Consider the following 72089-nt stretch of genomic DNA (forward strand, 5'->3'; position numbering starts at 1 on the left):
CTCCCTCTTTTAGAAGTCACAAATCACAAGTGGATCTGTGGATGCAATTTTTGAAACTTGGATTTTCTTTTTCTTTTTTCTTTTTTACGAATTTCCTATTTGATAAAAAGAATTGTCAGTAATGGTTAGGTGTGTCATTTAGAAGTAAGATAGACATACTTTGATTTATGAAATATATATATTACTTAGCAAAAAAAAATAATAATAATAATCAATTTTATGTTGTACTAACCATCTAAATTTCCCAATTATAGAGAAGTATAATAAATAAATAACAAAACAAACATGTTCGACAAATTACAAATTATCAATATGAGGCCGTCAAAATATGGTAGTCTCATAATAATTGAATGTAAATTAAAGAATCAACATGGTCCTAATAATTATTGGGAGATATAAATTTGAGATATTTTTCTCTCATGCATCTAATGCACTGGAAAAATTCTTATAAATAGAAAATTTTTAAAAATATTTGTATTTTATAGCAAATTGTTCTAAAAGTGCTTGTACTTTTAATTTTTTTTTTTTTTGTTATAAAATGTAAATATTTTTAAATATTTTTTATATTTACAAAGACCCCTTTTAAATTCCTTGTTTTTTTTTACAATGAAGAGTAAAATGAGATTTAATCAACTTTAATGTAAAAAATAATAACATTAATAAAATAGCCTGAAAAATATTAATAATTATGATTCTTCCTTTCATGCCTCATGAATAGGGTTGGTAAAAAAATTCGTGGGGTCGGGTTCCTGCTCCAATTGGGATGAAAAATTCTTGGTGTGACCGGAGATTATAATCGGGTCCCTGATTGGGGACGGGAAGGATATCCCTGCCCCGTCCCCATTCTCGACCCCAATCTCGATTAATTTTTTTAAATATATATATTATATATTAATTTTACAAATAAATTTATATAACATGAAGAGAAGAAGAGAGGGAGATTCCTTGATATTAAGGCATCCTTAAAAATATAATTATATGTATGCTGTATAAATATATATTAATTTTATAAATATTTATATAATTATATATATTACAAAAAAAAAAAAAAAACCAAGGATGGTTCTTCGTGGGACCCATTTCCCAGGCGGGGATAGGGAAATACCTCCGCGGAGAGGGGGATAGGAAATCCCCCAACCCCATCTCGACCCAATCCTGTTACCAACCCTATTCATGAATGTTAGGATAGGAAAAAAAATACAAAATATTAAAAATAATAATAAAAATAAAAATGTCTACTTCTTTGATTAGGACAGGACTACAAGAGAGATGAAGCAAGTAATTCTAGGGAGTTGTTCCTCATCAAGGTACATGATCAAATAGCCTTTTTGATACAAGAAAGAGAAAATTTGACTTCTCAATGATCCTTTTGACATCTACAAGTTTTTATTTATTTATTTATTAGACAACAAACTAACAAACAACAAATACCACAATAACTTAAAAGAAAAAAAAAAAACACAGACAAACAAATACCATAATAACCATTCCCATTATGTACAAGGAGAAAAATACAATATAAAAAAACATATTTCTAGATAAAAGAACAACTAAGAGAAAATGTCAAAAGTTGTAAAGCAGGGCCATATTTATTCTCCTCTATAAGGATGTGACAAAAAAGAATAGTACTAACAAAGTTCTCGACATTAAAAAAATGTCCTCAATGAGTACGTCTATCTCAACAAAAGACGATTCCTTCTTGAAGAGTAAGTTAATCATCTCTAACAACGCATCAAACTCCACCACAGTCTACAAGTTGTTCCTAGTCAATTCACATTGCACTGCGATTATGCCCTCTAAGAATAGCTTCAGCTTTCAAGAAGCTAATGCACCCCACCTCTTCCTAGTAAAATTATAACCACCTAGGATCGCTCTTCTTTTGTGATCTCGAATAATCCACTCAAAACTGTCAGAACCACGCTTCTAATTACATCAAGACGCATCTACATTCAGCTTCCAATAATCTGATTTTTTTATTCTTTAATCAGGTTATATATTTTATTAGACTTTTAACGTTGCTATAAATTCTAATTTTGTTTCTAATCTTTTCATTTCCAATTTTGTTTATCCATCCATTTCTTTTGATCCAATTTTTCTTGTCACAAAACCTTAAAAGTTTGTGACAAAATTATGATAGGGTGTTTCTCCCAATTTTAAGCATGGAAACATATTTTAGAATCATTTAGTTTATAAGCATTCTTCGAGCTTGGGAGGCCGTATTCGAAACGTCAATAAGTGAGGGAACATGACAGAGTTGTGGAGTTAAAAGAACTTTCAATAGTTAGACGAAGATCTTGGTGGACGGAAGAGCAAATATCAATCTTTCAATAGTTAGACGAAGATCTTGGTGGACGGAAGAGCAAATGTCAATCTTTCAATAGTTAGACGAAGATCTTGGTGGACGGAAGAGCAAATGTCAATCAGTGAAGGTTCTTTTTGGGTTATTTGTATTGTCAATCCAACCAATTCGAATTTTTGAGTTGGTCCGAAAAATACCTTCAACCCCAACCCATATACGTCCCTAGTTTCATATATTTAAAGAGATGAAAATTTGGAAGAGGTGTCCCCAACCCCCAAATCATCCCCATCAAACCCTTCACATTGGTGATTCACATGGTGCAAAGCCCTCCCTCTTCATTTTTTTCTTCATTTTTCAATTGCTTCTGTTTGGGTTACCTTCAAGTCGCCGCACATCGAATCTTGGGTTTGCCTTCACGCAGTCGGTGCCTTCTTGTTGCTGGTGTAGTGCCTTACACCATCGGTTCCTTTACATTTTTCAATCAATCTTTCCTCCACGCATCGACGAACTTTCGATTACCTTCATTTTTTTTCATTTCTAATCGAGAGCAAATAGGTTCTGCTCTCGATTAGATTGCTATGGAAGGAAAATGGAGAATGCCATTGAAGGAAAATGGGTTTGAACTTTGAAGAGAAGAGAAATAGGAGTATGTGTATTTCAGAAAATAATGAAAGAGAGAGAGAATTAAAGAAATGGGTGTGTAAATCAGAATAAAGTCTTGGAGGTGGGGTGGAATGTTTAGGAAAAGCACTAAAAAGCCTATCTCATCTTTGATTACAGCGTTTGAGATGTTTCTCCCTTGTTTTTTCTTTATTCATTTGCTAATAGAATTCTTGTGAATACATATAGAAGTGCTTTTCCACTGAAGACGGATTTGGACAAGCAAATTCTTTCTAGGTATGACAATTCTTCTTCTATAGATGTTGTATCACTTTTGGTGTGTTATAAATTGGAGCACTTTTTGAAAAGCTATAATGCATCATCTGCAATTCTGTTATGGATTTTATTTTGTTTACTAAGTCTTCCAACTCATGTATCAATCAAGCATATCTATTGCAATTGAGCTACTTTTATTATACCTTCATAGTTTAGTCACTTTTCAACCAGCAAGATTCGAAGATTTCTCGAAAAGATTCTTACAAAATCAACCAACCAATTATAACACTAGATACAAAGTTAAAGTAATTTGTAATTTAAAGTAGTGTATCGAGTCTTCTTCTTAATACTTATGATTTCACTTCAAATCGTGCAGATTGGGTATCACTAGTTTACCTTGTCGTTTGGACGAATGGTTGGAAGGCGTCGGATGTCGTCGAATTGGTGATTCACTTTGGCAAATTCATGACCAACTTGACGAGTAATCAAAGACAATCAAGCCTTTGATACTAGTTTTAATATTTTTTTTTCTTGATTTGGTTTATGGTAGTGTTTAAACATTACTCTTTGTGATCATCATTCATCAAATTTCATATGGTGGAGAAGAACTTGATTTTCTTTGTTGTTAAGCAGGTGGGAATTTAGTTTATTTGTTGTTGACATAAAATTGTAAATATATATTATTTGTTTAATATGGTTGACAAAATTGGAAATTTCGTTTATTTGGTTGATGAATATTGTTTGTCTTATATATATCAATATGATTGTTGGACCTCAAAACAGGAGCAATCGTATAGATAATTTCTAATAGTACAATTCTTTTTTTTTAAAAAAAAAAAAACACATACAAACTTGACAAGCAAAACATATCAAGTATTCATTAAGTTTTCAGTTGTTGGATGTCAAGAAGAAATTATATTTGACAAGTAAAAACTATCAAGTTATGAAAACATTGATCGATAATAAATGTTAAGAATTTAGATACTTGACACTTAAAATACGTCAATAAATCTCATATACTTGACAGTTATAACATATCAAGTAAATTACTGCTTGACGCTTTCAGCCAGTCAAAAAATTCTCTTATTCTTGAAACTGGATTACTTGACATTTTAAAACGTCAAGTAACATTGATACTTGACTGCGAAAAAACGTCAATTAATACAGTTTTTGTAGTAGTGAAAGGACATTTTAATGAGATTCTTTCTGATGATGAGAAGCAAGATGGAATAAGTAAGTGATTAAAATTAATATCTAATCTTCATGATGTACTAGACCTGTGTGATCCCGTGCCTGACTATGAGCTTGATTTGATTAGTAAGGGGACGCATTTCCCGGACGAAGCTATTCTATTAGCGATCTTTAGGATACACAGTACTACGGGGACAAATTTAGTTGGTGTGATCGACAGTGGAACAAAGTCCCAATATGAGAGAGATTGGCAGGTATCACATGAATGCTAACATGATGAGATAAACGTGGTTGTTAATTTTCGTCATCTAAATTTCATTAATTTGGATCACAGATCGACCTTGGCTAAAAGGGAGTTTGGGAAATATAGTTGTAGGAGTGGTAGGAGGCAGAAACGTTATAAACTTGAGGAATCGTGAGACTGGTTTGGAGACTATGAATTGATAGTTTATGTTGGTGCAAATTTAAGTTTTAAAGGAAAAAAGACTTGTTTGAGAATCCCACATTGCTTAGTTTGGGAAGTGGAATCTCCTTCTTATACTCCCACCTTGTTTAAGGGGTACCCATATTTTAAAAGAAGTGAGGAGGTAGACAAATGTGAGTTTAGTGGATTTTTGATTTTTTGATTTTTATTTATTTACACTTCTAACTGCAATTTTCATATCATCAAAATTAATTTTGAAGGATTAAACATATTTCACAATGATTTGCAATCCAAAACAAAATAAATTTAAAGTGATAAAAACATAAAAAAAAAATAATAATAAAACCCCAAAATGTAATTAGATCTTCATTCTTCCATTCTCTCTCACTATTAGAAATCATGATTCACACCCATTTCATCCTCAATTTCATTCTTCAATCTTCATCTTCTAATTTTTTCCTACCGTCTACTTTAGTCACTCAACAATCACTCGACGTTACTAGATTTTTTTTCAAGTTTTCACTCTCTTTTTTATTCTATTTTAATCTAACTTAAAATAATTATTATAGCAATTAATTAGACAATATATATATATATACACACATATCTTCAACGTATCCGTATCTTAATTTTTTAGAAATTAACGTATCCCCGTATCATATCGTATCCATATCATGTATCCGTATCTGTGTCTGTGCTTCTTAGTGGATATCCCATATGTGTCACTGTCATCCAGGTGGGCGTGTGTTTGATTTTTATTTTAAAAAATTATTTTTTTATTTTATTATTTTATTAAATAAAAGAAATTTTCTTTTGCCGGTTACGTGGTGCCACGGCTGCGAGCACTTCTCTCTTCTTTGCAATTTCAATTCATCTTCACAGTATTCCATTTTCTCTCTCGACCTCTCATTCCTTTCCATTTTGGTTTTTGAGCATCTCAATGTTAGAGTTAGAAAACATGCAGTGGAAGAAAAACGGACAATTAAGCATTCTAATTCATTCATTTTGATTTTGAATTAAGCATGCTCCATAAACTATGAAGAGAGTTTCATGACATACCTTTGAAGAAACACTTAATCACGATTCCAGCTGCAAATCTTCTCCAAATTAGCTTGTGAGCCACCACAAAGCCTTCCCTACTATCCTCTTGGTGCCTTGGATTAAGTTGTGAGACTCAAAATAAAGGGAATTTGGTGGAAAATAACACTGATTTACAGCAGCCTGAAGAACTTTTCTTCAAGAGTAATTTTCAGCCAAAATCAACCCTTTTGCATGCTCAATTCCACTGAGATTCTTCATTATATATTTGCATGACAATCATACAAGAACCATTGCTGCATGAATTGCACCTCATGCTAGGATTATGACTGAATTTGGAAGTGAAAAATGTGTAAGCTAGTAGGCTTTTGAAAGTGGAAAAATCCCACTTTTGGGATTTTTCCATTTCCTAATTCCTTTTGATTTTGATTTTGATTTTCAAAATAAAAAAATTTTCCAATTTTAATTCTCTAATTAAAACTTGAGATTTTATTAATTTTAGAAAAAATTAATTCAAAAATTAATTTTTTTTAATAAAATTAATAATAAATAAATAATTAAATAATTTAATTAATTTAATACCAGATATTAAATTAATTTATCACCAGTTTTCACTTTCATGAATTCCTATTCATGAAATTAATATTTAAATCACATTTAAATATTAATTGATTCTCCAATTTCGTTTAATTCTAAAATTAAACGCGTAATTATATTACATATAATTACTAATTCCTTTAATTATAATTCGAATGTTTCAAATTAACTTATCACGCTACTCTAAGGCTAATCCATTTGTGAGCTAGTAGGGGATCTCGTGGACTTACAGATCATGAGTTCCAACGATCCGAGATTAATTGACTAAACTCTTTACACCAAATTAACCCCATTCATTAACTACTAGGTCACTCCACTAAAACCCAGAGTTGCATTCCCCTCAATATAGATATATTGTATCCACTCGATACAACCATGATTAGTAAGTTAACCCTTCACATGTTGTTTGTAATAACAACTGGGTCAAATGATTATTTTACCCCCAAGAGTTTTCACTGATCCTCTAATGAACAATTGGTTTGTGATCGGATCATCAAACTGAATCCTTCTCAGGCCAATGAGAGGGTGGAGCCCCTTGTTCAAGACCCGAATTTAGCACTTAAAGAAACAACTTCTCTACTATCCCTAAAAGCAAGTAGGAGTGAATTCCATCTTGCATCCTATGTTCCCAACTATCTACCTGGTCTTACCCCTAAAATGGGAGGTTTATTAAGCAGTGCTATTGAGCCAACCCTTACCTATGCAAATCCAAGGATAATCTCGAATAAACAGGAGTTCATAGTTAGCTTAGGATTAAGGCCAAGTTACCTAGGTCATCGTTTTGAAATAGTCAGTCTTAAACATGAAACAACATTATAACGTAAGAGTGACTTATTTCGTGGTCCGATCTTATGTAAACTCATTGCACAGGACACCCCCACTTCTCATGTCATTACATGTATGAATCAGGATCACTTCATCTGTAGCAAACTCTTTGTAACAACTACAGAGTGAGCCACATCCAATAGTGTTACCATAATAAGGCATCTAACCTTATTCATATACTATAGACCATTTTGACTATTTACTCGAACCTGATCAACTTTTATGTCTCCACATAAAGTTTAAGTACTCATGTAATAGTCATGGATCTTTTAGCTTATTGGATTTATTTCTAAAACAAAATAAGAAATTCATATATTCAATAACAACTTAATTGAATTTTCATAATAAGTTTTATTGTTTACAAACCACGAGTTTTAGGACATAAAACTCAATACTCAGTCCAGAAGGGTGAGTTTTTCAGTCGAGTATAGTATAGCTCCGATCAAGACAATTTTATTTATTCTAGGATGTTTTATCCTAGGGATGCCATGGAAATTTTGTAGAACTATTTGAAAATTTGGGCAGAGCCACGAAACGTCTTAAATAGTGTGAGATCTGTGACTCAGCCTATAGCAGGTTTCTATTTTTCAGATTCCATTTTCTGAAGACTGCCATTTATGATCGTTCGTTGCTGTCATCTTCTGTCCATCGGAGGTTAGCAGTTGAAGAAGAGATTTATATGGAACAACTGAGGGCTTTATAGTCCATTGTCAAGAAAATAAGGTTTGTAAGCTAGATAAATCTCTTTATGGCCTGAAACAAGATCCTAAGCAATGACATGAAAAGTTTGATAATCATATCTTATCTAAAGGTTTCAAGGTAAATGAAAGTGACAAATGCATCTACTACAAGGTCGAGAACAATCTTTGCACTATCCTATGTCTGCTATGTATATGACTTGTTAATATTTGGGTCGAACTTGCACGTCATAAATGATGTAATATCTATGTTGGGTACAAACTTTGATATGAAAGACTTAGGAAAAGTGAGTGTAATCTTAGACATAAAAATGATTAGGTCTGAAAATGGAATTTCTTTAGATCAATCTCACTAGGTAGAAAAGATTCTAAAGAAATATAATTACTTTGATTGTAAATCAGCATGTACTCCTTATGACCCTAGTATTAAATTGTTCAAGAACACTGGTGACAGTGTTAATCACACTGAGTATACGAGCATCATAAGCAATCTCAAATACATTGCTGATTACTAGGTCTGATATAGCTTATGTTGTAGGATTACTTTGTAGGTTTACAAGTACACTTAGTATAAAGCATTGGAATGTTATAGATAGGGTTATGAAGTACTTAAAAAAACCCAAAACCTAGGATTACATTATCTGAACTTTCCCGTTATCCTGAAAGGGTCCAACGATGCTGACTGGAACTCCCTATTAGATGATTCAAAGGCTACAAGTGGCTATATCTTTAATATAACAAGTAGAGTTGTCTCTTGGAAGTCCAAGAAACTTACTATTTTAGCCCAATCGACAATGGAGTAAAAAATAATAGCACTAGCAATAGCTAGTGAAGAAGCAAGTTGGCTTAGAAGTCTGCTATAAGATATTCCCCTATGAGAAAAGTCGGTACTAGCCATATTGATCCATTACGATAGTACTACAGTAATCGCAAAAGTTCATAACCGTTACTAGAATAGAAAGAGACGACAAATAAATTTTAAGCACAATACCATTAAAGAGTTTGTCACTATTGGTGCAGTTAGAGTGGATCATATTGAAAGGATCAAATCCCGCAGCAGAAGCGTTGTGAACGTCTTGCATCCCACAATTTGATTTTTACATAAACAAATTCAATATACTAAAACAGAATATAAACATGTAAATTAGCATGCTTTGGAAAAATATTAGAACCATTTTTACCTTTATAGATTCCCAAGCTTCACGAACAATCCTCTCGAAGTTCCAACGAATGGCTCCTCCAACGATCTTGATCACAAACGATTTCTTGAACAATCTCGAACACTACCACGAGAGTAACCTTGTTATTCTCTAGGATTCCAATAGAGGGATAGGTAGTATCCAACTATTGGAAGAGGGAGAAGAGAAAAGGATTTTGGAGAGTAGAGAGGATTCTTTTTGTGGCTTAGGGAAAATTTTGCGTAATAACACTTGTGTGTTGTATATTGCCAGTGTGTCCAAAATGGGCCATAGGGAGGTCTTTATATAAAGAAAGATCAAGCCCTTTTCCTAATCATTTTCCTATTTCCTTTTCTACAATTAATTAATTAATTAATACTTATTTAATTAATTAGTTCAATTAATTAAATAACACTTATTTAATTAATTAGCACAATTAAATAACATTTATTTAATTTAATTTGTACATTAATTAAATAACTATTTATACATTAATTCCAATTTAATGTGTATATATATTTAATTATGTATATGTGCAATACTTCTCTATTAATTAATACGTTGTGAATCTAATTCTCTTGAATTAATTAATTGAATCTTATTCAAATATTAATTTCCAATTTAATTTGAATTATAGATCATATCCATAATCAATTATATATTAATCATATTAATATATGGTTTCCTCAAATTAATTTTAACAATTCAAATCATTCCTCTTAAATATTCTCTAGTGAGCTAACAAGGGGACCTGGTGGATCTGTAGATCAGAAGCTCCAACGATATGAGATTAATTGGTTAAACTTATTAACCAAGTTAATTAATATTCATTAACTGGGTACACTCCACTAAAGACCCACAGTTGCACTCTTCTCACTATAAATATATTTCTATGTCCACGGATATAGACCAATAACATCAAGTTAGTCCTTCATAAGTGTTCGTAACTCCAACTGGGTCAAAACCATTTTACCCTTAGGTTACCTCTGACTTCTTAAGTACTAGTGCTCATCTAATGAACGACCTATTTATGGTTTAACCAATAAATAGAAACCCCTCTCAACCAATGAGAGGGTAAAGCCCTTTGTTCAAGTCCCGGAGACACCATTTAAGGGAATAGTCATCAACTTACCCTTAATGCGGGAATGAGTGAATTCCATTTTATATTATTATGTTCCCAGCTCCCCACTCGGTCTTGTCTCCAAAATGATAGGCATATAGGTCGGCAAACTGGCCACCTTCACTCATACAAATCAAAGGACAATCCCTTGTGAACAGGAGTTCATAACTTACTCAGAATAAAACTAAGTTGCGTAGGTCATCCTATTGAAATAGGAACCTAACTAGTTAACGGCGTTAAATCTAGTGGTTACTATTTCGTAGTCTAGTCTTATGCAAACTCATTGTATAGGATTCCCCCACTTGCATGTCAATTACACGAACGCATTGGATCATTTCGTTTGTATCAAATACAAAGTGGGTTGTATCCATAGTGCTTCCAGGATAAGGTACCTAGTCTTATCCCTATACTATAGACCCTTCAGGCTGTAACTTGAACATTATTCTCTATATATCTCTACATACAGTTCAAGACTCATAAGGCAGCCTTGGTGTTAGTTTATTAGATTTATGGTTATTAAGACAAAATAGACAATCAATATAAACAATAACATTTATTGAACTAACATCTATAACTCTTTATTGATGATGATCAATTAATAACATTTACTATCTACGTGTTTTAAGGATAAAACCCAACACATATACGAACGGATGAAAACTTGACAGATCCTTTGACGAAAGGACTGGCCAGAGAGAAGGTTTTCAAAACCTCAGAAAGGATGGGATTCATGCCTATAGAGAGATGAATCAATGTGAGGAAATACCAAACTGTAGACTAGAGATCCCAAGAAACAGGTTCGACGGGTAATAACTAATCACGAGTGATAAAGTGAATCATGCTAAAACAAACACGGTGTTCTCTTCCTATGATCTAGAGTTTGAGCATGATATCCTGAAGCGTAAGAAAGGTTGAACTTAGTTCTTAATGAGATCTATACTTGACGTCAAGTGGAGTACCTGGCTACAGGAGTACTCTTGATAGACTCAACTATGTGAATGTGGAAGTGAGGGTCGCTTCCTATGGAGTTTTAGGCAAACTCTCTAAAGCATTCACTAAACCGGGATACACATGTTAGGCCTTAAAGCACGGACTTTTGAACTACACCTTGGTAATATTGTGTGTGAGAAGTTTTTAGTGATAAAGTTCAAAACCAAGAGTTCCTATAGCATACTTTGAATCATCTACACTACGTAAAGGTTCAAGTCGTGAGACACATTTTCTTATGCACAATATTTTACAGACTGATATTTCTCAATGAAAAATTATTTTCTCGTGTTTTTAAATTTTCAAGTGGGGGATTGTTGGTGAAAATTTAAGTTTTAAAGGAAAAAAGACTTATTTGAGAATCCCACATTGCTTAGTTTGGGAAGTGGAATCTCTTTCTTATACTCCCACCTTGAGTTTTGGGTTTGAGCCCCAAGGGGTACTTATATTTGAGAAGGGGTGAGAAGATAGGCAAATGTGGGTTGGTGGACATCTCGTGCATGTCGCCACTGTTCGTCCGGTTGGGTGGGCGAGCATAGCGAGGAACGTGTATGCGAAGCAATTTCACACATCTCAATTCATTCCATTTTCTCTCTTAACCTCTTCATTCATAACCGTTCGTTGCTATCATCTTTTGTCCATCGAAGGGTAGCAGTTCCAGTAGTCTATGATGTGTGGTCTAAGAAACATAATGTTAATGTTAGAGATTTTTGCATGATCTCAAGACATTATCTTAGGGAATTGGACCTTTTGAATAGAAAACGATTACAGGGTTCACCCAAAGGTGTTATTGACAGAAAGGAACAGGAAATTCAAGTGATTAATGATCATTCTCTTCCAAAGTAGTGCTCAAACATGATTCAGGCTGAAATAGAAATTAGAATAGTTGCTTGAGGAAGAGGAGATTTATTAGAAGTTGTAGTTTGAGGAGGATTGGATAAATTGGGGCAATCGAAATACTAAGTGGTTTCACCAAAGAGCATCCCATCACAGAAAGATAAATAAGATTCACAGGCTCTAAAATGGTGATCCTAGCTAACTTCGAAGGAGGAATTGGCAGAAATGGCAACACAGTATTTTGAGAATTTGTTATGCTTCTCTAGCCCTCATATGGAAAATGTCTCTTAAATAGTAATTATCATCCCTCACATGACTTCATACGATATGAATAGTAAACTTATTCGACCATTTTCAACAATTGAGACAGATCAATTATGAAAAGCATAACCTCATTAATGGCTCTTTGCCTGGATGGTCTGAATGTGCCCTTCTTTTAGTGGTATTAGGTTGAAATGGGGCCATTGACGACAAACTTGTGCCTTAATATTCTAAATTAGGTTGGAAGAATTGAAGATTTAAGTTTCACCTATATTACTCTTATTCCTAGGGAGTCAAACCAATGTTGATGGTTGATTTAAATCAATTAGCCTATGCAGCGTGGTAGCCAAGATACTAGTCAATTGTTTGATAGGTGTTCTGGATCTTATCATTTCTCCTTCCCAATTAGCTTTCATTCTGAGATGCCTTACTACTGCTAATGCCATTATGGGATTTGAATGTGTTCACTTTTTAAATAACAAGGGAACTGACAAAGATAGTATGGTTGCATTAAAACTTGACATGAGTTATGTGTATGATGGGATCGAGTGGAATTACCTCTAGCGTCTGATGAGCAAAATGGATTTTTGCAACCGTTAGATTAAATTTATTATGAATTGTGTGGAAACTGTAACATTTTTCTGTTTTTTCAATGGCAATAGTAAGTAGTCGTTTAATATATTATATCCCATAGCGTTGTTTCAGATCCAGGAATCATCCTCAGAATCAAGAAGACTTATGGTTTCTCGATAGTTTCAGCTTTCCATTGGCCTAAGATAGGGAGATTCATTGACGCATTACCTCTTCTTTATTTACTCTGAAAATCTTTCTGCTCTTCTACAAAAGAAGGAATGCCAAACATAATTTTCAGGTTTGCATATAAACCCTTATTGCCCTTTTATTTCTCACCTTTTTTTGGTTGATGATAGTCTTCTATTCTTCGGGTAAAGGAAAAAAATTGGAGAGTCATCAAGATGGTGCTTAAAACCTACGATAAGGCATCAAGATAGACAATCAATATTCATCAGTTCATGGTTATGATCAGTAAGAAAACTATGCCAAATATGATCCAAAACATCCAAGAAGGCCTTGAATTCATAATATAAAAATATTGGGACAATACTTGGGTTTACCTTTCCAAATATCTAAAAATTAAAATGGAGTGTTCAGGTCTTTTAAGGATGGAATTTGGAAAGTTCTTCAGGGATGGAAGGAGAACTTTATCTCGGCTGAAGGTAAGGAGGTGTTGATAAATGTGGTGGCTCAAGCTATTCTGATTTATACGATGAGTTGTTTCCAAATGCCTAAAATTCTTCTCGATGAGATTTGTCAAAAATTTTCAAGATTCTAGTGGGGGTCATCTAGCAATAAAACTAAAATTTGTTGGTGCAATTAGTCCCATATGTCTATTAGGAAAAAGAATAGAGGACTTGGCTTTCATGATCTGCATATCTTCAATCAAGTTATGCTGGCTAAACAAAGTTTGAAGATTATAAGATGCCCTAATAGTTTATCGACTAAGGCGATCCAAGGTAAGTATTTCAAATCTAGGAACTTTTCGAATGTAGGTCTAGGCCATAAGCCTACCCTTGCTTGGAGGGGCATCCTTTGGGGAAGATCACAGATTAAAAAAGGATATTGGTGAAGATAGGATACAAAAAAATTATTTAAATTGAGAAAGACCATTGGTTGCTTAGGGAATGGAGCAGAACGCCTCTCTTAGTACTCCATTTTCTATAGGGACGTAGTGTGGCCTTTCTTCACTGTGATGATGGTGGATAAAATGAGGAGTTGATTGGATTGCATTTTATTTATGTTGATGTGGATACAATCCTTCAAATACAAATTTCAAGGAGACGACAAAAGGACAAGATTCTTTGGATCTTGGACAAAAAGGAAATTTATACTATTAAAAGTACTTAATTTTTTATAGATCTCACTAACATGAATATAGCTAGCTCGTCTAATGGGGATGCTTCTAAATTTTTGTGACCATCATTGACATATTTCCTTGTAAATTAATCTTGTGAAGATGGGAGTTTACACAGACCACTTGTGCTTGTTTTGCAGGAATCATGTGGAAACAGCCGCACATCTTTTGTGGAAATTTCCAATATCTTGGAAGATCTAGCCTAGATTTATATCCACTAATGTCAATGTTCTTTGAGATGACAGATCTCAATGAAGCTATTAAGACCACTAGCAATAGATTTTTTATAATGTTGCTCCTATGGATCTGGATAAGGTTGTGATTATAACTTGGCAAACTTAGGAGGCTAGTAATAAACTGTTGTTTCAAAGGCAATAGGCTGATTATGAATCTATTAGTGACTCAATTAGTGCATATATTATCGAATCTTGATATGATGGTGTGGGATCCAATGGCAGAGGTAAGGAAACGACCTTCCCTGTCAGTATCTCTTTGATGTTAGATGGCAATCTTCTGCTATTTCTTATTAGAAGTTGAACAATGATGCTACTTGGTGCTTTACTTCCGGATCGGGCGATTTGGGTTGGGTGTTTTTAGGTACTTTGATAGTTATATAACCATTGAAGACTATTGAAGTGACTAATTTTTGGCAATTTAGGGACCACCTAGAGCGTGTTCATATTGTTGGTTTGAAATTTGTATGTTAATGTAAGGAGATCAAGATTCTTAAAGTGATAGAAATTTGCTCCGGGATTAAGAATATTTTCACTCCAAATCTTAAATATTTTGGTTATGTCAGATTGTTTGAAGGTAGTCAAGTTATTAAATGATGATGTTGTCAATATCTTTGAGGTTTCTTTTTTTTTTTTATTGATGAAGCCAAGGAGCGAAGTGATGATTTAGTAGGGTTGCCGCATTCTCTCATGTTCATCTTAACCAAAATGAGATGGCTCATGATGTTGCACATGAAGCTTTAGTGGATCGAGAGTCTAAAATCTTTTAGACCCCTTAATCTTGTAATTTGTTTGTAAAGGAATCGAATTCCTCAGCAGAAGCGCATGAACGCGTGTGCAATCAAAATTCATTTTGAAAATTCTTGAAAAAACAGAATAGGTTAAGCATAAATTTACAAGATGCTTTACAGGGGAAGAAGACATACCTTTGAAGTCCTTCTTCAATGTTTTCCTCTGCACGAACTCCTTGAAGACTTTCTTCAAGAATGCCTTCTCCGCAATCTCATAAACAACCATGAACAAGGACACCAACACTTGGAAACCTTGCTATTCTGGACAGAATCACGATTGTGGAATCCTTTAGAAGAGAAGAATTTTATAGAACAACGTTTCTATAGAAGTATGTTGACGGAGATTTAGATTTTTGGTAGAGAGAATTTTTGTAGAGAATATCAGATAAAGAATTACGTTCTATGAACTCACTCTGCAAAAAACTTATTATTATGGTAAGTGAGAAGGATGGATTGATGGGGAGTTACAACTCCTTCCACCATCATATAGAATAACTCCCTAATTTTATATTATTTAAATAATATATTAAATCCAATTTAATATATAACTAAATAGTAATATTAATTAATTAATAATTAAATATTATATATTTAATTTAATTTGAATCATATTCAAATAATATTCTCTCACGAAACCTATGAATATGAATCTCATTCATATTAATTTTTAACCTATATATGAATCTCATTCATATAATTAATATTTAAATCTTATTCAAATATTTATCTCTCTCATATAATAAAGTATAATTTTGAATCTTATTCAAAATTAACTTTATATTATAATGTATCTATATACATTACATTATATATATATTATATTAATTGTATCTTATATAATTAGTTTCCTTTATTTAATTTGAACAATTCAAATTAATCCAAAAATAAATGATTATTTTTTTCCTTTAGTGAACTAGCAAGGGGACCTAATATACCTACAAATTAGAAGTTTCAATAATACGAGATTAATTATTTTAACTTTTTAATTAAATTAATCACCATTCATTAACTGTAGGTCATTTCACTAAAGACCCACAACTATAATCTTTGCACTGTAGATATATTTATGTATCCACGAATATAACCAAACAACAGTAAGTCGAATCTTTACGAATCGCTCACAATTACAGTTAGGTCAAAATTACTATTTTGCCTATATAATTACATTTAACTCCTTTAAGTCTCATTGATTCTCTGATGAACAATTTGTTTATGGTTCTACCATAAACAAAACCCTCTTGAGTCAGTGAGAGAAAACCCATTGTTCAAGACCCGAAGTCAGCACTTAAGAGAGTAATTCATCTGGTTACCCTAAAGACGGGAATGAGCAAATTTCGTCTTGTGTAGCTATGTTCCTATCTCCCTACTTGGACAAATCCCCAAAATGGTAGACTTATTGAGTCATTGAGTCGGGTCACTCTCACTAATACAAATAAAAGGACTGTCTTCATAGACAGAAGTGCATAACTCACTTAGGACTGAGGTTGAGTTACCTATGGTCATTCTATGAAATGTTATTTCTTAAGTCAACGGTGTTATAAAGAGAGATTAATCATTTTATAGTTTGGTTTTATACAAACTCTTTGTATAGGACACCTCCACTTGCATTTCTCCTCTTGAACGGTTATGATCAAATCGTTTATAACACTTTACAACTTTTGTAACAATTATAAAGTGAGTCGTATCCGTAGTATCACCAGGATAAGACACCCAACCTTATCCATATAGTTTATTACTTGAACATGATCCACCTGTATGTTTACCACATATTGTTCAAGTTTCATAAAATAACCTTCGATCTTTCTTTAATGGACCATTTTGCATATATGAAATAATCAACCATTATTTCAAATAACATATTAACTATGAAGCTTCATGGCATATATGCCAACAGTTTGATCTTTTGCTCTATGGGTTGTTTATCTTAAAAAAGAAAAAAAAAATTGAAGATATTTTATCTATTTTTTAACTATACAAAAGAGTATTTAGATTATGTCAAAAATATTATGCATAGAGCATCAATGAATATTTGTGCTATTGATGACTTTCAAGAGGAGTTCAATGGGCCCAGAAGAGCAAGCATAGACATCATAACTATTTTATGAATCAATATTTTTTTTTCAACTAATTAATTGATAATTTTACATTTTTCCAAGAATTAACAAACATTTATACAAATCTTCCTTTCCAAAAGAAAAACTCAGCTCAACCATTTCGATTTCACACAGATTTTCTCCCCATCTTTGAAATTGACTTTCTCATACTCTAGTTGAAGTAACTTAACACAAAATTTGAGTGAACCCAGATGAAGATTAACAACAATTAGAGTCGGTTTGAATTGACTTAAGTGCTTAAAAACACTTTTTTGAGTGATTAGAAAGTCAATCCAAGGAGACCCTTAGTTAATAAGGATAGAAAAGTTTGGTAAAAAGAAGCTCATTCCAAGTATCTTGGAGACCAGGCATGCACCAATGGACGCAATCCGCATAGCTTACTGGGTTCGCCAACTGCTCCGGAGTCAAAGGTGACCATTGCTTCTTGTAAATCGACGTGTGAGCGTCCCGACGATAGCTCGATAGCTGTGTGATGTTGAGAAATGTGATGGGAAACTTTGACTTCTGGAAGACTTCTCCAATCACTTCCATGACGCTTTTTCTCGAATCAGAACCCCAATAGTTTGGATCTTCAATTAGAGTTGTTTGGTTGTAGCAGTTGCCTTCCTCTTCGCCACCCCAATCAATGCTTCTGTAGAGTCAAATAAGAATTGATCAGAGTCACCTTAATTTAAAGGCTATACCACTGCAAGAAATATGGTCTTTAGAATCGAAAAAAAAAAATGTCGTCAAAATACGATAGTAACTGGATCTTGTCAAAATATCGAAGTAACTCATCTATTTTATAAAGATTGTGAGGTTTCCTTATCTTTCCAATGTATCAAACCAAGAGTAGAGCAAAGAAGAAATGAGGGGAAGCAATTACCTCTCGCTTAATTAGCTCATTTTAGGTTCAACTTTTGTATTAAAAAGTTTTCAAACTAATTAGTTTTCTCTACGTTTCCTTCTCTATATGTTTTCAAACTCATTAAAGGATTATATGTGTTGAAAGTTCTCACTCGACTCATATTTCTGTTGAGATCACACTTCTTAAAAAGAGAAAAAAAATACGTCACAATGGTTATAAGATGCATGAGTTACTCCTAATTAGTTTTGATATATATGGAATCCTATGACATGTTTATCTAATGGTATCTAACATCGTAAAATGATACGTCATCATGTCACATTGTCGTTCAAATATCCATCGGATAATTTTTCATTTAAAGGAGATAGAAAGAGAGAAGAGGGAGAGAGAACTTACTTTCCATGGGAAGGGGACATGCTAGTGAAGAAAACCCTACTTCTTTTAGGGTTCATATTCTTCCTGACCCATCTCAACATGCTCTTCATTGCCATGCGATAAGCATCCTCTGTTGATAGCTCTACTATGTCTTGTACTTCATCATCAAAAGACCCTTGCCTGTAAATTAATTAATTTGACACCACTATTCAATTCTTTTCCAATTTTTAAATATATAAAAATACAGGGGAAGAGATAATACCAACTATATAATAGCTTAAATTACAAGTTTAAGCCCTAAACTTTTAAATTTATGTGTACATAAGTTTAAAAGATTCCTAAAATTTAAAAAGTGTCTAATAGATCTTTAAATTTTCAATTTTGTGGATGTTTAATGTATGATTAATCTTTAAACTAATTTCAATTTTGTATTAAACCGATCCATGACATTTTTAAAATTTTTTAAAAATTAAATATAGAATTGAAATTCTATGTTGAATAAGACTGATTTTCACCCAAGTGTGCTATGAATATTAAAAATATTAAATAGGTCAATAGTCTATTAGACATAAAATTAAAATTTTAGGAACTTATGTTAGACACAAAATCGAAAGTTGAAAAGCTTTTTAGAAATTCAATGATTTATTAATCCTTTTTAAAGTTTAGATACTAAAATAAATGTATATTAAGGGTAAGGACTGAACTTTTAATTTAGCATATATATATATATAACAACCATAAATAATGCCTTACAGGATTTTCATGTTCAAGCCAGTCATCCACCAAAGGTAGGTATTGAAAACCATAATATCAACCCCTTTCCAATGCTTTCCATGCTTATTAATGGAGCCTCTTCTCACTATCCGATCCGAAATCCGATGGATCACCGCGTTATCCGAGTTCGATTCAAGAAGAAATGGTGCCCAATAGAATTCGATCGTTGCATTGTACTCCTATATTAATTTTGAATATCAATCTACCGTTACTAAAACCATTTACTTAACAAATACAAGAAACAAGAAACAGAAAATGAGAAACAATAGATTATGAACCTTTGCAGTGAAGACTGTGAGGGAATCGAAGGTCTCCATGGATTTGGCATCGTCCGGAATTAGGGATTGAAGAAGACATACCATTGACACAAATTGCCCCCTATTTAGAGAATCTCCAACGAACATCATCCTCTTTCCCCTTAGGGTTTCTAGCATTAGGCTTGCATTGAAACTTCATTTTTTGAGAGAAAAAAATAAATAAAGCTCAATCAGAGTTTGCATATGCAATTCATGCAAAGTAGATATTGATGCATATTTAAGTAGAAGGAACTTCTATTTGGAAATCCTAAATTAATTAATAGTGTCCATAAATTTATAGGTTTTTTCCGTCTATAATTTGATGGGCAGAATATAGAAAAATATATCAAAATATTTATAAATATAGTAAAATTTTACGATAGACTGTGATAGACTACTATCTATGTCTATCTATGTCATGATAGACACAGATGGTAGTCTATCGTAGTCTATCTAACATGATATTTTACTATTATTTGTAAATATTTTTCATAGTTATGCTATTTAAAATAATTGTCCTAATTTAATAGGTTTATGAAGTTTATAAGACTGTTTTTAAATATAGAAAAATGAACCAAAATATTTACAAAATATAGTAAAATTTTATAACTATCAACATCTATTATTGATAGCTCTAAAATTTTACTACATCTTATAAGTATTTTCAACAGTTTTACCATTTAAAATCATTTCTATTATTATAAAATCATTTAGCAAAATCTCTCAACTTTTTTTAAAAAATCTATAATATGTGAATGTTTGAAAAAGAAAAAGTTTAATAATTTATGGATATGTTGACACACTTTCGAAACTTATGATTTATCAAATCCAAAATTAAAAATTTTAAAATCACTTAAACACAATTTGGAAGATATTTATGACTAAACTTATAACTTAACATAAAAATTACTTCTATGATTATGTAAATTGTTGTGTGTGGATTTTTCTTTTGAGAACATTTAACATAGATAATGTTAAATATTTTTATCTTAGGCTAAGTTTCTATAGTGTCTCCTATCTCAACAGGAAAATAAGGATCTCTCCAATATAAAAGACTTCATATATATATATATATATATGATGTAATAAGTTAACAAATATGCATTTCTCTATTTTTTAATAAGTTTAAAATATTACTATTATATTATTGATGATATTTTTTAAATACAATAATTATAGAGACAGGTGATTGAACCTTCGACCTCTTGAACCAGAGTGTATGTCAATACCAGTTAGCTAAGTTTATTTTGACTGTATTGATGATATTTGATTTATATTTTAACCTTCTTTTATATTTCTATGGTAAATTTTGGTTTGAATAAATCCCACCATGATGGATCCCTTTTCACCTTTTTACTATCATTTACTCAAAAAATAATAATAATAATAATAATAAATAATATATATATATATATGGCAAAATTGACAAAAGTATTTAACTTTATAAATCTTAATTATCTTATATATTCAAACAAAAAAAATTTATCTCCAACATTTCAATTTCAAAGTATTCCATGTCTATATTCATGAAATAATATTTATTATTCAAATAGACTTTTAAAATTCGAATGAATGAGATTCATTATACAATCAAAATGGTTTTATTGATATAATATTCAATACAACGAAAATTATTGTTTAATTATATAGTTTAAACTAAATAGAAGTGTAAAATCTAAATTACGAAAAAGAAAAAAAAATGAAAGTCAAAATTTTTATTACTCGACCATGGGCATAGTTCTCAATTTTCATACGATGAAATTATATATATATATTTGTTATTTATTTATTTATTTATTGCATGACGTGGCAAAACCAACGACTTCCATCAACTTCCTTTCTTTGTGGTTAATCTTTCTAAATCAAAATTTATTTTTTAATATAATTTTCATAAATCATTTAAATCCACATATTTGTAAAAATATTCACACATATTCTTCAACGTCGTTCTGCCACGTCACCCTCGTGACTATCGGGCGGCCAATTTCAATGCTTCAATACGTTGTCGTTTCACTCCAATTTTTTCCCTCTTTTTTTCTTTTTTTGTTTTTTTGTGGCAAAGGTTCCAGTTTTTTATATCTAATTGCTTAATAATTGCATATGGGCAATTTTACCAAATCGTTTAAAAACAAGGAAATAATTCCAAATTTATATGTTTTTTAAACAAAAATTCCAAGATTCTTTTAATTGAACAAACGAAACTAATAATGTGATATTACTTTGTCAATATATGTATCTTATAGTAAAGATTTATAAGAATGTGAGAATTGAATCTCGACTTCAAGAGAAGTAGTACATGTCAATTACTGTTGAGTTAAGTTTTACTAGTTTTTTATTTCACGTTTTTCTACTTTAAAATCCTCAAATTTAATTCTAATTGAGAGATAATTTAGGTCTTTGGATATTGAAAAATAGATAAATAATAGATAAATAGACCAAAATTTTAATGAACTTTAACAAAGTTAACTTAGCTCATAGAGCATGTACTCTTTTTAGTTGGAACCGGACGTCCAACCGGACGTCCAATCTCTTATCTTGCAAAAATATAATCTAACTTTATAGTTTTTTTTAATTTAAATCCCCAAATGTAATCTTGAATTTTTAATACTTATTTTTTAATAATGATCCTATCTAAACCTTTAAATATTCTATCCCTCAAACCTTCAAATACTTGTTTCATACCATAAAGTTTATATTTATAGGCAAAAAAAAAAAAAAAAATTGCTTATTACCTTTAATACCTCATTAATCATAAAATAAAGGCTTAGATTTATTTACGAATGCACCACCTAATTTACTATATGAGACATCAATTAAATGGTTCATATCGAGTATCAATTCATCATATCCAACTAGTTTCTACTAAAATACACTCATACTTAAAATTTTTTAAAAAAAAAAAAAAAAAAAAAAAAAAAGAACATTGTCAAACACAAAGGTATGTGACGAGTTAAAAAAAAATTAATAAATATTAGTTGATACCTTAATTTAATAAGATTTCTTACCTAGGTTGATCAATAAACTAACTAGGAGTCAATATATTTATAAGCTACAAAATTTACTTCATTAAATTATAAAAATTAATATTTAATTTTCATAAATTTTTTATTGTAAGGATTAAATTGTTACAACTTTGAAAGTACATGGATTAAATTATACTATAATTCGGAAACTAAATTGTTACAAAATTAAAAGTACATAGACCAAATCGTTATAAAGTAAAGTTTAATGGACTAATTGTTACTTTCATGAAAGTTTAGGGACCAAAAGTTTATGATATAACACTTCTCTATTTTCCCTCTTTTTTCTACTCTCTTCGTCAGTATCGTCCTTTTACTCCCCCTTCTTCCGTTCTTCAATTTTAATTGTTTTGACAATTAAAGTTGTAAGTAATAGTTGTGTGTGCATTAATTAATATGTCGTTTGAATTTAACAATAAAGAATGATATATTGAGAAACTTAGGCCATAATTTTAAGAACAATCAATAAGAGGGAAAATAAAGAAAATTATGTATGTTATCATATATATTTATAATAATAAAGACTTTAATGTATGTTGATCTTTTTTACCATTCAAATTAGTATATTTGTTGCGATAAGTGAAAAAGGTTTTGACATTCCTCTGTCGACCCTTTTTGTATTTAGTGATTAATCATTTTACTGAGTTTTTGAGGAAAAAAATTTGTTTTGAGACTTCGTGGAATTTTATAGATTTTTTTTTTTTTAATTAACTTGAAGTTCTAGGCAATGTTTAGTTGCTAAAAAAAATTGATGTAAAAATTGGACAAATTAAAAAAAAAAAAAAAAAAAAAAAACAATGAGGGTCTATAAAATAAAAATATAATGTATCTAGCTATAGGAGTTCGAATCGGTTCTTTCTCAATTCAACATAACTTTAAAAAAAAAAAAAAAAATTTAACTACGCAAACGTTGAGAACATTTTTTATTATTTATTTTCAAGATTAATAATATTAATGCAATTTATGAAAGTTCAACAGTAATTTTAAAATGAGGTACTAACAATTTCCCTCCATTACATACTAACCAAAAGGGTCTTTTTGAGCTTTTTAAAAGTTTAAGAGTAATTTTTAAAACAAAGTACAAATTTCATAAGTATTTTTTATATTTTTACCAATTTTATATGTAATAGATCAATTAATTAAAAAGAACATACAAAAAATTATCCAATACAAAGTTAAATGTTCATTCATCTATTAGACAATTTAAAAATTAAAAAAAGGCTTTTCAAACACAAACTTAAAACTGCATATAGAACTTCAATTTTATCTTTTCTTTTCTTTTTTTAAGTACTCACATGTTAACATATTTAAATTAAGTTAAAATTAAAGAATCATCGTTGGAATGTCTTAAATTTGTTGTATGACGTTTCGAACAATCAAGTAGGATCTTGAAATCTAAGTTGAATTCGTATTTGACATATTTAATTATTTATAATTATGATCCTAGAGTTTAGAAAAGTACATTATATAAACTCTCTAACTACCATTTATACGATAATATTCTCTCTAATAAAATTTTTTCTTCTCTACTTACCGATATAGCTAATATATTGTTAATGAATTACGTAAATCTATATATCCATTCTCTCTATATTTTACGTTTTTATATTCTTTGTGTGTCGATCTTGCAACAACCATTTAATCCAAGGTCGTGCAAAAATGAAAGGTGGAAAAAAGAATTTAAAAAAACAGAAAAAGGATTAAAAAGAAAGAGAGAGAGAGATGAAACCTGGGAAGATCGCAGCCGTGGGGCTGCCACCGCCAGTATTGATAGCTCCGGTCCGGCCGGCCATGTTCCTGACACGTCAGCTGCGGCTGTATGTACGGACAATCTGACTCATCATATAGCGGCCGAGTCACCTCGTCCCTAACCCACTTCCCACTGTACACGTCACACCCCTCTTCCTTCAATTTCCCTTTTGCAAATGGCAGCTTCTCCCACTTCTTCTCTAACCCCACCCAAAAAAAAAATTAATAAATATATAAATAATCAATCAAATAAATTTCAATAATCATACCAACCCCTAAATCCAAAAACTTGAAAAAATTACCTTTACAAAAAAAAAATTATATATTGTAATACGAGTTCAGATACCATGTTAAATTTATCAAAGCAACGACATTATAAGAATTGATTTGCAAAAAGTTCAGAATAAATCTCAAAACATTTGAGCTTAGTATATTTAACCCCTATAGTTCGGAGACAATAAGAATCTAATCTCTATGATTTACGATTAGAATTTAATCTTTTTAGTTTGATAAATTTTCATAAATAGTTCCTAGTAGGAACTATTTATGAAGATTTTTTCTCCAAATCACAGGAACCAAATTTATTATTCAATCTACATTTAATCATCGGATGAAATAGTAATAAGAATTGAACTCACCGGAGGTGGGAGAAGGGTGGTCGGGGTCAAGGTTGAGGTCGAGTTGCTGGTTGAAGATGCAGGTGAGGTCTTCGCCGTAGAGGACGGCGACAAAGAAGATGAAGGCCAAGAGAGTGAAGAGGTAAGGGGAGAAGCGAGATTTTCTAAGGAGGGAGGAGGAGGAGATGGGAGAAGGAGGCTTCATTTTAGAGAGAAAAGAAAAAGAAAAATGTAAAATTAGAAGTTTTAATGACAGAGACAAAAGCCTTCATGCTATTAATATATGTACCTATCAATTTTGATTCATTATTGGCAATTTGTATTGCCTAAATTAAATTAATATATTGCCTCTTAAAGTAATGGAATATTAGGAATTAATTAAATTAAAATTGATTAAGAAAGGCTTGTTGGTAAATAGTTGAGAAGTTAGCATCATGATGATGAGGGATTGCATGGTTTATATTGGTTTTGACCTATGAAGGTTATATACCATAGGTAACATTTTGTTAAATTAGTAAATATTTTCAACTATTTTATTCTTTAAAATAATTATCTTAATTTTTTTTTCACTTTTTTTTAATTTATCAAGGTTTATATTGTCATTTACTTGGGACTTTTCTTATTTTCTAAACTAAGACCAAGGATTTAAACATCTAACGTTAACCAATTGAGTTAGATTTATGTTGGTGTATGTTAGATATTATATTAAATTTATTTTTACCCACGAGCTTAAGCTTTTGAATCAATCGATGATTTAAGATGGTATTTGGTTAAGAGGTTCTGTGTTCAAGTCCGAATTCCGCTTGGTGTGACATTAAACATCATAATATAAAAAGATATTGTGCCATAAAAGAAAGAAAAGGGAAATATTTTGAGTGAAGATAGTGGAAGGATTGATGAAGAAGAGTAGTGGGTGAATGATAGCTTAGAAGAGATTGTTTTTGTTGCTTTGCTTCTAAGGTAAGACATTAATTCATTTTTCCAAATTATTGGTTTAAAATTATTATCAATTTCTTTCTCTCTTAATAGTAAAATAAGTTTTAGGTACAAAAAATTATTGAGTATTTGGTAAAATTTCCAGCTCAAATAAGGTGGTTAGGTACTATTATACCTATTATCTATGTCATAGATTAAAATAAATAAATAAGCAATTGCAATTGGGACTACTAAAAAAGGATTGAACTTTAATTTGCTTGCAAGCCATTTAAATGATTAATTCTCATTTCATTTTCATAAATAGAAGGATGGTTAAAGACATAGTATTAAATCTCCATCGAAATATTGATATTTTTATCGATATTTCCATGTTTCCATGGATTCGAAATCGACATGAGCGATGAATCGATATTTTCATTGAAAAATCTACAAAACATATAATATAATGATCAAAATGTCACTAATATAAATATAATGTAAATAATACACATATTAACTTGTTTCGAAATCATAAAATATTTATTTACTAATTTTAATTATTTTTAAAATTTTTTATTTTTATAATTTTAACAAAAGTATCTGTCAAAATCAATACTTTATTGAAATTTTCGTAAAATTAAGACTTCGATATTTTCGCCGACATCAATATTTTAAACCTTGATTAGAGATTATATTTGTGTAAAATTTCTATTTGACAATCATAATTTTATCTTATGAAAATAGATTCAAGTTACCTATGATGAGCTAATATACTTATTAGGTCCTTTCATTTAGCTAGTTTTAGTGGGACTTAGTGCCCAACAAACAATTTTAATCATGAAAAGTCATTGATTTTTATATTTTAGAGCAAAAAAATAGATAATAGATATGTTCAAAACTTTGTTATAATGATTTTGTAGTTGGTTTCAAGTTTCTCTAATATTTATAAAGTTGCAAATTTACTTTTAATTTATTTCAAAAGTTCCTTTATTAATAACCTTTTGATTAGACATCAATTACCATCCTAAAACTAGATAGTCTGATACCCGATATATTATTAACAATTTGTATAATCATTTGGTCTCAATTTTGCAATTGTCCAAAGTATTTGGTTTCAAATTTTTCCAACCTTTTGAAATTTTCAATTATGTTGGAAATTGCTAATTAAAGATTATAAATGCAAATAGGAAATAGGGAAAAAATAGAGAGAGTTGAGGGTAAAATAAAATGTTTCAAGTGCAAAAATGAAAATGACATTTTAGTGTAATTTAGAAATAATTTTCAAAGCATGAAATTACATTATAAAATAGACAAACAATTGGCATGTGATCACGTTCAATTGCATTACTATTTCTTGCTCGAATGGCTGGTTTTGTCAATAATTTTTACTAGAAAAATCTAATCCAAATCAAAATTAGAACAGTTCCTAATTTTAAAAATCTTCATTTTAAGAAAATAATAATTAACCGTTTTACACATCTAGCTAGATCCCAAAAAGAAACCCTCAGGATCCCAAATTGTCACTTAGAAGTTTATTTTTAAAAGCCATTGTAATAATGCCTTCTCTTCTCCTACTCCCATTTATTAATTTTAGCTTTAAATACTACGTCCCTATACTTTTAACTTTATTTCATTTTGGTTCCTATACTTTTAATATGCTCATTTTAGTTTCTATATTTTGAACTTTTGGTTCATTTTCGTCTTTAAAATTTCAAACGTTCATTTTAAGTTTGTGTACTTTTAAAAAAGTGACCATTTTGGTCTCTTTATTTTCATTTTTATATCATTTTTAAGGGACCAAAATGGTCACTTTTTTCAAGTCTAAGGACCAAATGAATCAAATCTGAAAGTACAATAAGTAAAATGAACCAAATCAAATTATAGCGACCAAGATGAACATCTTGAAAGTATAGGGACCAAAATGAACAAAAACCAACAGTATAGAAACCAAATTAGTATTTAAACCTATGTTTTATAAAAAGTTCACATGCCAAGCAAGATCTCTTTCCATCTATCTATCGCTCTGAATATGTCTCAGATACTTATAACAGAACCTTATGTAAAAACTGAAGCCTACTTCTCAAGTAGAAGACTGGATTATGTAGCAAAAGGCTAGCCTACAGGAGCTATTTCTCTCTCTTTCTCTCTTTGGTTCTAATACACCAATGAACAAGATGAAAGCTCTATAGCAGAGTCAATAAGATTGCTTGATGAAATTTCAGGCTGACCTCTTCTGGCTGTATTGCCTACCAAACAAAACCATTACAACTTGATCTGGCATAAAAGTTCATACTAAAAGTACAATGAACACAAGGAGTCATACCAGCAATTTGAAGCAAAAATGTATGCAATTAAAAGTTGACTGGAGAATAAGAATCTCGATGACCTCGAGAGGGTCCCTTAAATTTTCGAACCAGAGATGCAAACAAACTCTGCAATGTGATATTCAGTCACAATCATATGAAAGAGATACAGAGAAGTAGAGAAAAAATGGTAATAACTGTACCTGAATTTTGTGAGGTAAGCTAAGCCAGAATTCTAGGTTGGGAATAACCTGGAAAAAAGAACGAGCAAGGATATATCAGAACAGATATAAATTGAGTTGATACACCAAAAATGAACCCAACTAATTCTCCCTGGTTAGTGTCAAGAGAATGGGGACACGAAAAAGAACTACGTAAATGTTCTATTGAAGATAAAACTTTCTAGTTTCTAGCATTAGAACATAATGAGAAAGAAGCATAAATCCATTAACCTATAGAAGACGAGGCACTTTCTTTTAATTCATAACCTAATATTGAAAAACACACGCCATGCCTGCCCGGATGGTGACGCGCGAATTCATAACCTAATATTATGGCTACACGCATCTTTCTGGTGAAATGTAACATGGAATTCCTTCTTTCGGACGGAGGTGCTCTTGGTTTGGGAAACTTAAGAAAGATAAGTGTAATTCTTGTTTCCAAATGAGTGCAGAGTTTTCCTCCAGAAGCAAGTGCTCTGTGGCACTCTATTATGACTAATATGCATGATTTGGAACAATCGAATTGGTTTACTGCTAGGACACTAATACAAGCAACAGATGTACCAGGAAATTCATAGACCAAGTGCTTCCAGTTCCACACGTTTGAGATGAGAAATGGCAACCTATTGAAATCTATACAATCTATGAGCTACTAGATACCCTTTGAAGGAGTGCTTCCTGAGACTCTTCCAGCTTGCCAGCTCCATATTAAATGAGCGTTGGAATTCTGAGAAAGATGACAGAAACCAATCATTTTTTAAAATGGACTGAGGAGTCTTCTAGGTGTAAACTCACTACATTCTTTTCGGAGTACACCTTTTTCCTAATTCACGCTGAATAGAGGAACTTGTAATTCTGCATTGGCTTTTGTCTGGCACGGAGGATGTACAACCCGGGCAGCAACTAAGTCAAGTGGGAGTAAACGGCCTTGACAACCTCCCTTGATGGTTTGGGAGTCTCTCTCACTACCTGTAATACCTCTTGCTAACCAACTGGATTTGGAGGTTTACTCAAGAAATGGCTCTCTTTGGAAAAAGGTTAATTCTCTAGCATTTACGGTGCCTCCTGCCAAGGCTGGATGACACGAGATTTCAAGAAGAAAAAAGGAAACAAACCATGGGTTGACAGCTAAGAATTTCCCATTCTTTGCTCATTGTTTCTGGGACCATAGGTGGTCGGGAGATAGACCCTTCTGCTGTGTTTTTCCTCTGTACCATTTATTTTCAATGAAGGAAGTATTCGTGTCTAATGTTCTGGCTCAGCCAGCCCCTACTTTGGGGTTCCGCTATTCGTTGTTTGAGAGAGGGAAACAAAGGATATTATAACTTTACTTTCATTGTTGGGGTGTTTCAGTGCTCTCCTGGGTGAAGGGACTTTCACTTATGGTGCCCTAATCGCTAAGAGGGCTTTTCATGCAAATCCTTCTTCCTTTGTTTGGTCAACCCTTCTTCCTCAATGAATTCAGTTTCTGCCTCGATGTGGAGGATGAGAATTCTAAAGCAGGTTAAGTTTTTTGTTTGGCAAGTTCTTCATGGAAGGGTTAATGTCTTGATGGATTTCTTTATATAAAAAATTATTTTGAAATTATAGGTTTTGTCAATGATCGGAAGGCTCTCATTTTGTAGCTTTGTTTCACAGGGTCCCCTTTACCCCCACCCTTAGGTTGTTTCCCTTTTGTCTTTTTCCTTCTGAATATATTCTCTTGAAGTTTCTTATTAAAAAATAATAAAAATAGAAGTCTCACTGGCCTTATGCCCCCTCCACAAAAAACAGTGGGCTATTCATTATTTTTGTCCCTCATAACAGGCAACTTTTATTGGAATCGCCTATTGGTGTTGGTTTCATTCATCAATGAAATGTTTCTATTTCAAAGAAAGAAAAATAAGGTTATTTTTTTTATTGGTAGCATACGAGAGAAATCATTGCAAATATTTTATAAAATAGAGGAAGGATACTTACATCAACACCTCGAACTTTGAGAACATAATATCGATAGACTATCCCGGCCAAAAGATATCCTCCAAAAAGGCATAAAATGCTGCAAACCCAAGCAATTAATTAATTACTAAAACAAAGAACCATATATTAGCCGATCACTTGACATATATTAGATAAGTTTCAACATGCTTTAAAAGGGAGTGGCATACATGATTATAAAGGTCCCAAAGAAGCCCCAGCCTCTTCTATCGACATGTATAATCTTTGCACAACCAGAAGGGTGCCTCAAGGATGTAGCCTGTTACACCAAAGCTTCACAAATCACAAACAATACTGAAAAGTATGCTAAAATTAACTAAAATCTAAACGTTGCAAAAAAGATTTGGTATTTACATGATAGCTACCACATTTTAATTAACAGACATCTGAAATGAAAGTCCTTACAAGCTAATTCTCCCCAGGAGTAAAGATATTATGAACATGATCATCAACAGCTTTTCAAACAAACTCCCTCCATGATTTGACAAGAAATCCAAACTTCCAGCGCATTCCAAAGTTTAAGCAAAGACTAATGTGAGAGAAGCTTCAAACTTAGCCATTAAAGTTAAAACCAAATGCTGAAATTATGCTAAGTTTTCAAGATGGAAACAGTAATAGCTAAAGTCATGTCATGATGTTATGCTGAGTTTTCAAGATGAAATTGGATAGGAACGGTTATGAGTCTTATGACTCTGAGTATTTGAGTTCTACAAAAAGGATGTCAATATATCAGAAAAAATTGACAACATAACTTAGGCATCCAAGATGAAACAGTTGTGAAAGGCAGAAATGGTCGACATGGAGAAAGCTGATATAACCAGCTCCCATGTGCAGCTACGGAGCCACTCATGCCAAACCTATAAAGGGGCTCATAAGAGAGATAGCGCACCTTGGTTCAATCCATGGTGGCCACTTACCTAGGATTTAACATCCTACGAGTTTCTTTGACACCCAATTATTGTAGGGTCAGGCGGGTTGTCCATGAGATTAGTCAAGGTATACATAAATTGACTCGGACACTCACGAATATCCAAAAAAAAAAAGGGATAGCGCACCTCTAGAGAGGCTTATAAGAAACAACTTCTAATCTGATTAGTCCAATTTTTCAGTACTCCAACAAAAAGCTGTGTACTCATATCCAAGAGAATTTCTTAATATCTAAATGAACTACCTGACTTTTCTGGTTTTCTTTTGTTTCCTAACACGTCAATTGAATAGTACTTTTCTGGCTCCTTTTGGTTCTCGGAAGTATTTATTATTCTCTCTAGTTTGTGTTTATCTTCTTAAATTCTTCATGTACAAGTTTTTGGCTCCTTTCGATTCTTGGGAGTATTTATTATTCTCTCTTGTTTGCATCTCTTAAACTCCTCACGTAAAAGTTTATCATATAACAAATAATTAAAGTTTGACAGTCCAAATGAGACAGTAATAGTCTTGAAAATCAAACAAAAAGTAACTAGATAATTAACAAAATGAAGGTGAATAGACTAAGATATTACCTAAAATGAGAGAGAGAGAGAGAGAGAGAGAGAATAGATAAAGATATTGTAAATTTCAATCTCGTTCACATAATATTAATATGTTGACCAATACCAGGGTTAAAAAAGTGGTAGTAAAATGCCTTCTCGAAAAAGACACGAGTGTCTTGGTGATGCACAAGAAAATATATTTAATGATGAACCAAAAGAGTAATTATCTCAGAGGGCAAAAAAGCAATTAAGAAGAGCTGTCATGTCTATAAAGTCAAGGCACTCACATACTCACAAGGCCCTATCTTTTCCAAAATTTGTGGCACCTGGAAAACAGAGATAAAATCAACAAATTTTAATATATTTTTTATTGCATTCAGAAATACTATGGCACAAAACACACCTGAATACCATCTGTCGTACAAATTACAGACACAGAAAGTGAGCACTTGACCTTAGTGCCACTTTTAGACATCTTAACGGTGACACCTCTGTCAGGATTTTTTATATCTGCCAACATAAGACAAACCATTAATATAATCGTCATGAAGTCTGAACCATGGCAACAACTTGGACCTCTCGTCATGGAAATTATGCACAGACATGGTACATGTACAACAAGCATATTCGATATAAATAACAGACAATAAAAATGGAGAATGTAATTAAACTATTTATGTTACATGCTATTACATGATCCAAATAAAAATGAGAATATTTATAAAAAGTAACAAAAAAAACAAAATACATTATATTAAAATAATTTAAAAAATTATATTAAAAAGAAAAACAGACTGTACAGAAGTACAAAAAAACACTCACCAATGATGCTAATGTTCGTGCTTGGCACAAGACCAATGGCTGTGCATACATCATAGCCTGCATTTATACCACAGAACTAGTATGAGGGCTATGTAAATTCTCTTCAAACACCAATAACATTGTAAGATGCATGAAGTTCCATTTTTCTTTGTGAAAAAGTAAGATGAAAAAGGTTATTGTTTCTGAACTTTCAACTCTCTTAAACAATACCGAGCATTTTCCAACATTGTCCAGAAAATCTCCTGAAGTTTTTATTATACTTTGCATTAAAAAAAGCACACCAATTGGCATGTATGGTAGTTACAGAGTAATTACAAAAGCATAAGTATAATAAGACAATATATCAAGAAGATTAAAGAATAATAGAATCTCAAATTTTAGCAGTGCCACATTCTTCTCAACTGCTTTCAAACCAAACTAGGAAAAAAAAGGCACCACAAGAGGTTCAGCCAAAGTGTTGCTTCCCGACCCAAACTTATGACCACAAAACACTAGCATGTGCTCATAACCAAGGCAAGAGGAGATGAAGCTAGAAAATACTCAGTATGGGATTCCTTACATATGCATCAAGCCCCCAAGACCTAGGGACCAAAGGAAAAATTAGGCTTCCTGGGAAGAGTTGAATCGTGAGAATCCTAACAAACCCACTTATGTTGGTAAATTGTCCCACCAAATTCGTCATACCTATTAGAAATTCACTCAATATCAGCCTACAGTTCATTTTTTTCTACAGCACCTGTTATTGTCATAGTCAAACTTATTTACGTTGACTTATTTATTAATGCAAATGAATGCGATTATACATCTCCTCACCATGGTCCTATCATAAAATTTATTGAAAATGACATACCATGGATTCCTACCATGCCATGTATTGTCGTATGATCATGTGGTAAAAATTTTAGAAAATAATGGATCATAGACTCCTACTATGACGTGTATGTGTTATATCTTTATGTTTGTGCTACTTCTGTTAGGCGACTAAAAGGTTGCCCTAAACTTAATAAACCTTGGATTTTTCAAGTTGAAGTTATATGTTCACGTTGCACATTTCTAATCAACGTGAGTATCAGCAATTAAGGCACCTACTCCATCCTTTGAGGTCAGAGGTTCAAATCTCTATCCCTTGTATTCTGATCAAATGTATATTATATATAATTAAATAGGGTGTGAAGCTTTGGAGCTAAATTTAAATTTTGCGAGATGCAAAAATATTTGCCTTCTATCTTGTCTGCTACAAGTGCACTACAGCCCATTCCACAGTGCGAAGGTCCCCCACAATCCTGGAATGTGCAATAAGAGATATAAAATTATAAAAACAAAACATTCAGGAAAAGCTCATACTCCATTTTTATAAGAAATGGTGTCATTTTTTTATATAAATAAACACATATCATATCTTATATCAAAAGAGAATGAAATAGTTGCAGCAATCTTTGACGTAATGATTTGTATGCCCAATCTTCTCTTGCCCTCTCATGTCTTTTTTCATTTTATTAAAGAAACAATTTCTTTAGTAATGCCTCACTGGAACATGAGATGGACTCTTACCAAGCAATCAACGCACATAGGTGGATCATGATTGAAAATCATCCCATCACATAGCTGCTCCATAAAAGCATAAAAGATATCGTGAAGTTAAAAAAAAAAAATTAAAAATAATCACAAAAATACGTGGAAAATCATAGAATGGATTTCCAAAATCATGCTAAAAATTATAAGAAATTGCTAGAGTTATCAACATTGGGTGATTGAGTCATGAATGCATCTTTCTCATATCAATTCATTATAGATATAATATGTGCATATAAAACCTACTAATGCACCCGAAGAAACTGCAAATGTATAGATCAAAGGAAACAAGATCTAGTCTTCTTAACAATAAAAGCAGGTTACAGAAGATGAAAGTATCGATCCTATAATTCAGTGCCTTGAAGCAAACTTTTTATGAATCAATTCAGAATTTTTCATTAGTTTCAAGGGACCCGTTTGAGTCGTTCAGGAATTTGGACAAATATCAAGAACTCAAACCTATTAGTAAAGCAATTTGGGTTGTCACAAGAGAACAAGCATGGGAATGATGAATATGTGGCACCATCTTTGCAAACAGCTTGTGGTAGATTTGAGAAAGCTTTTAATAAGGAAGTAAAGGGTATCTCAAAGACAGATAAATTGTTGGAAGAAGATTGTCCGGCTTCTAGGAGGTTTATTCCGGCTTTTCCTTTGCACTATACCTGGAGAGTTGTGAATCATTCTTCTTTCGAGTTTCTAGTAGTTGATTCTGACTAGTTAAGGGAGAAGTGTGTTCGAACTCAAGTTCCTTCATTGTCTAAGAAAAATTGTCTGCATAGTTCGGAAGGACTCATCGTTCTTCAGAGGTTTTTAGTGAATCAACTCATTCAATCCCAGGTTCGAAGTTTTAGTTTACTAGAGGTGTTGCTTGTCACTCTTCTTCCAAGGATCTCTCTTGCTCCTATATGATTCTGATGAGGACTCTTTTGTTAGCATGAGTAGTGAAGAATCCGATTTTCATCAGTTGGACCCAATTCCTAAGGAACCGTTTTCAGAAGAGAATATAGGGGAAGCTTTTGATTTATTGTTCCATTGGACTGAGGAAAAGTTGTGTGATCAAGATACAAGGTTGAATGTTTCTCCTTTGTCTGCCTTTCAAATACCATCCAAATTTTCTTCAATTGTAGAAGCTTGTCGTCTTCAGTTGTGTGCATGTTCTCACGCTTAGATGTCATTCAAGTTTTCTATAAAAGATTTGGTTTGAAAGAATTCAACAGTCTTTACTTTTTTTTGTAAAAGAAACTGTTATTGATATGAATAAGGGGAAGACCCCGAAGAACTACAATAGAGATTGTCAATTACTGACTAAGAAAGATAAACTGAAATGACTGAAAGGGTACTTTAATTTACACCAGGAAAAAGCAGTAGACAAAACTAACTCAAAAATCCAAGCAGAAGAAAAACATGTATCATGAAAAGTTCAACAATCTTTACAAGATAAGCTTCTTCATTGGATTGCTCGCTTGGGTTTAGTATGGGTTCAACCGGTCAAGCCTCTTCACATTACATCTAGATTGATTATCTTTCTCCTCCTTAGTACTTTTCTCCTTTTCTTTTCTATGTATTTGTTTTGGAAATTTTCAAATTTTTGCTTTTGGTTTCCTTATACTTTGAGTATTAGCCTATTTTCATTTTATCAATAAAAAATTATTTCCTTTAAAAAAAACACACACACACACACGCAAAGAATATGCTGGACAAAGTAAATAGAAAAAATGTTGAAAACAACCCAACACAGAAGCTGACTTAAGGAGTCTAACTTGGTCCAAACCCTGATGAACCAAGCTCCCATTCATTTGTCTTTATTCTTCCTACGTAAATTTGTATCGTTCTTCATTTGTTTCCTTTCACAACAGATATTTTTTCCTCCTACTCAGGCTTTGTTACCTTATTTGTTAAATCTTCTCCCACAAACCTAGGGTTATAACATTGTGTCAAATATGAAATGAATGAATGTGAATAACCTCTCTCATTGTAAAATAACAGATAGAGCTCTTAAAAGGAAGAATCTTTATTCAGTAAGACATAATTTTTGCAAAAATTTGAGCATGTATCGCATATCTATTGAAATATTCAATCTACACGAAGGATAAAAAGTTATTTATAAGAATTATGCGATGATCATTAATGAAAAAACAATATGCATTAGGTCTTATTTCTCTTGACTAGAGCCCTTTCTTGTAGTTCAGCTCTTTTTCGTGGAATTTTCCTTTTTGTATGCCTTGTGTTCTTTTATTTTTTTCTTAATGGAAGTCAATATTTCTCATTAAAAAAAGAAATGAAAAAACAATATGTAACCTGACAGAGCAAACCTGAAACCAGACAATAGTATCATTTACTGCTACTCTGTAAAACCTGAACAGAAATTAACGGAATTAAAAAAAAAAATGGAAAAAGAAGGAAAAATAGGAGGAAATAAAAAGCAGAACTTGTAGTCAACCTCTCAAACATTAAACTTACGAAGAGAAGTCAGTTCAAAAGGCAAGCACACTAAATTCAAATAAACACACTGTTCCTTTAACAATGGTCTAGCACCAATTTTGTGGCTCATTGTGAAAATCGTTCGAGCAGTCATTAGTTTGTGTTCCTGTTTTCCAAACAAGTCTTTAGCTAAAGTTCGATTGATGTATAACTATATGTTTCATGCTCCCAATATTCAGAACGCATTTGCATGGACGCCCTTATAATTCAAGTTTCTGTTAGAAAATCAATAGGAAAGTAATTAACTTGTTAGGATATTACTACCACTAGTAGCATAATTGTTACGACTTGAAAGTTGGCAGATGGGTGGTTATGAATGGAAGAAGTTAGGAAATGTGGAGGTTACGTATAATTTTGGGGAAGAAGTCCATAGTGGGTGGATTTGAGAGAGAGAGCTCTCTTGAAACTGTAAAAGACCCAATATTCAGAACTCATTTGCATGGGCAACCTTATAATTCAAGTGTCTGTTAGAAAATTAATAGGAAAGTAATTAACTTAGTAAGATATTACTAGCATTAGTAGTATGATTGTAATTACTTGAAAGTCGGCAGAAAGGTGGTAATATTTTTTTTTGAAATAGAAACAAGGCAGAAAGGTGGTAATAAATAGAGGAAGTGTGGAAGTTAGGTATTATTTTGGAGAATAAGTTCATAGAGGCTGGTTGAATACTACAATAGCCTTTGGAGAGGGCGATGGTTATATCTCCCACAATCCACCTTTAAAAAAATTGATATCCGTGAGTGTTCGGACCAGTTTATGTGCACCTCAACTAATCTCACGGGACAACTCGCCTGATCCTACAACAATTAGGTATCAAGCGAACTCATAAGATATTAAATCCTTAGTTCTAATAACCTAATAATATTCCCAATTTTGCTGCTACTAATAACCTAATAACATTCCCAATATTTTCCTATTAACACTAACAATTCCCAACTCAATACAATACCCAATAATTGTGTAAGCAGGAGTATGACCGAATGCATATCCTTTCACATAATTTTTTTTATATCCATGAGTGTCCAGACCAGCTTACGCGTACCTCGACTAATCTCACAGGACAACTCGTCTGACCCTCAACATTTGGGTGTCAAGGAAACTCATAGAAAATTAATTCCTAGGTAGGTTGTCACCATGAATTGAACCCTTGACCTCTTCACCAATTATTAAGTCTATGTCTCATTTTCACCAATTATTAAGTCTATGTCTCATTTTTTACCATTTGGCCAACCCATGATGAACTAGTGCTCGACTATCTTCTCATCAGTTTCATAATTAAACCAACTTGGTGTTTATCAAATTTTAAACTGAATTCAATATAGTGAAAAATATTAAAGAAGTCATCAACTCCACCTAATAGAACAGTAGAAACTACACTGCAATTTCATACTTCACTTTCATTGCAATGCAAACAAGATCAAGTGACAAGCAATAAATTAGGAGCAACACCCAGATGAATAAACTCATAAATTTTCATATATTGACTTCTAACTAATGAACCAGAGGGAGGGGAAGAGAAACAATACCCGTCTTCGCTGAGGACTCCATGAGGAAATTTGGAGGTAGGCGATGCCAGATTGAAGTTATACATCTTGCCATTGTTAACTAAATTAAACTCGCAAATGGAGAAGACGGAATTGAAGGGAAGAATTTGGTGTAGAATCATGAAGAAAATGGTAACCCATTTCGCAAAATGGATTCTACGCATCATTTTGCTCTCGCTACAATTCCATGCCAGTTTTCTTGGACTAATTTCTTGAATTCGTTCTCTCCTTGTTAATACTTCTGTTTCTTCGAGAGATTCCAGTACGCAGATGCTTTTTGCTTGAATCAAATTTCACGATTCAGACCCAAGTGGTTGGAAGAGCTGTGCCGTTCCTGGAGGAACAAGAATTCACGGGGTTTTGCACTTTTTTTTTTCTTTATTGATACTATTTTTATTTACCATAGGTTATAGGGAAAAATATGTTTTTGATCAATAGCTTTAATTTCTATGTTTCAAAAATTTCAAATATAGAAATATGAACCAAAATATTTTACAAATATAATGAAATTTACAGACTACTATATGTATCTATCACAAGTAGACGGTAATATTTTACTATTATGTATAAATATTTCTAACAGTTTTGTCATTTAAAATAATTCCCTTTTATAAATGAATTTTTTTTAAAAAAAAGGTTTATACTTGAAAATTGTCCAGAATGACCTAAAAATAAAAATAAAAAATTCAATTACTGACCTCTTCTTGAAAACATGTTTGTTTTTTACCCTTTTAAAATGTGAAATACCACTTTTGCCCTCCATTTTAAACTACTTCCAATTTTTTCCTTTATTTACAATGTCTCCTTTGCTCTTTCCCTTTAACCACAAAAAACGAGAATTCAATTCAATACCAATATTTCATTTCATTATCTATCAACATTTATCCTCAACCATTGTACCATCAACATTTAATGGTATTGATATCAAGCATGGGACAAGTAATGAAAGATCACTTTCAGCTCTCCACTTTCAGTCTACTCTCTCACTTTTAGTCAAACACTCTCACGGTCTATCATTTTCAACTTCTTTCCACTTTTTTCATGGGTCTAAAACAAACATTTTTCGAAGAAGATCATTCATCTCATTCAGAAAATAATAGAAAGTAGGTGTTTAATAATTTATGTCATTCACTTCACCCAGAAAAGAATAGAATGTAGACTACATATATGCTATCGTTTTCTCTGTTATAAGTGATCATTTACCCTGTTATTAACGATCGTGTACCATGTTATCACGTTCGCATAACAGATTGGTTAGCAATAGTTTACCTTGTTATCAGCAATCATGTATCATGTTATCAGTGATCCTGTAACATGGTATTAACGATCGCATAACAAATTGGTTAGTGATCGGGTACATTTGAACTTTGGAATTTCAAGTGCAATTCAAAACTAATCGTCCCTAATTGACATAATGCATATCAGTTATGCTACTTCGTATCCTTGTACACCATGGTGGGCAGTAGGACCAGGCTAGAAGTAATTACATTAGAGGTTCCATGACTAAATGATATAACGTGTAGTACTAGTGGGTCTTTTGCACCAAATGAATGAATATCGATCCATCTAGGTTTGAAATACACATAAAATATTTATTACAATCTATTGGTCTCAGCCCCCCCCCCCCCCCAATTGTTATTGTCAGTGATGATTAAGACCTTATTTTTTATAAGGTAGTGATGCATCTCGGATGTCGTTGTTTATATCACTAACATCAAATGATATTCATGGAGTAGACAAAGATAATAAGTACCAGCAAGACAATTCATTCATTCCAACGAACTATAACTTTTGTTTTCCACATTCAAGATATAACATTTCCACCATGTCTACAGTGAAGGAATCAAATTCCAATGCGGAAGCGATTGATGAACTTTGTGTCAGTAGATTTTTTTTTTTTTTTTTTTTGGAAAAAAAGTTAAAAACAGAGAAAATGAAATACAAAGAGGATAAACAATATCTCAGCCTAAGCATGCTTTTTAATTAAATTATTGAGAGGAAAGGGAAGAGTATACATACCCTTGAAGAAAACCTACTTCATGTATGTTGGGAATGTCCTAAAACTCGCAGTTCGTAATCATGGAAACATATTCTATTTATCAATAAAAGTATTGTTGAAGAATTTATTCAATAAAAGTGTTATTGAAATTGCATTACATTATAAAATCCAATAAACGAATCCATGGCTATAGTATGAATATTTAAACTTTATGTAGAGATGAATATTTTAACTTTATGTAGAGACATAAAAGAGGATTAAGTTATAATATATAGCCAAAAGGGTCTATAAGTATATGGATGAAATTGGGTACCTCATCCTGGGGACACTATGGATGCGACCTACTTTGTATATTGATATAAACAATGTGATCCCAAAATTGTACATGTGGAGGCATGCGAGCGAGGGCATCCTATGCAAAAGAAGTTTGCATAAGACTGAACTACAAAATAATCACTTTTCTTTATAACGACTGTTTACTGTTAAAACTAATTATTTCAATTCGATTACCTAAGATAACTTGATCTTAATCTTGAGCTAACTATGAACTTCTATTTATTCAGGATTATCCTTTGATGTACATAAGTGAGAGTAGTTCAACAACACTGCTCAATAAGCCTCCCATTTTGGGATAAGACCAGATAGATAATTGGCGACATAGTTCTGCAAGATGAAATTCATTCTTACCCATTTAGGGTTAGCAGATAGGTTGTTGTACTGATTCCTAGTCTTGAACAAAGGGGTCCCACCCTCTCATGGCCGAGAGGAACATGGTTTATTAGTTGGACTATAAACCAATTGTTCATTAGAGGATCAGTGGTGACTTAAGGAGCAAGATGTATTTACAGAGGTAAAATAGTAATTTTGACCTAGCTGTAAATACAAATGACCTAGGAAGAATCGACTTACTGATCATGGTTAAATAAAGTGGTCAGAAATATATCTATGGTGAGGAGAGTGCAACCGTCGAGCTATAGTGGTATATCTCGGTGGTTAACGAATATTGATTAATTCGGGTTAAAGAGTTTAACCGATTGAACTCAAATCGTTGGAGCTCATGATCTATAGGTTCACAAGGTCCCTCTACTAGCTCGTAAAAGATTAAACATTGGATAGAAAATTGAGCAAATTTGAAGCGTTCAAATTCGAAATTAGGGTTTGGAATTTAAAATGTTCAAACTTTAATTTAGGGTTTAGATAATTACATTCAATATAATTAACGTTTAAATTTATCAAAATTAAACATCATTGGAGAGTTTAAAATATTTAAATATTGATTACATGAATAGGATTCATGTTTAAATTAGATGTTTTATTAATTTAATATTTGATATTAAATTATTAATTAATTATCTAAATTAAATCAATTTTAAATTTAGAAATTTTAATTTCAGAATTTTTTTTTTAATTTAATTTAATTAAGTTGAAAATTTGAAATTGAAATTAGTGGATTTATCCAAGATTTCAATTTCTTAGTGGAGTTCTCCACATTTTAACACTAGGCCATTTGAAGTGTCAAATTGTTGAATATTGAGTACTTGCATGCTAGAGCTTAATAAAAGCTTCAATTATCTGTTATTGAAGTTTTATGCAATTTGAATTTAACAAATGCAATTTATAGATTCAATAACAACTTTATTGAATAAATGTTGAATAACATATTTATTGATAATAGAATATGTTTAACTTTACAAACTGCGAGTTTTTGGACATACAACCCAACAGTAGTCTATCATGCTCATCACATAGTCATTAGCTACGCGATCACATAGACTCAATGCATGGTGCATTTGCTACACGATTAACTGCAAGGTGTTCTTTGAGGAATGGTTCAAGTCGAGTGATTCAAGACTCAGTTCACCTGTTCCGAATCGATTGACTCAAATCTTGTAATTGTTAGCCTTTGTTTTTATTTTTAGAGAGGTTCTATCCCGGACCATCAACTTTTAGAATAAATATACATGTGATGTGTGCTTTTATTATATGTCATATAACTTAAAAACCCACCATAGGTTATGCATTTATTTTCATGCACCATTTTATATTATAAGTGTTATAATATACTAGTATGCATGATTTAAATTACACAATGCATGCTCATGCATCATATAGTATAAGTGTTATAGTATATGTATGCATGCATTATATTATATCCATGCATTATTTACATTATAAGTGTTATAATATAAGGTTGAATGGTTGTATGGAATGTATGTTACTTAGTTATATAAATGTTCTATATTAGTAATGAATGAATATTGCATGAAGCATGACATTACCTTAGGTTAATTTATATATGTTATAATTAACTAATGTATGTCTATCATACAATGGTTGGTTTTAATTATTTCATTTATTTATAATTGTTATAACTAAATGAAATTAGAATTAAAATCAATAATAAAAAGTTGCATGCAAACCCGAGGCTATAATCATTTTTAAAAATTGTTTTAAAATATGATTGAGATAGACCTAAGATTACATTTCTAATGAGATTAGAAATCTAATTTTAATATTTTAAATCAATTTAATAGGATTAAATTCATTCCTAATAAAAAATTAAATATGTAACAAATGTACCTATAAGGGACTTTTTGTCTAAGGCAGGTTCTGGCTAGGTTGGGGTACTTAAGTCAATGGAAACGTCGCACTTCTACCTACGAACCTGCCTAAAAAGGTGAAGTAGATAGATTCGTTACATGCATGAAAGTTTGATGAAAGTCTATTAAAGAGTTTAATGAGACTTGAATCAAAATTGTTTAATCATCAAAGATAAGAGTTGTTTTTTTAGCAAATTAAACAAATACTTAGATAAAATCAGTAGCTGAATTTTCCTGAGTTAATTAACCCTAGGTAGAACACTCAGTGGGAGGAAAATGGGGTATATGATACTTCATTTTTGCCTCTATACATTTCTCCCTAAAAGTTCACACCGTGAGATCTACTCTCGGTCTTGAGGCACCATGGGTGTCTTCACTGCTTAAGAAAAACTTGAAGTGCCACTAAACGGATAACTGTAAGAGAACTAGTCGGATGGAGTAGATAATTTACTTTAAAAAAAATAAGTAAAAAAAATCCCTCCCCAAACCGTGAAAAAAAATCGAGAGCACTGATTCAAAATTATCTTGATTCATCCCCCCCTCAGGAATTGCCAAAACATTTGACTCTTCGACAATTGAATCCAATTTTGCCCATTATTTTCATTTTCGTATCCGTAATAGTGCGAAAAGAAGGAAGGCCCAATTTCAAGTTGTTCAAGAATAGTGGCTTCGGGTAGGCCCTAAAAGGAGAAGGAAGGCTGGAATGCCAACAGGCCTCTATTATTGAATTCACCCGACCCGATAGTACCCCATTTTTGGAACGTCCAGTGCCAAAGTCACTAAATGGGTAAGTCGCCAATCCCTAAAACGGACTATGTAATGTACTTTATCTGCTGGGTTACGGGTGGGAATTTTACCAGAGGTTTCTATTGTATCAATCTACCTCTTTGTTGTTACTATGGGGTCCTGAAGCACAAGGAAATTTTTTTACATCCCACAGCTTCGGCAGATCGCTTAGCCCCGTTCATCTTCGGCGCAAGAGCGCTCGATCAGTGAGCTATTACGCACTCTTTCAAGGGTGGCTGCTTCTAGGCAAACCTTCTGGCTGTCTCTGCACCCCTACCTCCTTTATCACTGAGCGGTCATGGCGTACTTCTCCTGTTTGAACCGGGGTTTGAAACCAAACTTCTCCTCAGGAGGATAGATGGGGCGATTCAGGTGAGATCCAATGTAGATCCAACTTTCTATTCACTCCCGGAACAGCCTCACATCATATTGCAGCAGGTACATTGGGCATATTAGCAGGCCTATTCCATCTTAGTGTTCGTCCGCCCCAACGTCTATACAAAGGATTACGTATGGGAAATATTGAAACCGTCCTTTCGAGTAGTATCGCTGCTGTATTTTTTGCACCTTTTGTTGTTGCTGGAACTATGTGGTATGGTTCAGCAACTACCCTGATTGAATTATTTGGGCCCACTCGTTATCAATGGGATCAGGGATACTTCCAGCAAGAAATATATCGAATAGTTAGTGTCGGGTTAGCCGAAAATCAAAGTTTATCAGAAGCTTGGTCTAAAATTCCTGAAAAATTAGCTTTTTATAATTATATCGGGAATAATCCCGCAAAAGGTGGATTATTCAGAGCGGGTTCCATGGACAACGGGGATGGAATAGCTGTTGGGTGGTTAGGACACCCTGTTTTTAGAGATAAAGAAGGGCGCGAACTTTTTGTACGCCGTATGCCGACCTTTTTTGAAACATTTCCGGTTGTTTTGGTAGACGGAGACGGAATTGTTAGAGCCGATGTTCCTTTTCGAAGAGCAGAATCGAAGTATAGTGTTGAACAGGTCGGTGTAACTGTTGAGTTCTATGGCGGTGAACTCAATGGAGTGAGTTATAGTGATCCTGCTACTGTGAAAAAATATGCTAGACGTGCTCAATTGGGTGAAATTTTTGAATTAGATCGTGCTACTTTGAAATCCGATGGGGTTTTTCGTAGCAGTCCAAGGGGTTGGTTTACTTTTGGGCATGCTTCGTTTGCTTTGCTCTTCTTCTTCGGACACATTTGGCATGGTGCTAGAACCTTGTTCAGAGATGTCTTTGCTGGGATTGACCCAGATTTGGACGCTCAAGTAGAATTTGGGGCATTCCAAAAACTTGGAGATCCAACTACAAAAAGAGTCTAGTCTGATACAAGATTGCTCTGTTCCTTTTTTCCTTTATTTTTTGATTTGACATAGATAGGGTAGCGGATAAATCTTGATTCGGATTGCTGACTTTTCATTTCTTTGACTCTTGTCTTGGTCTTTTTTTTATCCGTAAAAAGATCCCAACTAAACAGGTATGGAAGCTATAATTGTAAACCGAAATCAAATCTATGGAAGCATTGGTTTATACATTCCTCTTAGTCTCGACTCTAGGAATAATTTTTTTCGCTATCTTTTTTCGCGAACCGCCTAAAGTTCCAACTAAAAAGGCGAAATGATTTCTCATTATCTCAATTGAAGTAATGAGCCTCACAATATTGTGAGGCTCATTACTTCAACTAGTCCCCGTGTTCCTCGAATGGATCTCTTAGTTGTTGAGAGGGTTGCCCAAAAGCAGTATATAAGGCATACCCAGTAAAACTTACAAGTAAACCAGATATAGAGATGGCAACCAAAAACATCGTAAGCTAAACCCGTGCTGACGAATAACCAACCTGCAATGAATAGAGAAGGTATAGTAACAAGGAAAACCTCTGAAATTATTTCAATATTGGACCTTGGACATATAATAGTTCCGAATCGAATCTCTTTAGAAAGAAGATCTTTTGTTTGTCTCATGGTAGCCTACTCCAGTTCCCTTACGAAACTTTCGTTATTGGGTTAGCCATACACTTCACATGTTTCTAGCGATTCACATGGCATCATCAAATGATACAAGTCTTGGATAAGAATCTACAACGCACTAGAACGCCCTTGTTGACGATCCTTTACTCCGACAGCATCTAGGGTTCCTCGAACAATGTGATATCTCACACCGGGTAAATCCTTAACCCTTCCCCCTCTTACTAAGACTACAGAATGTTCTTGTAAATTATGGCCAATACCAGGTATATAAGCAGTGATTTCAAATCCCGAGGTTAAGCATACTCTGGCAACTTTACGTAAGGCAGAGTTTGGTTTTTTGGGGGTGATAATGGAAAAGTTGACAGATAAGTCACCCTTACTGCCACTCGACAGAACCGTACGTGAGATTTTCACCTCATACGGCTCCTCGTTCAATTCTTTCGAAGTCATTGGATCCTTTTCCTCGTTCGAGAATCTCCTCCCTTCTTCCATTCCGTCCCGAAGAGTGATCGGGACCAATTCAGTCACGTTTTCATTTTGTAATTGGATTCTTTCCATTTTTTTTTTCGTTCCTATTCTTCTTTCTGAGAAAAATGGGACTTACTAAATAAGGGATTATTTCGTTTTCGATAGTCATTGATTTAATGGGTGGATAGGCGTATACTCTGGATCGGAATCGTGGGGAGTACTGCCTGATCATTTCTACAAACTTAAAGCCCCAATTCGTATTCTTTTTATATTATGCATTTTGCAAAAATGTCCTTTTTTTGGATAATTTTGAAAATCTCCATTACTAATCCTTTGTATATCTTGGTGTTTCTAACCATCCACTCATTTTTGCTCAATCGGCTGTGTTATGGTAATACACATATGGTAGTACATACAAATAATAGTGAAAACTCAATCCGGTTGATCTTTTGAGTCCGCTTCAAGACAGGATAACTAGTGACCCAATCTTGGGATAAAGGCTCTCTTGCGCCTATATTGATTTCTGCTTAACTCTTATACATAGAAAATGAGACTCAATATTTTGACTGCTAATTTTTATTTATATAAGCTGTTTTCTTTCACTCATATAACTATCTGATTTAGTTTCATTAATCCGAATAATTAATAGAAAAATGAAGATATCTATTCAATTCATTTCACCCACCCCTTTTCTCGAAAAAAAAAAGTGGGATGAAAAAAAAAAAACAATTGCAGATTTCTTTTTTTTTGGAAAAACAATATTTCTTTTTTTTTTACTTCGCCCTTTGCATTGAAAGACTCCTTATTTTTATTTTATTTAAATTTCATAAACCTAAATTAAAACTAAACTAAATGATAAATATGATAAATGAAGCGAAATCCAGTAAAGTAATGTAGTATTTGGGTAGGTCAATAACAAGGCGAATAGAGAGAGTGTTTATAGTAAGTGGGAGCGGGACATGTGACAACACATCCCTTGGTCTCTCTCATTAAGTTGGATAAAGTTGAAGGAACTCTAATTCTAGATTACCTACGAGCGGAAGTGGATCTTTCCAATTCATTGTGACAAAATTTCCACATATACATTCAAACATACAGATATACATTCATAACGCTAAATTACTGGCATGCTTAAAGGAACAATAAACTAGAGACCGAGAGATCATACCAGTTGAAGATTTATTCTTCACAGCAAATCTCACTTTCGCTGGAACAGTAAGCTATCATTCAACAACATCCAATCGTCTACCACGAACAGTCTCCACATGAACAGAAGGAAACAGGGACGACACCACCACTCAGAGCCCTCAGTATTCTCGGAGTGAGAATCCAAAGGGTGGGCTTTGTTTGGATTTGGTAGAAGGGAGGAGGAAAGAAGATTGTATATAATGATCAAGCAAGTGGGAGAAAAGCTCATCTATCGTATAGACAAAATCCTTGATCGTTTAAATGAAGTATACGACCGTGTAGGAAAAGATAAGCGATTGTCTATACGATCGTTTAGTAAATAGTGCGCGCGAGTGTAAGCGTTAAACGATCGCTCAGCACTATCGTATAGGCACTGATTTTAATAAGTGAAGACACACTTCAACACTATGTTCGCGCATCCAATGCCTAACACACCGTGAGCTATTTAAGTGTCTCAAAGCAATTCTTCAACTTACTCATCCGTTATGAAAACAGAAGAGACGTCGACCTATTATCCCTTAACCGTCCAATTAATAGACAATGAATATAATCACATTATATTCATAACCTATGGATTAATATCATATATTAACCATAATATTTTTCCTCCACCAGATATAAATCATATTTATATCCAATTTCCTCCAAATTAAAGTATCTCATACATAAAGTTAATTATATCATATATAATTGAACTCCCTCTTGTCAATTTAAACATTTCAAACTGACCCAAAAACTTATTCTCAACTTGTATCCAAGCTACCAAGGGGACCTTATGAACTTATGGCTCAAAACTCCAACGGTATGTGAATAACTGACTAAACTCTTTAGCCATGATATCCACCATCCGTTAACTGATAGGCATTCTACTAAAGACCGACAATTGAACTCTTCTTACCATAGATATATTTCTATGTCCATTGGATATAACCAATCATCACTACGATGATCCTTCACAGATGCTTGTAAGTACAGTAGGGCCAATTTACCGTTTTGCCCCTGTAGTTACATCTTACTCCTTAAGTACCACTGATCCCTCTAATGAACAATACAACATAGTCCTACTATGTGTGAACACCTCTCGATCCATGAGAAGGTATGTGGTGCCACATCGTTTAAGCCACGGGATTAACCCTTAAGAGAACAATCTATCTACTTCCCCTACTACGAGGAAGGAGTGAACTCCATTTTGTGAAGCTGAGGTCCCAGCTCCCAAATCAGACGAATTCCCAAAATAGTAGGTTTGAGTCGGCGCTCTGGCCACTCGCACCCATGAAAATCAAAGGACCACCCTCAATGAAAAGAGTTCCCAACTCACTTAGGATTAAGGTCATGTTACCTATGGTCATCCTAGTGAAGTGAAGCCTCTGTCATGAACGGAGTTATATGACGAGATGTTAACACTTCGTGGTCAGGTCTTATACAAACTCTTTGTATAGAACGCCCCCGCTCGCATGTCCCCTACACGAATGATCAGGATCAGACCGTCTATGATAAGTCACAACAGTTGTAACTATTCCACAAGGGTTGCGTCCATAGCATTACCAAGATAAGGTTTCCCTCATATTTTCATATACTACAAACCATTTTGGCTGTCACTTAAGACATGATCTACTTGTATGTCACTACATACATGTTTAAGTTACATAAAGACAACCAGGGATATTAAGTTTATTGGTTTGTGGTAAAATAAAAACATTTAAATGTGCAAAGTCAAAAAGTGAAGTAAATATCATATATATTATACATCACAAGTATTCGTACAAAATTGTTTACAAACTACGTGACACGAGACTTTAGGGCACAAACCCCAACAAAAGTTTCATGCATCGCCTCGAAGCATCGTGGGTCACTTTTGTTGGGATTGGTGTCCTAATTTTCTAGATTCTCGTAGTTTGTAATATATACACATTGTTTATGAATAAAATAAGAGTTATTTCATTCTGGCATTTACTCATATCCAATAAACAATGCTCCATAGATATCGTATGTAAACTTAAGTATGTATATGAGATATACAAGTGGATCATGCCTTAAGTGATAACCTAAATAGGTCTGTAGTATAAGGATTAAGGTGGGATACCTGATCCTACTAACACTACGGATACCGCTTTGTAGAGGTTTACAAGTGTTGTGAACTACTACAGATGGTAGATCCTGACCATTCATGTTGAGATATGTGAGCGGAGGTGTGTCCTATAAAAAGAGTTTGTATAAGATCAGACCACGAGATGATTTGTCTCTGTATATAACGCCATTGATACTGGAGACTTACATCTCACCTAAACAACCATAGGTGACATGACCTCAATCCTGAGTGTTTGGGGAACTCCTGCCTTTGAGGGCGGTTTTTTGATTAATATGGGTGAGAGTGGCCAGATTGCTAACTCAACATGCCTACCTTTTTGGAGACTTGTCTGATTTGGGAGTTGGGAACTCAATTACACAAGATGGAATTCACTCCTTCCTTGAAGCAGGGGTAAGTAGATAGATTGCTCTCTTAAAGGCTGATTTCGAGGCTTGAACATAGTGGCCACAACTTCTCTTTAGAAGAAATGACTCAGTCATAGTAGGACTATGACTTATGTTCATTAGAGGGATCTGTGGTACTTAAGGAGTTAGATGTAACTAAAGGGGCATAACGGTTATTGGTTGAGTTGTACTTATGAGTAATTTGTGAAAGTTTATCACAATGTTGATTGGTTAAGATGGACACATAATATACCTGTAGTAAGGAAAGTTCAGCTGTCGGACTTTAGTAGAGTGTCTGGCAGTTAACAGATGGTGGATCTCTTGACTAATGAGTTTAGTCAGTTATTCACGTTTCGTTAGAGCTTCGAGCTACAGGTCCATAAGGTCCCCTTGGTAGCTCAATGGATTCAAGTTGAGGATCAGTTTTTGGTGTTGATTTGAAATGTTCAAATTGACAAGAGGTAATTCAATTATATATGATATGATTGGTATGATGTATGAGATATATCAAGTGGAGGGTTAATGTAAATGAGATTTACACTAAGGACCATGGAATAGAAAAAGAGCTATGGTTTATATGTTTCATGAGATGAAATATTAAAACTATAGGTAATAAATATAGTATGGTAAGTTGGTTATCATATATATTTATAATAATATTAATTATTGGATAATTATCTCTTTTTCTCTAATAACCAATTGAGTGGGAGGTTATTGGTAGTTTCGTGGTAACAGTGAGATAAAAAGGAAAAATGTTTTCCTAAACTTAGTAATGTTGAATTGAGATTTCCACTCTCGAAAAGTTCTCACGAAAAGGTTGTCAAGTAAATACGATTTACTAAACGACAGCTTGGAGAGACTAGACAATCGTGGAGTGTTTCTATATGGTAGACACTCAGCTGGCTGATTAGCTAAACGATCGCATAGCTTTTGTTAAATGATTGGGCATCGTCTATGCGATAGACTTTGACATGTCCCACTTGCTCAATCGTTTACACGATTGTTTTCCTCCAGTCTCTGCCTTTAACCAAGTCCACACAGAGCCCACACTCTAGATTCTCACACCGAGAATACCAAGGTAACCTTTTTGGTTGTTTCATACTCAACTCGACACATCGAGGTTCTGTGGAGGCCATTCGTGGTGTTCGGGGTGTTCATGACTTGGAGATCACGATGTTCGAGTTCGCTGTGATCGTGCAGTGTAGAGTTCGTAGTGTTCGAGCATTCATGTGTTGCCATGTTACTGTGAACGAGTGTTCGTGATCGAGTGATCTTGAAGATGAGTCTTCAAAGATATGGTTAATTCTTCACTTGGTCGTTTAGAAAAGCATGTTGTAATTTCTGTACATAGCCTATTGTTTCCGTTTGTATACTGTAATTGTGAATGTTCATATATGATTGAAATTTGGAAAAATCCTTCCACTAGTCATGGAAATCCTCATGTTCCGATTTCCTTCACCCCTAAAGGATGGCTGAATTGCATGACGCTTTATTTGATCTCCAGAAATGGATAGGGTTTCTTTAGTCTCTTGTTCCAATAAGCTTTTCCCTACTGTTGGCTCATTAGGGCGAGACTCTAGAACTAAAATGAGGGGTTACACTTGCACAAAATTATTAATGATGTTAACAAATTCTGGACCGAACAATGGTGACTATTAGTTACAGTTACAATGAGTTGTTTCTGTCTAATGGTTGAGAATGTCTCATTTCAGTGAAGGGCACTTGATCGCCCCACGGTGACTTTTGTCCTGCCTCATTGAAGCACCATTGCAAAGTAGATGTCACTTAGGGTACACTAGACTATTTTGCTAAAACTTGATTGATTTTCTTAAAAGTGGTTTAATGCAAGTAGACTAAAATTAAGTTTGTTCTTTTTCAGCAAAGATTTAAAATGGTTACCACTACTCTTAGTCCGCTGATAAATTAACGGGCGATAACTATGCTAGCTGGAAAAACACGATCAACACTATTTTAATCATCGATGACTTGCGTTTTGTCCTAATGGAGGAGTGTCCTCCCATTCCACCTCTCAAATGTTCCTCAAAATGTTCGGGAAGCATATGAGCACTAGACAAGGGCAAATAAAAGCCCGAGCATATATCTTGGCAAGTCTTAATGAAGTATTGGCCAAAAAGCATGAGTCCATGCTCACAGCCCATGAGATCATGGAGTCCGTGAGGGGAATGTTCGGACAACCGTCTGCACAGCTCAAACATGACGTTCTTAAGTACATCTTCAATGCCCGTATGCAAGAAGAGACATTTGTTCGAGAGCACATTCTCAACATGATGATCCACTTCAAAGTGGCGGAGATGAATAGGTCAAGCATCAATGGGGCCAGCCAAGTTAGCATAATACTAAATTCTTTACTTGAAAGTTTCTTGCACTTCCGTAGCAATGCTGTTATGAATAGGATTGACTATAACCTAACTACCCTGCTCAACGAGCTATTGACCTTCCAATCCTTGTTGAAAAGCAAGGAGAAGAAGCGTGAAGCAAATGTTGCTTCATCTTCTAAAAAGTTCCACAAAGGTTCGACCTCTGGAACTAAGTCTGTACTTCTTCCTCCGGCACCAAAAAGTGGAAAAAGAAGAAGGGTGGAAAGGGGAAGGCTGCTGCTAACCCAGGAGTTGTTGCACCAAGGGGTAAACAATCTGTCAGAGTTGACAAAGGAAAATGTTTCCATTACAACCAAGATTGGCACTGAAAGCAGAACTGCTCCAGATATTTGGCAGAAAAGAAGAAGGCTCAACAAGGTAAATGTGATTTGCTTGTCTTGGAAACTTGTTTAATGAAGAATGATGATTCTGCCTGGATTATTGACTTTGGGGCGACTAACATGTTGGATCGATATGGCAACCCTAGAGGAGGGGTGAATAGGGTTTAATTAAACTTTTTTTTCTAAATTAACCCAATTAAACTAATTAATACACTTTTTATAAATAATAAGAAAAATTCAATTTATGCAACAAATAAGATGAAAAAAAGTGTGATAATTTAATTTTATCAAACTTTAGCAAATAAATAAGAACAAACTAAAATATAAAATAAATTGCTTAAATTAATTACAAAAATAAAAAGGAAAGAGTTAGAGAAGAAGATACCGTAATTTTTATAGTAGTTCGGTCAAAGTCGACCTACTCCACTCTCCAAGCGCCTCTTGGGAATTTGAATAAAATATTTCCGACTCTTTCCACGGATTAGAACCCAACTGTTACACCACCACTCCTTTTATGGGTTCAAGAGCAAACACGATCCTTTCCACGGTTTAGGATCAAACTGTTACAAATGTTGGAATTTTTGAAGAATACAATACAACTCTTACTAGAGTGGATTTACAAGTTTAAGCACTCAACAAATTTATCCTCACAATACAATAACACTCTCTCAAGAATAAGATGAAAAGAAAAAAAATTGGGAGCTTAGAGAGAGCAACAATGGAAACTTTTGAGTTTTGGAGGATTATGAAATGTAAAATTTGTTAGTACAAAATTTGGAGAGGAAGATGGTTTATATAGAGATGGAAACATTTTTAGAAACCACAATTCATTTGGACCATTGGATTTTGGAAAAGAAAAATCAATGGTGGAGATTTTAAGCTAAACTAGTCGTTAGATACAAACAAAATATAATATTAAATTTCTTTTCTTTTGAAATTCATTTTCTTTTTAAAATTAATCCAAAAAATAAAAAACATACCATGTGTCAAAAACTAGCCATTAGACACAAACATAAAATAATATTAAATTCATTTTCCTTTTAATTCATTTTCTTTTTAAATCGATTCTTTTTAAAGTCAATCCAAAAATAAAAAAACATACCATGTGTAAAAAACTAGTCGTTAGACACAAACATAAAATAATATTAAATTTATTTTTCTTTTAGATTTCTTTTTAATTTCATTTTTTTAAATCAATCCAAAAATTAAAAGTCCATCATATATTAATCTCTTAATGATCCACCATTCAACCAATATGCTGCCACATGTCTACATATAAATGGTCTTGTTATGCCACGTCATCCACTACGGTATTTTCTCTATATTCTTGTTTCAGTTATATCATCTTCGTTTTAGCTCCGATTTGAGTGATTCAAGAGGTGTTGGAATCGTTGTTCCGAGCTCTACGCTATGGACATATTAAAATACTAAAATTTTCAATAATTAAAAATTGAGTTTGTTATCATCAAAATATTGATTAATTAATTAATTAAAATTAATTAATTTGAGATTAAGAGTCAAAAAGCCAACATAACAAACATTATTCTTCATTTTAGAGAATTAATTCTTGGCAGCAACTTAATGTTGGTGAGATGACGATGCAAGTTGGAACCGACCACGTCGTCTCAGCTGTGGTAGTGGGAAAACAAATTTCTCATTTTAAATGATGTATTTGTAGTTCTTGAGTTAAAAAGTAACTTAGTTTATGTAAAGTTTTTGTTAGAACAACATTATCATCTAAACTTTTCTTTTAATAAAGTATTTATTACAAAGAATGGAGTTGATATATGTTCTGCAAAACTGGAAAATAATTTGTATGTGCTAAGGCCGTTAGCAATGAATGCCCTTCATAACATAGAGATGTTTAAAACCGTTGTAATTCAACATAAGAAACTTAGAATTTCTCTTAAGGAAAATGCCTAACTTTGGCACCTAAGACTAGGACACATTAATCTCAATAGAATTGAGAGGTTGGTGAATAATGGACTTCTAAGCGAGTTAGAAGAAAATTCTTTACCTGTGTGTGAGTCATACCTTGAAGGCAAGATGACTAAGAGGCCTTTTACTGGAAAAGGTCATAGGGTCAAAGAACCTTTATAGCTAGTACATTCAGACCTTTGTGGTCCGATGAATGTAAAAGCTATGGGAAGTTATGAATATTTCATCATTTTTACTCATGATTATTCAAGATATGGGTACGTTTATTTAATGCAACATAAGTCTGAATCTTTTGAAAAATTCAAAGAATTCAAGGCTGAAGTTGAAAATACATTAAATAGAACGATTAAAACATTTTGATCTGATCGAGGTGGAGAGTTTATGGATTTAACTTTCGAGAACTATATGATAGAACATAGAATAGTATCCCAACTCTCAGCAGCTTGTACACCTCAACAAAATGGTGTATCAAAAAGGAGAGATCGAACCCTGTTGGACATGGTTTGGTCTATGATGAGTTACACTTCCTTACTTGACTCATTTTGGGGGCTATGCAGTAGAGACTACCACGTACATCCTGAATTGCGTTCCTTCCAAGAGTGTTTCCATAACACATTTGGAGTTATGGAATGGTCGTAAAGCTGTTTACGTCATTTCAAAATCTGGGGTTGTCCAACACATGTGCTTGAGACTAAACCTAAGAAATTGGAACCATGTTCAAAGTTATGCCTATTTTTAGGCTACCCCAAGGGAACGTGAGGTGGTTATTTCTTTGATCCTAAAGAAAACAAAGTATTTGTATCGAAAAATGTTACTTTTCTTGAGGAATACCACACAAGGGAGAAGAGACCTAGAAGTACAATTGTGTTGAATGAGCTTTTCAAATAAACTACTGAATCTTCAACAAGAGTTGTTGAAGAGCCTAGTACCTCAATAGGAGTTGTTGAAGTAGGTTCATCTAGTAGGTCAAATCCACCTCAAGTGTTGAGGGAACCTTAATATAGTAGGAGGGTTGTGAGCCCAACTAATCGTTATATGGGTTTAACTGAAATCCTAACGATGGTAGCTAATGGCGAAGTTGAGGATACATTGTCTTACAAGAAGGAATGGAGGATGTTGACAGAGATGAATGGATAAAAGCCATGGATTTCAAAATGAAGTCTATGTACTTCAATTCAGTATGGGATCTCAAAATGAAGTCTATGTATTTCAATTCAATATGTAGGTTTACTGACTACAGTTAATAACTAGCTAGCGACCCAATTCCAAATGAAAGATTTGGGAGAGGCTCAGTTTGTTTTGTATATTCAGATCTTTCGAGATCGAAAGAACAAAATGCTAGCACTATCTTAGGTGTCATATATTGACAAAATGCTTGTTATGACATTCGATGTAGAACTCCAAAAGGGGTTTATTGCCATTCAAGCATGGAGTTACACTGTCTAGGAAATAGTGTCCTAAGACACCTCAAGAGATTGAGAAGATGAGACGGATTCTGTATGCATCTGTCGTGGGCAGTTTGATGTATGCGATGTTATGTACTCGACCTGACATCTGCTATGCAGTGAGAATAGTCAGTAGATATCAATCTAATCTAGGATTAGATCATTGGACAACTATTAAGAACATCCTCAAGTATCTACGGAAAACGAGGGACTACATTCTTGTGTATGGTTCTAAGGATTTGATCCTTACGGGATAGACGGACTCTAATTTTCAGACTGATAAGGATTCTAGGAAATCCACATCAGGATCAGTGTTCACTCTTAACGAAGGGGCAATAGTATGGAGAAGAACCAAGCAGGGGTGCATCGTTGACTCTACCATGGAGGCTAAGTATGTAATGGCTTGTGAAACTGCTAAGGAAGTCGTTTGGCTCAAGAGATTATTAATTGATTTGGAAGTTGTTCTAGACATGTCAAAGCCCATCACACTTTATTGTGATAATAGTAATGTTGTGGCTAATTCCCGAGAGCATAGAAGTCATAAGCATGGAAAGCACATAGAGCAGAAGTATCATCTCATCCGAGAGATTGTGCATCGAGGAGACGTGATTTTCACACAGATAGCTTCGGAGCACAACGTTGCTGATCCGTTTACAAAGGCTTTCAAGACTAAGTGTTTGAGGGTCACCTGCAGAGTATGAGTTTATAGGACAGACCATGTCAGGACTAGGGCAGGTGGGAGATATTGTATGCCCTAGTTTATTGTTTGTGTACTTTATATTTTGTTTATATTGTACATCCCACTAGCTTTAGGTCAAATGGGAGATTGTTGGAGTTGATGCCCTAATTCTCGTAGGGTTCTATAGTTTGTAAACATTGTATGAACAAGCTCATTTTCTATTTAATAAAATATATGATATTTTATTCATTTTGTCTATAAAATATGTGATATTTTAGTTGCATTAACCACAAACCAATAAACTAACATCCAAGGTTATCGTTGTAACTTAAACATGTATATGGAGATATATGGGTGGATCATGTTTAAGTGATAACCTAAATGATCTGTAGTAGATAGATAAGGCTGGGTACCTTATCCTAGTGACACTAAGAGTATGACCCGCTTTGTAGGTGTTACAATTGTTGTAAAGTGCTACAAATGATCTGATCCTGGTCATTCATGTATTAGACATGTGAGTAGGGATATTCTATACAAAGGAGTTCATATAAGTGATGACATGCAGAAATGCATGTCATCTTAGGCCTTTTATTTAGAATTATGAGGGCTTCTAAAGCATAATAGCAACAATTATGTTAGGAATTCATGAGAAGATGAGTTTGCGGCGTTCAGCATTAAGAATCTCGGCTATCTCGGCTAACCCATTATTATATGTTATTATGCGTTCAATTGTCTATTTTTGTAGCTAACGCAGGAAGTGGACGCAAATGCAGAAGCCAGCCTACCGCATAGACGACCACATGTGAAGAAATTCTCCATCGTAAACGCGAACGCATACGATCAATGCATGGGTGTTGCGGTAATCAGCCGCATGCATCCATCGCATAGGAGTTATGATCGTCAAGCGGTTACAGTCATCGTGTAGAAGTTGCAGTAATCAAGCAAATGCGGTCACTTCAAGATTGCGGCTACACGATAATGCATAATAGTGGGATCACCACAAGGTTGGTGGAATGGAATCATCAACGTATATCTTGGGAAAATCAAAAGATGATGTTAACATTTCACCTACCATGCCGTTAGCAGCAAAGATTCAGAAAAGGACTAACGTGTTGCGAATGTTAGAATCAGAGCAGTCCATTAATGCTGTCGGCGATCAAGCTCTATAAATAGAAGCCGCTAAGCAGAATTTCAACTTATCCAAGGTTTTCGCCCAAGGTTCGGCCTTCGGGTGGATCGTTGTGATCCAGACGAACGCGTTAGAAGAAAGCTTGAGAGTTCTTCATCTTCTTCATCCATTCCGAGTGACGACCGGAGCCTTCGCCGAAGTTAAATCTCGAGAGAGTCAACTCCACTGCCCATCCATGGCACCACCGACAGCCTTGACACACATCTGCTAGAAGCAAGACATTGCTTCCAGCTGGTCATTTCATTGTCTCTTCTTTTCTTATATTGTATTGTATTACATTTTGGATCAATAAATTAATACATTGTGTGTTCAATGCATTTCTGTGTTTCCTTCGATTCCATCTCCATCTTTCTTTACTTAGCATCCTTAACTTTCATTGCATCACTTTGTGAGATTGCTAGAGTATCGCATATTTAGTCATGCGGAGTAGAGATATGAAGCATGTAACAAACCACCGAGAGGTGTATGTTGTGCGAGTGTGTGAGGAAACCTTATTTGCTTAGTGTGAAGCTGTAGCAATGGTGCGTGGAAATTGGAAGTCAATTTTTACTCGACAACCAAATCCCGGGGACGCATTATGCGATGCATGTTTCTAAGATATGCGTTGATAGTCATGCGTCGATGGTCATGAGTTGGAATGAAAATTACGTTAACGAATGTATGCGATGACCATGCATCCTGCCACAAGTTTTCTTGCGTTCATGCCAAGTATAACATGAATGCAAGTTTCTCTGGTAATCCGAGGTTTAACACAGGGACTTGTAACTATATGTTTGCAGTGATTGTGCATGCGGCAGTTGAATAAAAGAATAAAGGGGATGTTGCTAAGTTAATCCTACTCCTACTTCTATCTATCAGACAAGCAATGAGAATATGCATGAAACGTAGAGATGTGACAAACCTTGACATGAAATAAATGTGTGGGAAAATAGATAAAATACGGAGATGTTTTCATTGCAAAACTTAAGAGTGACCGAAAGGGCAACCTTAGTCAGCGTCAAACTATGCGATCATGTTACAACCATACATGGCAAGTCATTTTCCAATGAAAATGCGGTGCTCCTAATTCTAGGATGCATGTGTTGAACGCAAAGTATCCATAGAGCTTATTCCTAAGTCTCTACTCTTGTCCTATGCGATGATGCAAAATGCATGAAAGCAAGGTGACCGCAAACAATCGTATCCTATCTCTAGGATGCATACGATGCGTTAATAACAAATAATGCTCATTCCTAAGCGCCTATCTCTTGTATTATGTGTTCTAAAGCCTAGATTCTGATCTGACTTTCCCAAGCCTAGATCCTGTCCTTAGACTACCCTCCTGAGTATCCCTAATGGACGAATGAAGCATACATAATACAAGACAATCGCATAAACTTCACTGACCTAAGATTGTTACTATCCCCAGTGAACAATGCATACCTTGCTTAATGCGTCCAACCACTTACCCTCTCGGGCAGTTGATTGTTGCTGACTTCACTCATAGACAAGCAATGCGTTAGCCCATAGACAGACGTTGTAGCAGCTTCACACTAAGCAAATAAGATTACTCACATACTCGCACAACGCACACCTCTCGATGGGTTACTTCATGCTTTATTTCCTAATCCACATGACTAAGTATGCAATACCCAAGCACTCCCACTAAGTGTTGCAATAAAAGTAAAGATGCTAAGTAAGAAGATGGAGATGAAGTCGAAGGAATAGAGAAATGCATTAAAAAACACATTGTATTAATTTTTTAATTCCAAAATATCATACAATACAATATAGAAAAAGAAAGGAAAAGAAATGACCGGCTGAAAGCAAAACTTTGCTTCCAGCAGATGTGCGTCAAGGTTGCTGGTGGTGCCATGGATGGGTGGAGGAGCTGACTCTCTCGAGATCTAGCTCCAGTCGAAGGCTCCGATCATCACTCGAAATGGATGAAGGAGGTGAAGAACTCTCAGCCATCTTCTCACGCAGTTTGTCTGGATTGCGGGGAAAATCCCCGGTTGAGGGATAATCTCCAGATGATTTGGACTTTTGCTCATCAGCTTCTATTTATAGAGTTTGGACCGTCGACAACATTAATTGGACTGCTCTGAGTCTGAAGTTCGGCGCATCAGTCCTTTCTGAACCTCTGCCACCAACGACGCGATAGGTGAAATGTCAGCATCAGCTTTGGATTTTCTCGAGGTAGATACGTTGATGCGTTCATTCCACCAACCTTGCGTTGATCCCATTAGAATGCGTTGTTGTGTAGCCGTAATCATTCAATGGCCGCATTCACTTAACACCGCAACTCTACATGATGACCGCAATTGCTTGACGAGCACAATCCCATGCGATAGACGCATACAGCTAATTACCGCAACATCCATGCGTTGATCGATGTGTTTGCCTTGCGATGGAGTGTTTCTTCGCATGCGGTCGTCTATGCGATGGTTTGGTTTCTGTGTTTGAATTCATTTCCTGCATTGGCTACAAAAATAGAACATTGAACGCATAATTAACGCAAAGTAATGGGTTAGCTGAGATTCGACATGCTGATCGATGCAAACTCTTTTTCTCATGAATTTCTAGCACGATCGACACAATTTTTGCCTAACAACCTTCATAATTCTAAGTAAAAGGACTAAGATGGCATGTATTTCTGCATGTCATTAAGCAACGCCTATCTATAGGTGGACGCAACACTTGTCTATGAGTAAAGTTAGCAACAGCTAACTGCCCGGGAGGGGAAGTGGTTAGTCGCATTAAGCAATGTAAGAAAGTATTCACTAGAGATAGGAATAATCTTACGTCAGCCAAGTTTATGCGATTACTTTGTCTTATGAGCACATCATTCATCATTTAGGCATATTTGGAAGAGTAGTCTAAAATCCAAATCTAAGACTCGAGGGAGTGGATTGAAACGCATAAGCAAGAATGGGGATATTAGAAATAAGCTCCGTTTGCTATTACACAGAGTATGCACCCTACGGAGAGGATATTGCATGCATCCAAGAAGTAAGATATAGTGGTTGTATATAGTTATCTCGACCCTTTTGCATACATACCGCATACGTCCTAAATTTAGGCTCAAGTGTGTGAAGCATGATTGCATAGCTTGCATTGGCTGAGGTTGCCTTTGCAGTCAATCTTAAGGGTTGCGATGAATACATCCTCACATTTTATCTATTTTCCATCCATTTACTTCACGTCAACAGTTTTCATATCTCTACCTCTCATGAATACTTCTCATTGCGTTGTTTGTTAGTTAGGAGTAGGAGTAGTGTTAGCTTAAAACCCTCCATCATTCTTTTATTCAACCACCGCATACACATCGCCGCATACATCTAGCTACAAGTTCCTGAGTTCGACCTCGGATCACCCGAGAAACTTGCGTCCACGTTATACTTGGCGTGAGTGCAAGAAAACTTGTGACGGGAATGCATGGTCATCGCATACATTCGTTAACGCATAGTTTACTCCAACGCATGGCCACCGACGCATGATAATCAACACATACCTTAAGACATGCATTGCATATTGCGTTCACTTAATTTTAGTCATCAAGTCTTTGATGGCTAATTAATTAAATAAATAATTTTACATCATCAATAAGACCAGACCACAAAATGTTTAGTCTCATTATATAATGTCGTTCATAATAAAGACTTACATTTCACCAAGATGACCATAGGTAACATAACCTGAATCCTGAGTGAGTTGTGAACTTCTGCCTATGAAGATGGTCCTTTGATTTGTATGGGTGAGAGTGGCCAGATCGCCGACTCAACAAGCCTACTATTTTGAGGATTCGTCTCATTGGGGAGCTGGGAACACAACTGTTGGGATTGGTGTCCTAATTCTCCTAAAGTCTTGTAGTTTGTAAACTGTACACATTGTTATGAATAAAATAAGAGTTATTTTATTTGGCATTTACTCATATCCAATAAACAAAGCTCCATGGTTATTGTATGTAAACTTAAGCATGTATATGAGATATACAAGTGGATCATACCTTAAGTAATAACCTAAAAAGGTCTATAGTATAAGGATTAAGGAGGGATACTTGATCCTGGTGACACTATGGATACGACCCGCTTTATAGAGGTTTGCAAGTGTTGTGAACTACTATAGATGGTAGATCCTGACCATTCATGTGGAGACATGTGAGCGGGGGTATCTATACAAAGAGTTTGTATAAGGCTGGACCACGAGATGAATAGTCTCTTTATATAACGTTGTTGATACTTGAGACTTACATCTCACCTAAATGACCATAAGTGACATGACCTCAATCTTGAGATTTTTGGGAACTCCTGCCTTTAAAGGTGGTTCTTTGATTAGAATGGGTGAGAGTGGCCAGATTGCCAACTCAACATGCCTACCTTTTTAGGGATTTGTATAATTTGAGAGCTGAAAACTCAATTACATATGATGGAATTCACTCCTTTCCCGAAGCAAAGGTAAGTAGATAGATTGCTCTCTTATGGGCTGATTTCGGGTCTCGAACATAGTGGCCACAACTTCTCTCTGGAACAGAGGACTCAGTCATAGTAGGACTATAATTTATGTTCATTAGAGGGATCATTGGTACTTAAGAAGTTAGATGTAACTACAGGGGCATAATGGTTATTGGCCCAGTTGTACTTACGAACGATTTGTAAAGGGTTATCGCGCTGTTGATTGGTTGTATGGACACATAATATATCTGTCGTAAGAAGAGTGCAACTGACAGTATTTAGTGGAGTGCCTAGTAGTTAACAGATGGTGGATCTCATGACTAAAGAGTTTAGACAGTTATTCACGTACCGTTGGAGCTTCGAGCTACAGGTCCATAAGGTCCCCTTGGTAGCTCAATGGATTCAAGTTGAGAATTAGTTCTTGGTGTTGATTTGAAATGTTCAAATTGACAAGAAGAAATTTGATTATATATGATATGATTGGTGTGATGTATGAGATATATCAAGTGGAGGTTTAGTGTAAATGAGATTTACATTAAGTACCATGAAATAGAAAAAGAGCTATGGTTTATATGTTTCATGAGATGAAATATTAAAACTATAGGTTATAAATATAGTATGATAAGTTGATTATCATATATACTTATAATAATATTAATTATTGGATAATTATATCTTTTTCTCTAATAACCAATTGAATGGGAGGTTATTGGTGGTTTCATGGTAACCGTGAGATAAAAAGGAAAAATGTTTTCCTAAATTTAGTAGTTGTTGTGAGAGTTGCTATTCTCGAAAAACTCACTCACGATTCGATGTCAAGTGAATAGGATTCACTAAACGATAGCTGAAGAGAGACTAAAAGATCATGGAGTGACACTACACGATAGTTCACTTAGTTGGCCATTATCTAAATGATCGCGGAGCATTTTCTAAACGATCACGGAGCATTTGTTAAACGATTGGGCATTCGTCTATACGATAGACTTTTGTCATCTCCCACTTGCTCAATCGTTTACACGATTGTTATTCCTCTGGTCTCTATCTTTAACCAAGTGCACACAGAGCCCACACTTCTGGATTCTCACATCGAGAATACTAAGGTAGCCATTATGGTGGTGTCTTACTCAACTTGACTGAGGTCGAGGTTTTGTGGAGGTCGTTCGTTGTGTTCGTGGTGTTCGTGTGGTGGTTACTGATTGATCGTGCTGTGTTATGGTCGCTGTGTTTGAACATTCATGTGTTGCAGTCTTGAAGATTGTTCGAGCATTCATGATTGAGGGAGTTTGAAGATGAGTCTTCAAAGGTATGTATAATTTTATCCCTTGGTCTTATTGAAAAGCATGCTGTAATTTCGTATGTTGTATAACCAGTTAGTTTCCATTTGTGTACTGTAATTGTTTATGTCCAATTTCAAATGGAATTTGGAATGATCATTCTGCTGCTCATGAAAATCCTCATGTCTGATTTCCTTTAACAACTACACAAGATGGAATTCACTCCTTCCCTTAAGGGCTAATTTTGGATTTTGAACAATGTGGCACCACGCCCTCTCCTAGCTCGAGAAGGGTTTAGTTATAGTAGAACTATGATCTATTGTTCATTAGAGGGATCAATGGTACTTAAGGAGTTAGATCTAACTATAGGGGCCAAACGGTAATTTTTCCTAACTGTACTTACAAGCAATTTGTGAAGGGTCATCGTACTATTAATTGGTTATATCCAATGGACACAGAAATATACCTGTAGTGTGAAGAGTGCATCTGTCGATCTTTAGCGGAGTATCCGTTAGTTAACGGATGGTGAATAACGTAATTAAAGAGTTTAATTAATTATTCATGTACTGTTGGAGCTTTAAGCTACAGGTCCATGAGGTCCCCTTGGTAGCTCAAAAGGATTTAGTTCAAAATCAATTTTTGGATTAATTGAATTGTTTAAATTAATAGAGGGATTTGATTATATATGATATACTATTGATTATTTCAACTATATATGATATAATTGTCATAATATATTTGATACATTATAGCTTAATGGGAGGAAATAAATATTTGAATGAGAATCAAATATATTTTCTATGGATGGGATTCGTAGTTGTTAAATTTAATATAAATATCATTTGTATTAAATGCCATAAAATAGAGAAAAGAGACTATATTGTATATTATATGTGATACATTATTAAACTATAGGTTATATGTTATATTTGATATAACATATAATTTGATATAAATATAATACGATAAGTTAGTTATCATATTTATTTATATTATATTATTATTATTTGAATAATAAGGAGTACAGTTATAACTCCATTCCCCATCTTTTCTCTCTACCCACTTTAGTGGGGTGGTTATTCTTTATGGCAAGAAGAATAAAAGAAAAATAGTTTTTTTCTTCTTCTTAAACGATTGAGAAAAAATAACATAAGTGTTTTTTGTCTTCTTCTTCCTCCACCTTAAGCCCTTGCCCTTTAAAACAAAATAGTTAGAGCCCCCCACTCTTGGTTCTCACCCTGAGAATACCAAGGTAGCATTGTGGTAGTGTCTGGGTTTTGGTTCGAGATTATTTCTTGAAGAAGGTTTTCAAGTTGTACGTGACTGTTCGAGGGAAACGTGAAAAAAAAGGTCTACAAAGGCGAAATTCTTCAAAACTTTTTTCTTGAATACTATGTTGTAGTTTAATCTAAATGCATATCTATTTGTTTGTTTACTGTAAACTTTGTATTCGATAATTAATGGAATTTATTCGATTCGCTTCCACTCAAGGTTCTTCTCACACGAGCTCCTTTAAATACTACTAATCCTACATGTACGTGGATATGCCCCAAAGGCTAGTAGTAGTATATCTACCCTGGATACTGTCATCTCTTTAGATATCAGGGGACCCATATATCTTCATCTCCTTCAGTATTGGGTTTACTCAATGAAAACATTGTAAAACATGATTTAAGGCTAAAAACTTGGTATTCAAAGCGTTAAGCATTCCATTGAAAAAATATCATAGGAATAGTAAGTCATGAGAAATAAATCACCTTAAGGAATGCTTATCAACACATGGTTCCAATTAGTAAAGCTTAAGTATGGTTCATAAAATTCTTCTCGAGATTTATCATGCTTTGGACTTTAAAACATGCTTTGAAATTAGAAAAACATACTTTGAAATTGGGTACAAAGCTTACAGAAAAATGTATGCTTCATTTTACTAAAAGCTTTAACTTTTAGAAGAAAATGGACCATGCGTCCAAATTACATAGGGTTTCTCATGCGTTTGAACAATCACTCATCAAAGTCACGTTATAAACATGTAAACACATTATACTTTAGGTAATCATGCATTGGAACCATCATATAAAACATGTACTATAAATTATGGAAATAAAGTTAAGGTAAATCCTTATTAAAACTAGTCACTTGCTGTCTTGTGCTACCCTCAAGGGTTATAAGCTTCTTCCACTTGTGTTTGTCCTGTGACATGAATAAGTACCTTGGGTTAACAACATTGGCTCCCTTTTGAACTTAACTCTAGTATTCAGGCTTAACATTACACTTAGAGTTCCTTAACAAGTTTACCAACGTCTGGCCTCCTACCAACGCATCACTTAATACTTAGTCGTTCATATTGCAATCTTGGATAGTTGGGCACAAGCACATGCACATGGGCATCAGGTTGGTGCTAGAAGATGCACACTCTACCTAGGCCCGGCGTTTGGACTTAGCACTGCCCTTGGCAATGGCACCCTTCCACCATACAGCCTTACGCATCACCTCGCGTACACACACTTGCCAATGTCTACCTATGCTCATGCGTCCTCCTACCTAAGCCAACTTCTTGTTTATCCCTCGATTGTAACTGCCTGCTTTTCATCCACAACAATTGTTAGATTCAATTTCCAGCTTTTATAACTTAAATTCTAGACATTATCTCATAAAATTTCCTTCTAAGAACTTCTTCCTAATCATCTTAAATCTCTTACCTCCGCTTGATGAGCTCAAAAACCTCAAGTGTTTCCAGCTTGCTCGGGTGATCAAGAAACTTAGAACACTTTTATATTCTTTAAACTTCAACACCAATTCATGGGAGTTTCTTCTTGGCAGACTAGGATCTCCTTCCACACTGATTGAAGTACAATTTGGCAGCAGCTCTTCCCTTAAACACAAGTGAATTGGGCAAACAAAGTCCTTCTTCATAACTCATATTTATAGCAAGCCTTGCATTACTAAAGGGTCTAATTTGGTGACACCTAGGCCACTAACCAATGTTTAAGGCCTCTAATGATGCCATTTAGCCCACTAACCAAGTGATTAAGCTAAGTTCTTCACCTTCATTCCAATGCATAGGGTTGTCGTCCATACCAACACCTTATCGCCTTGCCTTAGGCACCTCCCTCATGCCTTGTCCGACCAACATAGCTAATTTAACCTCTATACCCCAACATTCGACACTCCTCAATGTTAAACTGCTCACCAACACCTACGCCTTCAAGCAGCCCACACTTAGCCGCTAACCTCTAGTCCTTACGGCCAATACACACCTTGCAACCCATACCTAACACCTTGTATTGGCGCCTCTTCAGCACTCACCTTAGGCACTCGATTGCTCGTATGTCGCCTCTCTTAGTCAAAACTAACCTCTATTAAGGCCAACGCATACCTCTTGCTAGCCACGACTATCACCAACATTCGATAGTCCAACTAACCTCTAGCATAGGGTCGTCAACGCATACCTCTAGCTATACTTAGCCAACTCTTTCCACTTGGGTCCCTAGACGCATGGCATGGCCCAACTCCACAAGCCCTCCAATTTCCTTCTAAGTGTTGAGACTTCTCATTCCATTCGAGAGCTTCAAATCCTATATTTAGAAAATTCCTTCACTCTTTAGCCTAACTTCTTTTCCTCTTGTTACCCATTACTTAGGAAATTTCCTTGCCTTAATCTACTCTACGCTTAAGTTCCCTTTACATACACTTCCAAAGATTTTCACTAAATGTTGGATGTTTTCTCAAGCCACCCGAAAGCCTTCTTACCTAAAACTTAGAATATGTTCTTCCTCTTATCACTTCTTCATAATAACAACATTCACAAGATGTTATGCAATTAAGTCAACAATCATACACATTAACATCAAATAGACATCAATATGCATGAGCATGTTTATTATAACATGCAATTATATAATATAATAATTATATTAAATATGATGCATGATAAAATGTTTATCCTATGATACGATTTTAAACTATATGACATACATTATGCAATATAAAAAAAATTAATCGTACATCACATGTAACTTTAATTAAACAACAAAATTGGACAAAAAATTGGCACTCCTAAGAATTAATTAATTTAATATAAAATTTATATTAATTAAAATAATCAAATTACAAAAAAAAAAAAAAAGAAAAAAGTACAGGTAAAAGCCTGCTCCAATCTTTGAAACTGCCTCAAATGCACGATGCCCAAACTGTTGGCGCGCATGTGTGAATGTCTCGAAAACACTTGGCAAGAGCGCAACAACGATGGTCTGAAAATTGCTCCATCATTGCTATGCTCGACTAAAGTGTTGCGATACTAGTCTGAAGAATGTTCCAATGTAGCAATGCTCGACTGAAGAGTTGCAACATTGGCCCTTCGGTGCTATAGCATAAAGGGCACAATGCTCTCCCGTTATGCTCTACCACAGAATGCAAGTTCTGCTTCAAAACCAGTCCGTTCTTGCTCCAAAAAGCTTCAAATCCAAGCCTCCTTCATGATAAACTCTTTAACATGAGCAGTACGGACTTACAAACTCGATAGCAAGCATTTAATTGTCCAAAATAACGGGCGCTTACAATTTTAAACAATTGAAAATAGTAATGTAAGTGCTATTTTTTTTTTTAAAAAAAAAAAATCAATTTGCAAACCACAATCACAATACAGTGCAAAACTCACAATTTCTCTAATTTTAATTTATTTTTAAAAAAATCAAAGATATGATTTGGCTCTAATACCAATTAAAAGATTCGAATTCCCGATGTAGAAGTGATTGATCACCTTTGTCAATGAATTTGTTTTTTGGAACAAAAGTTAAAAACAAAGAAAATAGAATACAGAGATGATAAACAATATCTTGGCCTAAGCATGCTTTCTAATTAAATTACTGAGAGAAAATGGAAAAGACATACCTTTGAAGAAAACCTACTAATAGAGTTGACATTCAACATGCGGAAGTAATTTAGATCCTAAGCACTCTAACTACATTAATTTTAGAGAATTAGCATGCATGTTCATTTTTTAGAATTTAGGGTTAGAATTGTACAACCTTTGAAGATACCCTAAATTGCTTCAATCCTCTGCAAATTTCTTCAAGTATGCTTGATGTAGACTACTACAAGGGCTTCTCTACTATTCTCTTAGCCTTAGATTGGGTGGTGGAACCCAAATTGAGAGAAATTTGGAGGAGGTTTTAAGTTTGGAGAGAAAATGTAAGAAAAACTATTTTCTTCAAATTGTTTTCATTTGCATTCCCTTTTTAATTAAATTAAAAACATCCTATTATAGAATCAAAACATGCAACTTAAATTAACCAAAAATTGACACCAAAACAAGTCAATTTGAGTGTGATTTAAGGTGTATTAATTAGTGGAAAAATCCAATTTTTCTCACTAATTTCATCTGAATTATAAAATTGAAATTTCATAAATTTCAAAATTTTAAATATTTAAATGAAAATTTGTTTTTGAATTTCATAAATTCAAAATTTTAGTTTATTTTAATTTATTTATTGAAACTAAATTAATTTAATCAATGTTAAATTAATTTAATAAAAATTAATTCTATATTTGAATTTCACAAATTCAAAATGTTATAAAATTAATTTTAAACAAACAAACAAACAATTAATTAATTTAATATTAAATATTAAATTGATAAATGGCACCTAATCCAAATATGAATCCATATTCATATATTTAATATTTAAATCAAATTAAAATATTCTTAACTCTCCAACTTTGTTTAATTCGGTAATTAAACATTAATTATATCAAATATAATAATCCAAACCCTAACCCAAATTTGAAGGTTTCAAATTCTTTCAACACACTATTCTAAGGTTTAATCCATTAGAGGGACCTAATGAACCTATATATCATGAACTCCAATGAACTGAGATCAATTGGCTAAACTCTTTTAACCGAATGAATCAATATTTGTTAACTATCAAGACATTCCATTGAAGCCCAACAATTGCATTCTTCTCACTGTAGATATACTTCTGTCCACCTTGATTTAACCACGATCAGTAAGCCGATCCTTCACAGGTTGTTTGTATTTACAGTCAGGTCAAAATTTCCGTTTTATCCTTATAATACATCTTGCTCCTTAAGTCTCCACTGATCCACTAAAGAACAATTGGTTTATAGTCTTACCAATAAACTGAGTCCTTCTCAGACATAAAGAGGGCGAGGCCCCTTATTCAAGACTAGGAGTCCGTACTTAAGAGAACAACCTATCTATTATCCCTGAAATTGGGTAGAAGTGAACCATCTTGTAGAACTATGTCCCCTGTTATTTACCTAGTCTTACCCCTAAAATAGGAGATTTATTGAGCGGCGATGATGAGCCATTCTCACCTATGCAGATTAAAGAATAATCCCTAATAAACAGAAGTTCATAGTGAGCTCAAGATTGAGATCAAGTTACCTTAGGTCATCGAATTGAAATAGTCAGTTTTAACAGTAAACAGTGTTATAAAGGAAAGTGATTATTCATGGTTCAGTCTTATGCAAACATTTTTTTGCTTATGATGCCTCCACTCGCATGTCTCTACATGAACGATTTCAGGATCACATCGTTTGTATCATATATAAAGTGGGACGCATCCATAGTGTTTCCAGGATAACGTACCAAACCCTATCCTTATACTTAAGACTGTTTTGGCAATATAATTAAACTTGATCTACTTTATGTCTCTATATAAAGTTCAAGTATTCATGTTATAGCCAAGGGTTCGTTAGTTTATTGGATTTAGGCTATTACAAGTGCAATTTACATGCTCAATAACAATTTTATTTGAATAAACCTCAATAACAACTTTATTGCAAATAGAATATATTAAAAGATTACATACTATGAATTTTAGGACATACAACCCAACACCTACTTCACATATTTCTCTCCCAGTGCTCAAGAATAGTGAATTTCTGTTCCTCGCGATTACAACAATGTCACAAGATCTCTTAGACACCACCACAAGTGACTTCCTCATTATTCTCAATGTAAGAATCAAGGAGTTGTGGGCTTTTCTTGATAATTTTTGTGAGGGAGAAATGGATTCTTTTAGAGATATTTCACGGAGGAAGAAGATGAATCTTGTATAGAGTTTTCACTGTGCCAATAATGTGTATTCCCATTTCTTTCTCTATGTACTTGTATATGAGAGAAATGATGGGAGTTATTTAACTCACTTCATCAATTTTACATTTTACTTATATTAAAATATAATTAAAACAACCTTATATTATATCTTATATAATATAATCTATAGTTCATATTATATGATATATAATAGAAAAAAAAATACCCTTTTAATCCCAAAGTTTTTAAGAATGAGTGCATTTAGTCCCTAAAATTTCAACTTGGCCAATTTAGTCTCTAAGTTTTCAAAAAGAGGTTTAAAAGGCCCCTCTACTAATAGAATTATTAAATTTAAATATAAAATTAGCTAGATGAATGATGTGGAAAGAAGATGTTTTTAACTTTTATCTCCTCTATTTCCCTCTCATCTTCTCTTTCTTGTTCTCACTGCCCCTCCCCTCTATCCTTTTCTCTTTCTCTGAATAAAGATAAACACATTGTCTATGTCCTTTTGAAACATCGAAGCAATCTTGAAGACCCAAATCAAAGGAGCAATTAACTAACATAACTAACGTATTTGAGTTTTAAGTGAATAATTAGTTAGATTTTACTCCATTTATATGAGGAGAAACTTGTATTACTTGTTAGATTTAATGTCCTAAATCTCCTATATCTTGTAGTTTGTATTTTGAAAGAACAAATTATTTATTTAATAAAATATGAGGTATCTTATTTGAAATGTAGATTGCATTAATTCAATCCATTAAACTAAGATCCAAGGTTATGTGATGTCACTTGAACAGTATGTGGTAAACATACAAATGGTTCATGTTCAAGTTATAACCTAAAAGATCTGCAGTAAACGGATAAGGTTGGGTGTCTTATCTTGGTAACACTACGAATACAACCCACTTTGTAATTGTTACATGAGTGTAAATGTTACAGGCAATATGAGCCATATTGTTCATGTGGAGACATGTGAGTGGGGTATACTGTATAAAGAGTTTATACAAGATCGAACCACGAAATGATTATTTTCTCTTTATAACACCGCTACTTGAAGAAACCAATATTTCACTAGGATGACCATAGGTGACTTGACCTTAATCCTGAGTGAGTTGTGAACTTCTATTTATGAGGCAATTCTTTGATCTGTATGGGTGAGAGTGACCGTTTTAACCGACTCAACAAGCTTACTTTTTTGGGGATTTGTCCGAGGAGGGAGCTGGGAATACTCCTACACAAGAAGAAACCCCCTCCTTTTCAATCATAGGGAAAGTAGATAAATTGCTCCCTTAACAGCTGATTCCAAGTCTTGAGCAATGAGGCCTCAACCTCTTACTGGCCCGAGAGATGTTAGTTTATAGTTGGGCTATAAACTGTTTGTTCATTAGAGAAACCAATAGTACTTAAGAAGTTAGATGTAACTACAAGGGTAAAACGGTATTTTGACCCAACTGTAGTTAT

At 33.9% G+C, this 72089-nt stretch overlaps 2 protein-coding genes and 2 long non-coding RNA genes across 5 annotated transcripts; 2 read left to right on the forward strand and 2 right to left on the reverse strand.

The window, feature by feature from the left end:
• The first annotated feature begins 1994 nt into the window (after window positions 1-1994).
• On the forward strand, window positions 1995-3881 carry LOC150035097 (uncharacterized). The gene is made up of 2 exons (XR_016530812.1): window positions 1995-3196; window positions 3552-3881. It is a non-coding gene; the product is annotated as an uncharacterized LOC150035097 (long non-coding RNA).
• Window positions 3882-13066: 9185 nt separating this feature from the next.
• LOC150035098 (uncharacterized) lies at window positions 13067-14757 on the forward strand. The gene is made up of 2 exons (XR_016530873.1): window positions 13067-13202; window positions 14402-14757. It is a non-coding gene; the product is annotated as an uncharacterized LOC150035098 (long non-coding RNA).
• Window positions 14758-17382: 2625 nt separating this feature from the next.
• On the reverse strand, window positions 17383-25400 carry TBL33 (TRICHOME BIREFRINGENCE-LIKE 33). The gene is made up of 6 exons (XM_039036447.2): window positions 25099-25400; window positions 24441-24660; window positions 19674-19845; window positions 19375-19574; window positions 18643-18801; window positions 17383-18030 (listed from the first exon to the last, which is right to left on the reverse strand). The coding sequence occupies exons 1-6, from the start codon at window positions 25280-25282 to the stop codon at window positions 17688-17690; spliced, it is 1278 nt and encodes a 425-aa protein (XP_038892375.1). The 5' UTR covers window positions 25283-25400; the 3' UTR covers window positions 17383-17687.
• A 2514-nt stretch (window positions 25401-27914) lies between these two features.
• Window positions 27915-38780, reverse strand: LOC120081502 (autophagy-like protein). Of its 2 annotated transcripts, none has more exons than XM_039036449.2 (12): window positions 38364-38780; window positions 36669-36711; window positions 34336-34389; window positions 34004-34067; window positions 32785-32841; window positions 32366-32472; window positions 32250-32288; window positions 30664-30752; window positions 30476-30554; window positions 28499-28546; window positions 28316-28424; window positions 27915-28229 (listed from the first exon to the last, which is right to left on the reverse strand). In XM_039036449.2, the coding sequence occupies exons 1-11, from the start codon at window positions 38546-38548 to the stop codon at window positions 28344-28346; spliced, it is 846 nt and encodes a 281-aa protein (XP_038892377.1). In that variant the 5' UTR covers window positions 38549-38780; the 3' UTR covers window positions 27915-28229; window positions 28316-28343. The 2 variants fall into 2 exon arrangements, with proteins under 2 accessions (XP_038892377.1, XP_038892376.1); XM_039036448.2 differs by having other exon boundaries at window positions 27915-28238; window positions 38364-38767.
• Between the last annotated feature and the right edge of the window lie 33309 nt (window positions 38781-72089).

Source organism: Benincasa hispida, chromosome 7 (assembly GCF_027475165.1).
Source record: "Benincasa hispida cultivar pf3 chromosome 7, pf3_genome.v1.1, whole genome shotgun sequence".
Classification (NCBI taxonomy): Eukaryota; Viridiplantae; Streptophyta; class Magnoliopsida; order Cucurbitales; family Cucurbitaceae; genus Benincasa; species Benincasa hispida.

What these genes read in the sequence shown, in the direction of transcription:
- TBL33 (XM_039036447.2), bottom strand. Translation starts at nt 25,282, where the DNA reads ATGAAGCCTCCTTCTCCCATCTCCTCCTCCTCCCTCCTTAGAAAATCT. An exon ending in CACGGCTGCGATCTTCCCAG is followed by an intron (nt 19,846 to 24,440) that starts GTTTCATCTCTC and finishes CAAAAAATGAAG; the next exon opens with TTTCAATGCAAGCCTAATGC. An exon ending in ATGTCCCCTTCCCATGGAAA is followed by an intron (nt 18,031 to 18,642) that starts GTAAGTTCTCTC and finishes TTGACTCTACAG; the next exon opens with AAGCATTGATTGGGGTGGCG.
- LOC120081502 (XM_039036449.2), bottom strand. Translation starts at nt 38,548, where the DNA reads ATGATGCGTAGAATCCATTTTGCGAAATGGGTTACCATTTTCTTCATG. An exon ending in ATACTATTGTCTGGTTTCAG is followed by an intron (nt 34,390 to 36,668) that starts GTTTGCTCTGTC and finishes TTTATGGAGCAG; the next exon opens with CTATGTGATGGGATGATTTT. An exon ending in GCTTACCTCACAAAATTCAG is followed by an intron (nt 28,425 to 28,498) that starts GTACAGTTATTA and finishes ATCACATTGCAG; the next exon opens with AGTTTGTTTGCATCTCTGGT.